General features: G+C 42.0%; 3 protein-coding genes across 5 annotated transcripts; 1 reads left to right on the top strand and 2 right to left on the bottom strand.

Moving 5' to 3' along the window:
* Window positions 1–32836: 32836 nt before the first annotated feature.
* Window positions 32837–45717, bottom strand: tfap2c (transcription factor AP-2 gamma (activating enhancer binding protein 2 gamma)). 2 transcript variants are annotated; one of them, XM_061688508.1, is made up of 8 exons: window positions 45664–45717; window positions 44492–44968; window positions 43515–43566; window positions 41995–42066; window positions 39751–39973; window positions 36717–36835; window positions 35026–35167; window positions 32837–34258 (listed from the first exon to the last, which is right to left on the bottom strand). In XM_061688508.1, the coding sequence occupies exons 1-8, from the start codon at window positions 45709–45711 to the stop codon at window positions 33967–33969; spliced, it is 1425 nt and encodes a 474-aa protein (XP_061544492.1). In that variant the 5' UTR covers window positions 45712–45717; the 3' UTR covers window positions 32837–33966. The 2 variants fall into 2 exon arrangements, with proteins under 2 accessions (XP_061544492.1, XP_061544493.1); XM_061688509.1 differs by lacking the exon at window positions 41995–42066.
* A 5065-nt stretch (window positions 45718–50782) lies between these two features.
* Window positions 50783–64002, bottom strand: rtf2 (replication termination factor 2). Of its 2 annotated transcripts, XM_061687716.1 has the most exons (10): window positions 63833–64002; window positions 63305–63399; window positions 62081–62174; window positions 61852–61991; window positions 61402–61480; window positions 55858–55968; window positions 54981–55035; window positions 54604–54698; window positions 52282–52347; window positions 52062–52150 (listed from the first exon to the last, which is right to left on the bottom strand). In XM_061687716.1, the coding sequence occupies exons 1-9, from the start codon at window positions 63899–63901 to the stop codon at window positions 52309–52311; spliced, it is 777 nt and encodes a 258-aa protein (XP_061543700.1). In that variant the 5' UTR covers window positions 63902–64002; the 3' UTR covers window positions 52062–52150; window positions 52282–52308. The 2 variants fall into 2 exon arrangements, with proteins under 2 accessions (XP_061543699.1, XP_061543700.1); XM_061687715.1 differs by lacking the exon at window positions 54604–54698 and having other exon boundaries at window positions 50783–52150.
* On the top strand, window positions 56429–60827 carry gcnt7 (glucosaminyl (N-acetyl) transferase family member 7). The gene is made up of 5 exons (XM_061687717.1): window positions 56429–56918; window positions 58195–58447; window positions 58520–59261; window positions 59511–59606; window positions 60405–60827. Exons 2-5 carry the CDS (start codon window positions 58241–58243, stop codon window positions 60635–60637), a joined length of 1278 nt encoding a protein of 425 aa, XP_061543701.1. The 5' UTR covers window positions 56429–56918; window positions 58195–58240; the 3' UTR covers window positions 60638–60827.
* Window positions 64003–72089: the final 8087 nt, after the last annotated feature.

Below are 72089 nucleotides of genomic sequence, written 5' to 3'. Positions count from 1 at the left end.
CTGCGCCCGGGCTCCCCCTAAAAAGGTCACACTTGGCCACAGGCTTGAATACATTCTCTGCTGTTGACATGCCACAAAGTGACAAGTGCAATGACAGATGTTTTTTTTCTTCATTTTGCTTCTTTCGGGCAAAAAATAAAAAATAAAAAAATTCAATAAAAAGAGAGCAAAAGATGTAAAGATGTTCAAGGGCATTTATTGGGTTAATTGTATCCACTCTATTTGTTGGACAATTGCTCCTCTCATTAATTTATAGCCTAAAGAGTGCTTTGTTCGTTGGTACTTTATTTAACCGTCCTGTTTGCTTCGTTTCTCAGGAACAGGACATAACAATTTTATTATGTAAATGTATCAGAAATTAAAGAGAAAGAAAATGACATCCGACATTGTTTAAATCACTATTAACTCTTCCGTCATGGTACTTTCTCTGTAACAACAGTAATGTAATAACAATAACAAAAAATACAAAATAAAAATACAAGATATCTCATTATTAAGCCCATTTACTCAGTATTTCAAATGATATTCATAGTTCATTATACTTATTTAGGCATTACGTTTTCGTTTTTTCGTCTTTAAAACGGAGGGTTAGAAATCATCTAATTACAATCACAAGATCAGCGCTTCTTAATTAATTATAAAAAATGTCAAACTTGAGAGTGTGTGAAAATATTTCCACTTTCTCGGCATTTTCTGCAGCTGTCAAGTCGCCGCTCGACTTGATGGTTAATGCGTCCCCGTCTGGTCTCATTATGTAAATGAGGCCTACCTGAGGGGCGGGGCTACAGGCTGGTGTTCACGCGTCGGGCGAGGTCATGACAAAGCGAAAGAAGCTCAAAGTTGAAACTGAGTCAGAACTGAGGAGATGATGAATATGATTTCCGAGTAAAAACGTGTGCATGTAAAGCAGATTGGAAGTATTTGTTTCACTGCGCGCTTGAGGCCACAGCTCAGCCTGATTTGAGGGGGGGGGGGGGGGTCTGGCCTCGTCCAAATGAACCACTGATCAACCCGCCCCCTCTTCTCTGGGGCCAATGCTGAGTATGCTTTTTGTGACCATGAAAAGCAGCTACGAGGTGAGCGTGAAGAAAAATGCTTGCGCTCACAAAGACAGTAAAACCATACGTTGTATTTTCACTCGTGGACGCAGCACTTCACCACCAAGCTGCTGAATTACACTTGTCAGTTAATGTCGCCGATCAGTGCACAATGCAAATAGCCCCTAAACCCCTGCAAATAGCCCCTAAACCTACGTCGAAATGTATATATTCCAGAAGCATATCAGAAGCTAACGCTAGCCTGGCTTTCCTTTGAAAATAGCTAGTTGCAAAGTAGTGAGGGCAATATTAAGTAGATTAACTGCACCTTCATGTCACATAACAAAACACATGTTTTGGAACTAGACTGAGGAGCTTGTGGTAGTGCAGAAACTCTGCTTCAAACAGTGTAGTCCAGCTGGAACGTGGCTCTGGATTTTTGCACAGCCCAGTTGCCAAATCATGGGCGGAGAAACTCGGTTCAGGGGCGCTGTTATGTTAATTAGCCCCACTGTTACATCACAATCCAGGGAAAAGTCTGCTCGATTTTTACTTGGGTGTTTAGTTTCACACTGGATGGGTGGACAGGCACTCCAGAGACTCAACTATGTGTATAAAAGCAATTAGAAAGGCACTATAATATAATAATACTATAATAAGTGAGTATATAATATGTCCTCTTTAATGTCTTGGTAACCTGAGATCATCACCGTGAAACTCAACGGTTTACGTCAGGATTCGTTTCCATTCAGGACAGAATGCATCAAGCAGCGAGGAATGACTGGACCGGCGGTTCGGCTGTGTTTATTTAGCAAATTCCGATGATGCGCAAAAAAAATTCTTCTATGCATTTTTTTTTCCAAATTCATGTGCACTTTCAAATGCCCTCATTCTTGATTTGCTGTCAGTCAGCCTGCGTGTGTGTCTAAGTCGGGCTGTCTGTACAAATAATAATCACGCCTCATGAGTCGGCTCGCGCCTAAAAGGTGAGGCGCGGGATAATAGCGAGCGGGCCCGGTATTAACAGATTTCGTAGCAGCTATTGTGGTGTGCACCCGTGAATCAGGATGAGCCAAATCCCTGCCCGGGCCGACCTAACCAAACCACAGCGTCTCGCTTTGTTTGACTCCCATATAAAGAGGCTTATGCTGACACTGAAGACGATGGCGAGCAAACAAGGGCAGCGTAAGTGGCACAAAGGATCCAAAAGATAAACATGTAGCATTGAAAAAATGGATTACACGCTCGCTTCGACAAAGTACCTTTCCGCACCTCGGGGATTTCGCCGTTTGCGAAGTGTTGACTGCCACTCCCGGCCCCGCTGAATAGATTCCCAGGAGACGGGCCGTGCTGAATGACTGTTGGAGTTTCCGTAATGCTTTGCTATTGTCAGCGGTCACTACGTTTGTTTTATCGAGGAGACATTCTCACACCCTGACGCTATATGTAAACATGCTTTTCACCACTTGTTTACCGAAAGCATGAATCCAGTTTTGAAAGTAATCTGTGGCTCAGTTAATACTGTAGCATCTCATCCATGGAGGAAGAAGGAATTGGCTAACTGAAAGTGAGCATTTTGGTTCCTGCACCAAAATGAGTAAATTCATCCTAGTGGGTTGCGATGAGGCTACCGGTAAAAAACAAATTTAAAATAAAATAAAAATATTCACTCATCACACCAAATGACGCTCGTCAATTCATATAGCAGATCTGTGCATGTGGCAAAGTGAGTACGTTACAATTTCGTCAGCCTGTTTTGATGGGGCGGCCCTGTTTGCTCAATAATAACCACTGACATCTTGGACATCTTGGCATCAAACTGGACTGGGGAAGTCTGCTTGATCGTTCGCCTAACGGGAGTAAAATGTTCTCTCCTAACGCTAACATTGGGCAAGCAAAGCGCGGCAAACTGGGCGGCACCTCCTGGATTAACTGACATAAAACAGGCGTGCGGCCTGTGGTCCTTGATTGAAAAAGTTAATAAGGTACAGGTTATTTGTTGTGGGAGTGTGTCAGTGTTGGCAGATGATGAGAGCGCCAGGCAGGCTGCGGCACGTCGCTGTAAAACATACATTAGCTCCACTTCTGTGGGAATCTGACAGCGGGTTCACTCCAGTGCAAATTTGTCCTGTGACGTTTTTGTTTTTTAACAGTCAGGCGAGACGAAAATGATCTTCAACGGACATACTATCGTAGTAAGGCCAAATTTGAACATTTTCACTTGTTCAGATCAAAGTCAGCAAAGGCCCGATGATCGAATGTTTCAAGATTATTCTGAGTGATTATTATTATGAATTAAAGGGTGATTTTTTTATTTGTATTTTTTTATTATTATTTTTTTTTAAATCTGCTGAGAAAACATTCCGGGTTGACGATCGTAAATGTTAACCTATTCGATTGCGAATCTGACACCGAGTTTTGCTGTACCACGGATTGTGTTGTGAAGCGGAACGCTAGCCAATTAGGAAGCGACCTGAAGCTCGCACTGTTGCATTGGCAGTCTAAAATAATGTCCTGTCTTAGAGAAAAGGGATGAAAATAAAGATGGTTTTGTATCCGACTGATAGAAAAAAAGTAATTGACAGATTAATCGATTATTAAAATAATCGTTAGTTGCTACCCTAAAAATGATAAGTCAGAAAAGTAAGTAAATTGTATTTATGCAGCACTTCTCACAGAGTGTTTTACATATTCAAAATACAGTCACGATGGAGTGAATACAGTACAAGGAAAAGCAAATCAAAACAATCCAGTCAACCGGACTCTGTGCTTAAACAAATGTTTTGAAGATGAGAAATGAGAAGAGTTTGCAACTGCAGCGTAGTGACCAGGAAAATATAAATGTCAGCCTACTTCTCGTATTTCTTCTTCTTCTACTATTACTATTTGTTCTTCTTTGTATTTTCTGGCAATCTGGATGACATGCGGCACCATGCTGCCTCTCACAGGTCACTCTTAGTATTACGACAAACAAGGGGAAGGAGTCACGCGATTGTTGTACAGCTATCATGTGTGTGGTGTGCTGTGTTGGAGTACACCACGCATGATAAGCGCAATAAGAATGCATGATTTTTTTTTTCTCTTCCCATGGAGGGTGTCTAACGTTTTAAAATTGGTTACAATGTTTAAAAACAATGTATAAATGACATGTACTCTTAGGTAATCAGCTACTTGTCATAAAGCTTAATGAGCAAAGCTCTTTTAAGACCATGTCGTATAGAATTAGGCGAAGTGCTTCGGACGCAGAGCAAGGAAACATTGCTGTATCCAAGACGGTGTCCATGACAGAATAAAGGTAAATGTCCTTTGGTTTCATCAATGTCATTGTTTTTATGTTAACATGTCGATCTTTGAACGTTAGCTACAGAATGAAGAAACAAAGCTGAGATCCCGAATCGGGACGTTTTATTTGTATTTCTAAAAAGACGGTTGCACGCTCATTGAGCTGAGGGACGCGGATGGTATATGTAAGCCGCGTTAACGTCGACTGTATGAAAATGAACCGAAACGCAGCTTTTAACACACAAGCACGTACGTACACGCGCTCGGTCTCCTCGAAGATGCCGCCTCCCCACTGTCCTCTTTGAAGTGCGGACCTGGCAATAAATTCTCGGGCTCTTTTATGCTCGTTCCCATTTCGATTAGTGGGGTTAACAAGCCACTGCAGCTCAGGCTAATGAGACTATACCCCGGAGAGGGGTCATAAGAGGTGGTGGAGGGGTGGGGCGGATTGCGGGGTCTTAAGGAGGGCTGTCCTCCTGGGAAGCAATCTGCGAGAAATGACATTTCCCAGCGCAAAACCTCAACAGGGACGCTTGTCTGCCTGCACGAGAGGATGGTTACATTGACTAACACACATTGTCAAGCTACGCCGCCGCTAACGTGGGGGCCCTGTGCCACCAATCCCGCTGGGGACAGATGGGCAGACAGAGAGGGGGGCCTCATTAAGGCAGGATGTACCAGGATGCAGTAAAAAAAACTTTCCTTTACTCTTGTTCCCCCCTTGTTTCTTTCCCTCCTGTGCTCCTTCACAGTAGTCCAGAAGATCACTAACAGATGGGGGGGGGGGGGGGGGGGGGGGGGGCACTGAGTATCAACCCCCCCCAACAGTACCATACTACAAATTTTTAGCATTGCCATTGTGGAACGTTTAAAAGAATGGGAAAGTTAGTTTATTTTTTGTAGTTTATTTTTTTCAACAGTGGTTTAACTGTAGCGCAGCCCTCTTTTTTTCGGCACGGTTTCACCGAAAGCAATATTTTGACAGACTGGCATAGAATCAAATAAAACTACTAAATTCCTCAAATCTGTGTCACCATTACGCTGAACATAGTTGTCGTAACGGGCGACAATGACACATGAAGTGTGTTGTGTCCACTCAACTGCATCATTTTGTTTTGGTCGCCGCGATCGCAGAAAATCCGTAGCATGTTGGAAATGGAAGGCAAGCTAGTATACAAGCGACCATTCGATTATACGATCTTCCTTTCCGAACCAAAGCAACAGGCACCGGGATGCTGATGCATTGTGGGCCGCGGCGCAATATGCTGAGTGTCAGCGCTGCCCCGCACGATTAGACGCAGCGGGGGAGGAGACGAGACAAGGCAGCCCCCCTCCCCCCAAACCCATCTTTCCTCATTTGCTCACTTGGGAGTCATAACGTGTGACCTGGATTGGACGGCATGCAGATACGCTCGTTAAACGACTCGTTGACCTCTCTTGATACGCAAGTCGTCTGTTGAGAGAGTTGACCCCTCACACACACACACATTCACGACACACACGCCCCCCCCCCCCCCCCCCCCCCCCCCCCCCCCCCCCCCCCCCCCCCCCCCCCGTAGTCCGTCCCAAGAGGCTCCAATACGCTGGCAGGCACCATGTCCAGGAATCATGAATGGAATCCCACTTGTTTATGCTCATGATCCACTTAGCAACGGGATCATTCCATAGAAGAAACACAAAACAAAGCGCTGCTTTTGTGTGTGTGGCCATTATCTGTAAACAAGAAACACAAACATCTTCAATTTTTAATCCATCGCAACCCGGGGCATTTTTTCAACAAAAGATTGTTTTCCTTCAATTCTGCAACATCTCCGTTAGCATACAAGCAGGAGGTCTTAGTTGGACAACAGGGCTTTATTGTTTTCCAGTAACTAACCAGTCAAAACTGTGTCTGCATTTACACGACCAGACCAAATACCCAATTTTGATTGAATGCCCATTTTGGATTTTTTATCAGTCTGCAGTAATCCCGCGCTAAATTGCGCTGCACCTGTCACCGTCCATTTATTTAACAGGACTTTCTGTTAAACATATAAAAAAGTTGTGTTCAAAAAATAACGCTAAATAAGTTTTGATGTGATCAGAGCACGTGGGAGGGGTATTCTGAGATGTATGCTCTAAAACAAGCAACAGGCACATCGAGAACAAAACAACGGCAACGGCAACTAGAAGTCACATGTTCCGCCGTTTCTCTCCGTTTAAGAACCCGATTAATAATCATGGCGACCGGTGACCACAAGAGGCTCCGCCCATCAAAACAACCAGGCCACTAAAAACGACGACAACAATACAGCACACAGACGGAATATCAAAATCACGACACATGGGGCGGCTCTCATGTGACTTGAATCCCGGCTCAATGACGTGACGTCATCTTTAGTTGCCGTCTCTCCGAAATGACGTCATCCAGCAACGATGGCTTCATTTCTGTAAATATGTAACCCTCCTCGTCGTCTTGATTGGATTTCTGGTGGGAAGCGGTGACATGTAAACAGAGGAGCGAAAAGCAGGGGCCTAGGAAGTTGCAAATAAAGAAATGGATTGGCCCGCGGTCCCAGCCTTGTAAAACAAGAATCCTGCATGATGGCACGCTACCTTTTGGGAAAAGTATTATTTAAAAAAAAATGTATCCTAAACAAAAAGCAGCATGAGTTAATACTCACCAAGCAGCAGTCCTGCGAGATTTGCAAGATGTGTTTTTCCTGACAATAAAGCCACATTTTTCCCCTGAAATTTAAGATTGGATGGATTCCAAAATTTGGCCTTGTTACCCCCCCGAAAGCGAGACAGACTTCCCCTTCAGGTATATTTGCAGACACAAAGCATTTTCCTGCCTGGTTCTCTAAGCATACCAAAAATAAAAAAAAATAATAAATTAGATGGGCAAACTGTCCACTTGGTTCATTCGGGAGCTTCCCAAATTGAATAAAGGGGACACCGCGGGCGGAGGCAGCGATACGAGGGGCTAGCGGCAACAGTGGACAATAATGGATAATAACCTAATTCAATTAGAATATTCCTCACCTACTCAGAGGACCCAGATGAACGCCGCTCGCTACTCGGGCTCTTCCAGGCAGCTAATTGAGGCCCTGAGAATGTGCGCGAGGCACGGCATGATAAAGGCGGGGGTGCCTCGAACGCCTCCCTGGGGCCCGCCGCTGCTAATTGGTTAATTAATCCTCGTCTGAGGTATGAGGACCTGAGGCGGGAGGGATAACGAGGGCTTTGATGATGACCTTGTGGCTCTGAAGGGCCATCAGGGGCGTAATTCAGGACTATCCCTCACACACACGACTGAAACACTCTCATCCCAACTAATGCAACGCTCTCATACACAGTACTGAAATGCTCTCACAAATACAACTGAAATGTTGTCTTGCAGCCGATTGAAAAACTCACATTACTGAAACACTCACACTATTGAAACACTCTCACACACACTCCTGAAATGCTCTCGCACGACTACCGTAATGCTCTCACACAAACTACTGAAATTTAACACTCACACACGCACTGTAGCTGAAAGACTGTCACACACAACTGAAATGCTCTCACATAATTCACACACACAAATTAAACACTCACACACTACCGAAATACTCTTACATCGTACTGAAACACTGCCACACAAGTCAAATGCTCTCATACACACCACAAAAACATTCTTATAGACACTCACTACTGAAATACAGAGTAGTGTGTATGAGAGCATTTCAATAGTGTGTGTGGGAGCTAATATACTGCCCCTCGTATGTCGGACTATCGTGCTTCGATTGAGCCTCTGAAATTTGGAGTTTTGACGTTTTGACGTTTTCACGTGTGATTTTGGTCTTTCAGTCGTCCCCAAAGACAGCGACAAGGCTTCGAGCGGCCCAGAGGGAAGGGCAGCCATGTACAGCGCTTGTCTGCGTGATACTCACCGAAAGAGACAAGGATGTAATTTGCCCTCAGATGCATAATGGCCTCTTGTGTAATACGTAGGCCGGTCTATGCGGGGGTTAAATGAGGATGCTCAAGTACAAAACGCAATCAATGGGAACTAAAAAAAGTTCGATGAGTACAAACAAAAGAAACACATTGAGTTGGATAAGTGGAAAAAGTTCGAGTTCAAAGAGAAACTGCGGGCTGTTTGACTAAGACTGTTACCTCCGGGCGGCACGGTGGTCGACTGGTTAGCACATCTGCTTCACAGTTCTGGGGACAGGGGTTCAAATCCCGGCCCCGCCTGTGTGGAGTTTGCATGTTCTCCCCCGTGCCTGCGTGGCTTTTCTCCGGGCACTCAGGTTTCCTCCCACATCCCAAAAAACATGCATGGTAGGTTAATTGACGACTCTAAATTGCCCGTAGGTGTGAATGTGAGTGCGAATGGTTGTTTGTTTATTTGTGCCCTGCGATTGGCTGGCGACCGGTTCAGCCCGAAGATGGCTGGGATAGGCTACTGATAATATGAAATCAATTTTTCTTCATGCGATTACACCTTTGTTTCATAAATTAAACCTTTAGTCGAATACAAAAAAAATACATTTTTACAATCTGAACTTTTTTTCTTTATTCTCCTAACACTGCAACTTGTTCTAAAAATATTGCCACTATTTACCCCAAAACATTTTTTTTCATATTACTGAATTCAGTGCCCCAGTGTTCCAAGTTTATCTCATAAAAATTACTTGTTTTTATAAAGTTACGACTTCATTCTCATATCAGAACAATACAATCGTATTAATATTACGACGTCATTTGATCATATAATTACAACTTTAACGCTTATAATGTTACACCTTTATTGTTGTAACATTTCAACTTTTGGTGTATGACTACATTCTCGTAACGTAACTTTGTCTTGTAATATTAAACCCATATTTTCTTCGCATTACGACTCTTTATTTTCATAGTAAGCCTTTATTCATGTAACATTACACCTTTTATCGCATTATATTGAACCTTTATTGTCACAACATTACCAATACAAATTTTATTTTATGAAGTTATCCCTTAGTCCTCATAGCATTACTTTTTTGATTATCATACCTTCATTCTAGTAAAATTGCAATTTATTTCTCATAACATTCTCATTTTATTGCCGTAATAATACACACCACTAACGTTTTATTCTCGCAATGTTTTCTGATAAAATCACACCAAAAAAAAGAGGACTTTTTCCTCATATTACTTTTTCTTGTCTTCTTAAACATTGATTATTTTCACATTGGACACATTTGTTCCCATTCACATTTAGTCAAATTAAATGACATTGAATATATTCCTTTGTTGTTGCCACTTTTCCCACTCACATTTAGCGTAAAATTGACTTCTATATGAACTAACGAAACATGGATTTTAATTTCTTCTCAGTTTTCTTTTTCTCTCTCACTGTTTCCACCGAGCCGAGTTGCAAACAGCTCGCCGAAGAAAACAACAACAATTGAAGCGCATATCTCGGTCGCCGCCCGCCCGCGGCAAGGACGACGACGACGGCAGATGACGTGACGAGAGTTCTGAAGCCACTCGAATGGACACACCGACTAGCGTGGAAAAAAACACTCCTGGCGTGCACATATGTTGCAGCGTGCACATTATACACACGCTGAATACTTCCTTTGCGTGCGTGTGTGCGCGTGTCCCCCTCTTGTGCCTTGGGCCCTCGCTGGTGCAGGTCAAGGATGTTAAGGCAAAACACGTGTCGAGCAAACAGATAGATGAAAACATAGAAAGCTGTTCGAGCCTATTGCTGGAGCCTAGTAAGCTACTAGTGCGGGCCAGTAGGTTGTTAGCAAGGGTTAATTGCGTACGAGAAGGCCAAAAGTGGCGCTAAGAGTGGAAAAAACATGACGTGTAAGATATTGGTTGGAATGGTGCACAGAACCGTCTTCCTACTGAGGACGAAGAGGATCTTGAAAAAAATGCTTAAACTGCACCTTATAAAGCTTTTTGAGCATTTATTCGGGAGGAAAAAGACTTTTCTACTTCGACACTTTTTGTATTAATGCGTCACAGTCATTCTACTAGTGCGCTAAATTGACTTACCAGTGAGGACAAGGAGCGCACTAGTATATGGACCTTAAATGGACATTGTGCAGTTTTTTTCCAAAAACACTTTGGATCATATCAGTTCAAACTGTATGAACTGCCAGCAGAATATAATTAAAATGATCATCACTAGGAAGGACAAAGAACATACGAGTACATGGACCTTGAGCTGGATATCAAGAAAATTGAATAAATGCTCTATTGGAAAGCACATGAAAGCAACCACCAACTGTCCCCTTTCCTTGTTGGGACACCCAAGCATCAAATGGAAACAAAATGTTCAACATGTCGCCAGTTGGTTGACTTTACCACGCGTTTCTTTGCGTGTGTGTGTGTGTGTGTGTGTGTGTGTGTGTGCGTCGCCGCCTCGTCTCCTCAGACGTCAGAGGAACAAGGCGAGGAGTGTCACAAGTCATTTGGCCGCGATGGAACCACACGGCACGCTGCCATTCACTTCGAATCAAGTGCGCCCTGAGAGATGCTGCGTGGCCTGAGGTGTGTGTGGGGGGGGGGGCGTAGCCGCACGCGCGCACACACACACACACGCGCACGTCTACATCACTCCGCCTCACTTTGCCTCGCAGACACACCAAACACAAGGTCCCCAACACGACTCATCACCCTGCCTCGGGCCTGGTCCTGACCCCGCATGGGCACGCACACACACACACACGCACACACACAACAGCAACAAACTAACATCTATAAATTGTCTTTCCACACTTTGTCATGGACCAGACGAGTCCTGCAACGTCCATTGACTTTCCCGTTTCCTTCCTTCCTCCTTCCCTCCTTACTTCCTTGCTTCCTTCCTCCCGGCCTCCCGTTTTCCCCGCCTCTCCCCCTCCTCCCATTTAGGAAATTTCAGGGAAAATAGCCAAGGGCAAGATCGGAGGTTGGCTGCCTCTTTGCATTACCAGCAAAGATAAATATTCCCAGGATGACTCCCGTTGCCCGGAGGATGTTTATGTGTGTACATGCTAACCCTAAGCCCTCATCCTACTCCTCCTCTTGATGCTCTTCCTTCAAAAATAGTTTTTTTTTAAATGAGCTACACATACACACATTTCCCACGTGAGATCCGGACCATACAGTGCATGGAAAATGACTACAAAAGAGTCAGATCCCTCTGATGCCCTGGAAGCTCTTTGGGGACCACGGCTTGTGCTGTAAAATCGGGCTGCAAAAGTGTCAGGAGAAGCCTACTAGAACATCTGAACTTTATTTGGAGTTAATCAGAGGTGCTTTAAATGGTGTACGATAATGGTAATGTACCAACTGTGATCTCTGCAAGTCGACGACGACTCGTAAGACCAGAGTTAGGAGAATAAGGGTAGAGTTTAGAACGTCAAATGATTTATTGCTTGGTGGCGCGCTCGGCGACAGTAAGATGACACTTGTCACCGCCGCCTTTACAATTCACCTTCACACCAAATGAGAACGCGCCTTGCCCTCTCACTGTTCTCACGGTGCCTCATCGTAACGTTGACTTTATTGGCCGCCGTACTTCCAAGCGATGAGCGACGGGCCTGCCCGCACACACGAAGCACGCGACACGACGTGCGAAGAATGGTCATAAAGGCGAGACGGAAATGCAGACGAGAGCGCTCGCAAGCCCGCAAACGCGAGCGTGCAACTAGCAAATTGCCTTTGGTGTCAGTCAGATATGAAAGGAAAAGGTCAGAGTGCACGTTTGTTAAAACCAAAGAAGCACTCATTCCACAGAGATGCAGATTAAAATGTTGGAGGGTCTCCAAAATTTGAGATTTTGACCTGCATGGTTCTTGTTAATATCCATTTATTAGGTTTTTGTTTTTGTTTTTAACCACACATTTCTTGAATACCATCAAAATAGCCATAATAAAGTTGACAGTGAGGTGGGGTTTTTTTTCGTTATTTTGATCTTTTAACATTTTAACATAAAACAGACAATTATATATGGAATGAATAAAAATGAAAACTATTATCTCTATTTGTTATTTTTTATTTGTATTTTTTTTAATGTGTGTAGGCTTAATATTTGAAAAAAAAAGTGTTAACGGTCTTTTTTACACTGCCAACTACTGGTCTGGCATGCATTCTACAGTTGTTTGTTAAAAAGATTTTTACACTGCCAACTACTGGTCTGGCATGCGTACTACAGTTTATTGTTCTTCATCCATTTTCCATACTGGTTATACTCACGAGGATCGCGGTCGTGCTGGTGCCTATCTCAGCTGACCTCGGGCAAGAGACAGGGTACACCCTAAACTGGTCACCAGCCAATTGCAGGGCACATATAAACAACCATTCACACATTCACACCTACGGGCAATTTAGAGTCTTCAATTAACTGATTTTGGGATGTGGGAGGAAACCGGAGTAGGCACAATTAGTTGTTTTTGTATTATTAATTGTTAGTTTTTCACTAAATCCACTGCCAAGTACTTGCGTGGCATGTATTCTGCAGCTTTAGTAATACTTTACAATTGCGGTGACTGAGCGTTTCCAGCAGATTCATCGTATAAAATGGTGGAGAGGAGAGATGCACATCTTGATTATGAGATGAGAGGATGCTGCCCTGAAGCTCATCCTGAGATTACACCTGATTGTAGAAGGCGGTCGCACCAATTATTTAAATTCCCTTAAGATTTCTATTGTCAAAAGGACACAACATACACGACTTCCTTTCTTCCTTCTGGGATACCCCTGCGACTCCTTGAAGACAACTTCCAAGGGGACACTCAGAGGAAATGGGAATCAGATGGCGATTAGACCGTTGAGACGGCGTTCTCCCTCAGAGGCAAAGGCAAAGCAAACGACGGAAGGACTGCGGTGTACCTCACAGTGCTGCTGACCTGCAGACACGGCAAACGGGGTTTATGCTTTGAGATAGCGCTTCATTTTTGGCCTTTGGACCCGTTGGAATAGATGAGAGATTTTTGACCGAGCAGCTAAAAACGGTCCTGGAAAGCAAATGTACTGTACAACTGTTCACTTCGTAACACTTGAAAATGAGGTTTGACTTGGTATGGTTTAGTATAAATTGATTTTTTATTTTTTAACCTTGTTACTAGAGTTCTGTAATTATCAAAATCATCATCTAACTTGGGCGTCTTCCATGGTGTAGTCCCAAAAACATGATCATACAGCATTCCAGGATACCTGCTTCCAGTTGGGTGTCATTTAAAATAACGTCCTTGTGAAGAAGTAGAAGCCATGGAATGCGCACCGAAATGGCCGGCTTCCTGTTCAGTTTCAGGCTTGGGTTCTTTTTGTTTGTTTGTTTGTTTGTTTGTTTGTTTGGGTTTTTTTTTGTCCTGTTCGGCTGCTAGGTCAAGCAGAATAGAAAATCTGTATCCATTTTATGCCGAAACAGTTTTACTGTGTCACAGTGGAGTTTTTAAGCTTCCGCTGTGGTATTATAATTGAGGTTTATTGAGAATCAGACTTGATCAGTCGAACAGAACAAAGTTTCTAGAAGGGAGAGAGAAACAAAGACAAAAGAAAAAGCACTAATTGTAAACAGGATGAGAGAAGTAAATCATTACATTATCTACAACAATGAAACATTAATATGAGTGTTGCATGGGGCTGTAGTGCTACACCCTGTGAGGGAAGGACAGGGCAAGGCCAGGAGAAGAAGCATGCAGGACCAGGGTCGTGAACCCGGCTGTACAGCTGAAGTGCGGTGGCATTAATAATGTAAATTATAAAAGTCTACAGGACGAGAGTATAAGTGATATCTACAACAATGAAACATTAATATGAGTGTTGCATGGGGCTGTAGTGCTACACCCTGTGAGGGAAGCACAGGACAAGATAGAACAGGACAAGGACAGGAGAAGAAGCATGCAGGACAAGGGTCGTGAACCCGGCTGTACAACTGAAGTGTGGTGGCATTAATTCTGTAAATTCTAAAAGTATACAGGACGAGAGTATAAGTGAGGGGATACACGAGCGATTTGCATATTCATGAGTTATTTGTCGCAGTAAGTGCGCGACCCCATACCCAGTGAAAGAGTCCTAGGGGAGTGTGTCTGCGGATACATGCAAGTGAATTGATACCGTTTTACATGCACAAAGACTGACAGCGCGGCGGGTGAGGACACCACCCAATCAATCGAGGGGCGGGAACAGGCCTAGGGGTCCACCCGAGAGCAGCCCGGCGGACGGGACACGTCCCACACCGAGGGCGGTCCGCCGGCCCCACCGAGGCGCCCAGACAACCGGCCACCCAGCGTGGGCCGCAGGGACCCAATGCCACCCCCCAGCCAACCACCCCACCCCACCCATATTTGCCATTTAGCTTTCCCCAACAGTCTGTGATATAACCGCTTTCAATTGGGACTCATTTCTCTAGAAGTAGTTTTGTCAAAAGTACGAGTTATTGTAAATCAGCAATAATTTTGTAAAGCGGATCGGTCCAAAATTCATGATCTGCAACTATAAGAAAAAGTTTGGTTCAGGTTATTCATTATTACTTTTCCCACCCTGTCCTGTGAAATGCTGACGTAAAAATATGAAAACATATAATTGTTTGTGTGGTAATCATTTAGGCAGACTCTATTTGATTATTCTTGTGACTGAGATGAAGATCTGACTACAGTTGATGACCAATTTAGGCCGAAATTTAAGCAATTCCAAAGGGTTTACAAACATTTTCCTCCCACTGTATGTTTTAGTTGGTTAGTTTATTTTACACAATACATTGCTATTCTTCTTTATTAAACATGTAACAAGAATATTTTATTGTTTCTTGGCGGGCTGGAACTGATTAATGGCATTTCACATATCAATGGGGGAACACTTGGCTTCGTAGTCCAGTAAGTGAGTTGCGAGCTTGGTCACCGAATGATTTAAAACTCAAAATCAAAGTTCTACTGCGTCCACGGCTACTGACAAGAGTAAATAAAGATGAATGGCCCCTAATTCCAAACTCTTAGGATTGTTCAAGTGTTCCCCCTCCCTCCTCGCAAGTGACAGTGGCGTGAAAACCTAAGCGAGGCAGTTGGCGTGTTAGCGGAAAATGATGAAACGTGTCGGAACAAGACGGGTATTTTCGAGCAGGCGCATTTTTTTCTCCCCTGCTGGAGACTTGTGTGTCTCTGTTTGGACAAAGCGCTAAACACGCACCACGTAGTCGCATGCGAGATTACGTTCAAGCTTATACACTTACACACACTTGTGTAATCACACATTCAGACTCGTATTCATGCTCGCTCACGCATGCAAAGGCCAAAAACAAACACTCACCACACACACGTTCATTTGATTCAACACATTTTATTCATGAAATCCTTGACAACAATAAAACAAAAAACAAAAAAAAGATGTGTATCTCGGTTGCAAGGTGCTCCGGGACCTGATTAAGACATGCGATACGAAGACATGTTACTTGATATGCAGCGTCTCGTACTACCAACAGTACACACAGTTACTCCCACGCCCAAAACAGGTGTTCTCATGCCAAGTTTGCTTTGTGCACCAAGTTACTCACGGGCCAAATCCAGCCCTCCCTGACATTGTTTTATGTGGGGTTGAATAGAGGCAACTGGATGTTTCTTAATTTGTTGAAGACGTTTCACTTTTAATCAAAAAGGTTTCTGAAATTCTACTAACTGTGGATATCCCAACTTGACCTCTGTCAAAGCCGCCAGGAGCAGAAAGGTCTCTACACCCGAGCCTGAAGACAGAAACAGGAGGCGCTGGCTTGTTAGAGAAAGTTAAAAGGATTTCCTCTCAACATAACATACCAATGCAATTCAAACCCACTCGCATCCTCAGACAAATTTGGTTCAGCCCAAAGACAAAATCCCAGGGAGGAAACTCGACAATGTTGTTCACGCAGTGCAGTGCAGTAAGGAGCGCAATGACCTCTGCACCGGAGAGACCAAGCAGCCTTGACACAAGCGCAAGCGCAACATCCGCAAGCAGCTTCTTCGGATCCGGAGTCAGCAGTTCAATTTGATTCATTCAACCGGACTAATGACCACGACCTGGATGAAAGAGAATCGACACAGACATATTGGGGCAATTAGTCGGGCTCACTTCTCCCACCTTGCTGTGTTGAAAGCAATTATCAATATCCGACGTAATCTCAAACTGGGCCCACACGTTTGAAGGAAAATATCGGCATGGGTTCGTTCATGCTTTTATCGGATTTGGTGCACTACATATGAACGACATAGCACACCACACCACACAACACAACGATATCGCCACAATCGATCATCAATGTATGTTGTAGTACCAGGATTGACCTATGAGAGGCAGCACTCAACACAACCAGTTGCTCCACCCTATATGTCTGGCAACAGAATGAGTTTCAGGTCGCTTCCTCATTGGCTAACGTTCCGCCTCATAATCTCACAGTCGCGGTTTCCGTGGCTCAGCCGAACTCGGTGTTGACCACACACCCAAGGATTTGCAATTGTCAATATTCCAACAAGTTTAACATTTACGATTGTCGTCCCCGACAGTTTTCCCAGCAGATGAGCGTACACAAATCACTCTTTATACACTCCACACCACAGGGTAATTGCTCAGGGTAATCTTTTAGAGACATCCGATAGTTGGGCTTTTACTAACTTTGTGGGAGGATCCTAAAATTAATCCCAAATATCGTTATGTGTGTACCACACCTAATTTTTTGATGATGCCGTGCCGTGGTGTGAAATCCTGCTTTACTGTGTTTTGTGGAAAGACAAAGAAACTCTCTGGCAGAGACGATTAAAAAGTAGACAAAACTCCAGACATACAGTAAACCAACGATTCCGGACCACTGTGCAAATGATCCAATTGGTTTACTACAAATAAAGCATCATTGTTCATATTTCTATGCAATGTATAGTGATAGGCAGAATAAATAAACGCTTCCACCAGATGACAAATGTAACCTGCTTATCTACCTGTTGCCATTCATACAACAGAAAAAAACATCTTTGTGTTCAACTAAAAAGGGCCAGACTGAAAACTGAGAATTTGCGAGTAAATTGAGACGAAACTATCATTATGTTCAGCATATATACATTGTTGACGTAAAATCTGTTCAACAATGGCTGGGAAACGCTGCTGAAAATGAAAATTGTAAATGTTACACCGCTTTTAAATGACGTAATTCATAGCAATGTCACATAGAACTGGGATGAGTGGTCGTCGGAAGAAACTAGTTCGCTCTGAGTCATTGGAAAGAAGAGCTTCGGGACACAATGGACGCATTTACACAACAGGCACGTGTAAGTCCTGAATCACAAGACAAACCAAACCAAAGCTACAGAAAGAAGAAACAGAGCTCAGGTCTTGAATCTTACTTAAGATTAACTGCGCACGATACCAATCTGCAGATAAAGTGAAGCACCCATCTGAGAACGTCAAAACTACAAAAGTGTTGCAACGAGTCATTTTTGAGAGGACATTCGAAGGCTGGCGACCGGTTCAGGGTGTGCCCCGCCCGAAGATGGCTGGGATAGGCTCCAGCAGCCCGCGACCCGAGTGAGGAGAAGCGGTAAAGAAAATGGATGGATGGATGGATGGATGATGGATGGATACATTCGAAGGCCAAACCGAGCCAAGCATCGTCACTCCTCGTCAGGCAGATAACAGGACACAATGAAGAGCAGCAGTTGTGCAGTGTAAACATGCTGAGATGTGAACTTTATCGCCCTCATATCTCACACATCTGCCATCGCTCACTCTCTTTCTCCCTTGTGTGTCTCCTTTTTGTGTGCATTTTCCCTTTCACGTGCCATTTTGTGCAGGGGTGATAGCATCAGCAGAACGGTTGCCTGCGTCGTGGAAGCCACGCTCATTTAACTCGCTCACCCTCTTTTTTTTTTTTTTTGTAATTCTCTGCGAGAAAGGCAAGTGCGTTTTAGCTGGCACCGTCACAAACTGAAGGAGCTTGATTTTGACGTTCATGCTTCATGTCTCGTCATATTTGCCGTGGTTAGATTTGTCAAAGCTGCAAAATGCGCCACGAACATGTGTAGCTAGTTCCAACATTGGACACTTTATCCAAATGTATGTTTGCCAGCTTTAAGGAACAAAGCACATCCTGTACTCTTACACAAATACAGCCTTGGGACATCAATTCTTCAGTATGTTCCTTCTTCATTCAGCTTTTTGTGTATGTAATTTCAATTTAATGATTCCCCCCCCCAGGGATAAAATACATTTGTGTAAATAATGTCCCAACAAAAACAAAACAACATAGGAAAAACTGGATATGATTAATGTTTGAATACAATCAAGCTATACTAGAGATTGAGAAAGGTATACTGGGAAGTGAAAATGGTCCTTTTTACAACAATAATAACTAACTCGATCCTAACCCTAACCCCAACTGTGCTGTAAATCTAATCCTAGCATAATGCTAACCCTTAAACACCAAGCCCTAACCCTAACTCCGCCACCACAAATTTGTACACAGGCAAACGGATGATCTACTAAAAGGGCGCAACTCGGATTATGTCTGCCAGTCCGCAAAATCTTTTACATTTGGGGAGTAAAATATGCATGCACGACGTGATTTATCAAACCTGAAACAAAATGCGATAATTTTGCACCTTCAAATAGCGCCACTGACAGCAGCACGCAAACCAGCACCAGCATAGCGCAGAAAAAATGAGACCTTTTCTGCTTGTGTAAATATTTTGGCAATGCCAGAAACACAAATGATCCCAAGATACTTTCTCTTCAGCAATTGAATTTTGGCGCTTCTGAATGATTGAAGGGCTAACTTGGAGGCACAAGAAGGAGTCATGCCTTATTCAGCGCACTGTGACAATTGGTGGTGGCCTCGCCCAGAGCAGTTTTCTGGGTGTCTCAAGTTTTGAATGCAATGTTGCATAGAATGGGCACATACAACCGATTGTCATGCACTTGGGACGAGTTCAATCAAACAAAACATGCGAATGATTTATTCTTTGTAACTAAGTAATATGTTTGTTTAGCTCTTCCACTAACACTTACAATTCCATCACTTCACACTTAATTTTGCACTAGTGGTCGCCTCCCAAATGTTCCATATTAGTGGCGACTCATCAGCGCCACCGAGCGCAAAACCCTCTTTTGCCAACAGTGAGCACAATCTGCTAAATTCAATAAACACTCAATTTAATGCTTGCTACTTGGGATCTTGGAAAATCAGGGCATAAGTGGTTGAATCCATACACTTTGTAAATGGATGTAAATTGGGAAGCGAAAATTGGCCCCTTTGAATTCATTACAGCTTACCTGAACCTAACTCTCCTCAACCTTCCAACACAAAAGTGTTCAACATAACTGAGAAAACAGTCAATTGTGTCAACGTGCAGTTAAACCCAATCTAAAGTATATTTGGACATGAACATTTGGATCAGAAACCCCACCCAAACCCTGAATCCCAACCCTAACCTGAACTCTTCTGAGAAGAACATTACACAACAAATGTAATGAAAACATGTGACCTTTTGCACAACACTGCATTACATTTTCTTTTTAAATAACAAACAGAGTCAATACACTGATGTCTTATGTATTCGTCATAAGCCTACCAAGGTGCAAAGTGTTACTTCCGGTTGCTTAAGTGTGTCCTTTCCCATAGCGGGGAGAGTGTATCTCCCTTCACACACACACGCACACACACACACACACACACACAACACTGTGCAGCACGCTGCGAACAAGTCTGGACCAGCTTTGTATCTCATCCTCCTCTCTGGATAAACACATGCAGGAAATGAATGTGGTTTTACAATGATTCACTCCATACTGGAAGTATTTGCTGTCAAAGAGCTCCATTCAAAGCGGCTTTGGCTTCGCGTGTTTAGTTTTTGGTTTTCTCTTTAGCTGTGGCACTCGCGTTCTCTTTTCATTTGGCTGCTTATGGATCTCTGAAATGCAAAGTGCCCGACTGGCATCTTTCATTTTGAAAAGGCAATAACAACTATAAACTACAAAGTCATTCTTCTGTGAGTTGTGTATTTCCGCAAAATTGTCTGTCGACAAGTCACTCTGATTTTTGTTGGATTGCGATGTAGAGTGTTGCTATTTTACATAATACCGCACCCACATTGTGATTCTCCACCCCTGACTTAGTAGCGAGGCTGAGTGAGAATCTGCCACTTTCAAGCTACTAACGGACCGCAAGGGGCAACAAGTAAATCCAACCCCAGTCGTGAAAATAACTAAAGCGAGCTAATATCAGCGAAATTCTAGGTGTGGAAAGTATCCTGCAATTCTTATTCCTTAGGGTTGTTTGACAGAAGCAGATCACAAACCTCTACTGTCTATTATTTAAAAAAAAAAAAAAATCTAATCAAATTTACATCACGAATCTCTTCATCAATGTTGTTTTTAACACAATCGGCCAACGTGCGTATTTGTGCAGTCCAGGTCGAAGTGTCCGTAGCGTACTGCTAGTGAGGGACTGCCAGCCACGGTAATGGCTTTTACCTTTATTGAACCGTGCAGACCCACACACACATCCACGTGTACGGAATGTGCTCCACCATCCCGTCACCCTGACAACTCCCAAGCACGGCAACTCGGAAGTGTCACATGAGTTAGTTTTTGGGCGAATTAGCCCTTACCCTAACCCTAACGCTGAACCTAACCAGAGGTGTTTAATTAACGTAGTCTATTACATTTATCCTGTTACATTTAGGTAACTTTTTGAATAAACTGTACATGTTACATTAAAACTGTAGTTTTAATGTAACATGCTTTTGACTAGAGTATTTTGGTAAAGCAGAAACGCTACTTGTAGTCGGTTACAATGGGCTACAAGCCGCTCGCTACTTTTTTTTTTTTTTTAAATCGTTCTATTATAACGATCTCTTTGTTTTGGATCATCAGAACGGGGCCTTGGGGGCTGTCACATGGGCTTTTCTCAATCTAGTATCACCATCTCGACTCCATTTCACCGCGCACAAAGTCTTCGCGCCCCCATACGCAAGCAGTTTTCAATGCGACTGAGTTACATGAAGCATGGCAGAAACAACAGCGAGCAACTCTCAGTCAGAAGAGGCAGAACACCTTTGGCCCCCACATTCAATACGTTTGTTTACATTACAGACTGTAAAAAACAAACAACAGCTATGTCATGCACTGTGTGTCTGCTAGACTGTCCAATACATGACTAAAGTTGTCAAGAGAGGCTAACCTTGCTTCATGTTGTGTTCACTTGCGCTGTTTCACTAACTAGTCCATGCAACGACCAAACCAAAAAGTGACTTTTCAGGCTGCAGCTTGAAAGATATTCATTAGATATGATATTGAGGGATGGATAAGCCCGCAAGATCAAACGTGTGCAGGAAGAATGAAAGGCTGTGGAACATCTGAAGATGTGGCGCTGTGTAAAAAAAAAAAAAAAAAAAAAAAAAAAGGTTGACAGATACTACGGCGTAAACAACATGCAGTGTCGTCTACGCCACACAACTGGATCATCAAACGCGTTATACTCTAACTTGTCATTTGCGCAGCTGCTACCTCATGATCAGCAGTGTGTCCGCAAATCGTTTGTTCCTGACAAAAGCCAACACGGATGATTTTGCGGTCTGCGGCGCGGTGACATACGACACGAGGCGATTGGCAGTGTGGGACTGGATGAGACGCCATGAGCGTGACTCTCACGTCGCTCGGAGTCTTGTGCTTGTTGTTCTTTTGCACATAAATCTCCATCTGCGAGACAAATTGGCAATCAGCATGATGCGTTGGCGAGAAAAGAGAAAGAACAAAGAAAAGAAATAATAAAGTCCTTGATAACAATCATGAAAGTTAGATTTTTTTTAAGGCCTATTTCATCATGACCTCATGAATCTCTCAGCTAAAACAATGGTGGTCATTGTGTGCATTACAGGATTCAGAACTCTTAAATTACTCAGTGTTTGTTTTACTGTATTTTCAATGCGATGGTAGAATCTATGCATGTTCTGAACTCCTCATTTCATGCTAGCATTGTAGTGAGCAGAAACAATGTTATTTAGCAGATGTCTACGATCGACTGTAAGCTCCACTTCCCGTGTTGGCCTTCTTTAGAGCGCAAGCCATCACTCCATTTTTGCCTCAGTAGTAGTTACGACGTAATAATGTAGTAATGAATGCAAACGTGTCACTTGACGAGCAAGAGCGCTGAAGTAGCAGCGAGACGTTTAGTCCTGTATGTGGTCCTTGGGAATGGGCCAGGTGTGGGCTCCCGATGGGAAGTGAGGGAAGAGTCAGACACAGACGGATCAATAATCCCCTTGATAATCTCTAATCCTATTACAGAAAACAACGAACGGCAGCGCTACGTGAGCCATTCATTTGTATTCATTTGTCCCTTTCCTATCGATCCGCCAGTTGAGGCGCGGAACCTTCTGAGAAAGACGCGTCTGATCTGTGAACTAATAACGCCGGAAAAAGTGAGTTTGTTGACATTGTTCCTGCCTGTTTGTTGTACTTTTCAAAAATGTGTTAATTTTTTTTTTTTTTTTTTTTTATTCGTTTCTTTTGAGATTTTAAGAGCGCTGTCAAGTGATTCAAAATCTTAATCGAGTTCATCATATGTCTACTGTGATGAATCGCACATTTCCATTGGGCTGACTCATGTCGATCTTTGGATAAAATCCATCAATCGAAATATTACTTGGATTCTGTTTTAAGATCAAAGGTATGGTGTTTAAATGAAGAAACAGTTGACAAATCAGACTACTTTTAACAACTGAGCTCGTTTGTTAAAATACAATGCCTGTAACAGTACACGGCTTGAACTAATTAAAGTGGCCTCATCATTAGACTGAAAAAAAAAAGTGTCTCAAGTAGTGTTTGGATTACCCACAATGAACTGCCAATTTAAATAGCAGACAAGCACATAAAACGGTAACAACAGCGATTGCTTCAAAGCAAGTGCAAACAGCTCGTGTGTTAAATGTAAGATTTCACGCAAATAGCTTACCGCTGTCCAGTGCTCTCCTGTCAGTGCAATCAATTTGAGCTTTTGGGTCAGCTGCTGCACCCTTCGTTGCCTTTTCATTTCCATACAGTTGGTGAATTCTTTGACAAAGAGTTGTCCTTAAAGTTGAACGTGTTCTATTTTGTACAATAATGGGTCAGCTGTGGCTAAGTGCATGAGATTCTGAAGCTAGCCAGTGTGGCTTGACTCCACAGTGTCGTTAGCATCTTTGCTAATGTGAGCATAGATACGCTTTGCCTGAACGTGGCACTTTTGACTGGTTGTGCCTCGATGGAATGACACTTCATCGCAGCAACATGCAAACACAACTTTGTTTGTATCCACACCTAAAAATTGGGGGCATTTATAATTGTATTTTATATATTTAATGTTATTTTGTATGTATTCATAATTTATTATATTTATTATCCATCCATCCATTTTCTGAGCCGCTTCTCCTCACTAGGGTCGCGGGCGTGCTGGAGCCCATCCCAGCTGTCATCGGGCAGGAGGCGGGGTACACCCTGAACCGGTTGCCAGCCAATCGCAGGCCACATACAAACAAACGACCATTCGCACTCACTTTCACACCTACGGGCAATTTAGAGTCTCCAATGAATGCATGTTTTGGGGATGTGGGAGGAAACCGGAGTGCCCGGAGAAAACCCACGCAGGCACGGGGAGAACATGCAAACTCCACACAGGCGGGGCCGGGGATTGAACCCGGGTCCTCAGAACTGTGAGGCTGACGCTCTAACCAGTCGGTCACCGTGCCGCCGCCTTATATTTATTATGATTATTATTATTAACTGTGCTTGGGTTCCTTGAAAATACCTATATAGTTTAGTTATTATTATTTGTATTATTGCTTTTATTATTATCAATTGCAAAACCTTTGGCATTTATTATTTTATTTTATACATATAATGTTATTTTATGTTATGATAATGTTCATTTATATTAGTGTTATGAATTTTATTATGATTATGATTATTATTATTAAATTATCATGTTCCATTATTGGCTGACTTGCCTACATGGTGATTACTTATTTAGGATTACAGAACATTTTAATTTCATTTTATTGTATTTTATTTTTTTAATGTTCCGACATTGTTGTATTTACTTTACATGCGGACGAGAAATGAATTATTATTCTTGCAATTCATATTATTTATATTATGTCCCGATGTAACCGTTTGGCCGTTCTTTTTATTACAAAAACAAAATAAAAAAATAAAAAATGTCACCCCGGTTGATCCGAGTTGCCAAGTTTACGTAAATACAGTACTTAAAGGAGCAGTAAGAAAAAAATGTTTGAGCTCTTACATGCGGCAGCGGAGACGATGAAGTCACATTTCACAGCATCCTGGCAGGAAGATGACGCACGGCGCGAGGAGGCCTGCGAAGAGACGCGCATTCCCTGAGAACCGACAACATCTGTTGTCTGTGCACGGCGCGCGGGGGCCGAGGGGGTCCGGTACTACACTTGCCGACTAATTGGTTGGAGAAAAGAAATGAAACCCCCTCCGCCCGTAACCCTCCTCCCACCCCGCTGTTGCCCCGCCAGACTCCAGACTCATCCTTGTAATTTAGATTAATCTCTTCCACAGTTTCCTCTAGGATTAGGCTATGAACCCATGTAGAGCCCCCCCCCAAGATCCAGCCCCATAACCCCTGCCCCCCACACCACAATCGCCACAGTTCACTCAAGCCCACCTTGATACTCCCTTGCATGGATTCAAATCATCAGTGACATCATCAGTGATGTCATGAGATTCCACGAGTTTGTTGTCTATAGAGCTTCACTGTGCCGATATTGTGTATTATGTATTTGATATCTGGCTGATTTCTGCATTTTCTAAAACGGTCATAACATATCGAGAATGATGGAAGGATGTATTGTTTTGCAACCTTTATTGAGCCAAGGTACATCTTTTATGTGAGCGAGACACACCAAACAAAAACGTCACTGAAATATTGCTCATCTCGTTTCAATTTACTCACAAATTGACTTACTCAGTGGGAAATCCGCTCCTGTTTGGTTGAACACATATTTGATACAGTGATATGTACCAACTGTTCTGTGTGTCACTTTACATCGCTGGCATACAGTGGCTATAAAAAGTCTACACACCCCTGTTCGAATGCTTCGAATGCTGCTTTTGTGGTATTAAAAAAAAAAAAAAGAGAGACCAAGATACATCATTTTGAAACTTTTTCTGCTATTAATGTGACCTATAACCTGTACTGTGCAATCTTTTTGACAGGGGAATAAAATAAACAACTAAAATAATGTGGTTGCACAAGTTTGCACACCCCCTTATAACAGCAGCTGTGTTCAGAATTAACCAATCACATGTAAACTCGTGTTAAATTAAGGTCAGCACACACCTGCCACCATTTAAAATACCTCTTATTAACCGCAAATAAAGTTCAGATGTTCTAGTGGGTTTTTTTTCTGACAATTCTTTACTTTCTAGCAGAAGGTCTGAAGGTTTAAGCTAACACTGACTCCTGTTTGGAACTGTACATAATTCCTTCCACTTTGTCTAAGGCCCGAGTTCCAGATGAAGAAAAAGAGCTCCTGTTCGTGATGCTGCCACCACAATGTTGCACTGTAGGGCTGGTGTTCTTTTGGTAATGAGTAGTGTTGTGTTTGCACCAAACGTACCTTTTGGAATTATGGCCAAAAGGTTCAACCTTTGCGTCACCGGACCATCCCAAAATCTCCCAAGCACGTGGGAAAATCTGGCATTTGAACAGGTGTGTGTAAACCTCTTACAGGGTATAGATTAACAAACACACATATACATTTGTCAGACGTAATTATTTTCAGACCAATTAAGTAAAATTGGTCAACTTCCTGTTTTATTTTTTATGCCTTCTTATATGATCTCCACTTAATGTCACGTTAATCGGGTTAGGGTTAGAAAGGGTTAGGTTAGGGTTAGGGCAAGTAAAGGGAAAACTAAGTAGATTTACCTTACAAAAAAAGACACACATTGCTATTGACACTTATTAACTGTCATAAAACCTGTACGGCTGCCTGACCTCACCAAAATAAGTTGATAGATGTAAACGACATGTAAGTAAAAAGCGTGTACTAGTTGACATTGCACACTACTAAGCGCTACAATGTCATATTGTCACTATACGGAATAAATGCTCAAATGATTTTCCACAGAAGGCAGGGGTCTCACATGCAGGTGCTCTCAGACTTGAGGTGTTTTCGCTGTGAGTCACGCTGGGGGCAGACAGGACGACTCACAGGGAAAGTCACCGTCAGAACAACCGCAAACAAAGGAAGCAAAGCATCAATTGAGAGACCTACTATGATATTTTGATGAAGTACGGTTTGAATGCAATTGAATCGATATTTAATCATGCCATTACGTCTCGCAATTGTGATGGATGTGTTGTATCTTAAACCAACATTGTTCAATGCACAAACTTTTCTTTTCAGATGGCTTTACTCAAATTCCTCCGTTCATCCTTCATTTTGCAGAGCTCAATTTGCAGTCGGCTTCCACGTTATCATCCATCCATCCATCCATTTTCTGAGCCGCTTCTCCTCACTAGGGTCGCAGGGCACGATATCATCCGCGTTCAATTTATAGTATCGCCACATAGCTTACGTGGCTTTAGAAGATGTAAAAAGTTGTCATCTTTTCATTTTCAAGCCATTTTTCATCATGCTGTTGAACTTTTTATGGCAAAACGTCATCTTCAATTACCAATTGTATCGCTCCCGTTGTTCCTCCTCATTTGGATTTATGCGACCATCTGTTTCCTGGCCTGTCAGTGACTCAACCTCAACTCCACATATTTTTATTATTATTTTTTTTTTAGGGGCGAGGGGTGGGAAAATGCGTCGCTGCAACCGGCGTCACATCCAAGACCGTAACGATGACGCTCATGAAGCGGTTTCAGCGGTGGGGAAATGCAAGCGAGCGATTAGTCTCACTGCTAATAAGCGCATTTACGACCAAGAAGTGGCTCGGAGAAACATGTTAAGGTGTACAAATGCTTGAATATATGGCACTTTGTGTGTTTGCGAGCAAACAATATGAAACTTTAGTGTTAATTGTCAGCAGCGCCTCCGTGGCGAATCGAGAAAAACAAACAGACGCTGTCATGTGCCGCGGCCTACGTTCTCCGAGGGTCACTCGGTCCGAGCTGTTTGACAAAAAAAAAAAGGCGCAGTACAGGATTCTTTTGTCTGACGAGCAGACGTGACAGAGGTCACAGGTGAGCTCCACGAGTCTGCACTTGCCCATGCTTTTTTTTCCCTTCTCTTCACTTTATTGGGTGCGTCAATCACTCCCACAGCGGTCGGCTGTATGCAAGACTTTGGAAAAAGAAATGAGGATAAGGTGCGGGATAGAGTGTCAAAACAGGTGTACAGTGCAAAAAGGTTTATTTCATTTTATCGAATTGTATTGTATTTTATTTTAAGTGGAGGAATGAAGAGTGAAAAATACTGAAATTCCAAAACGCAGTATCTAAATTTAATTTCAGTGAATGGATGAAGAAAATAGCTCCAAAATGTATTGGATATACATTTAATTTAATTCAAAATGTAATTAAATTTCAGTGCATGGATAAAAAGTTAAAAATACATCTGTTCCAAAATATATTGTACATACATTTAATTTCACAGCTGTGAAAAATACCTCCAAAATGTACTGTGTATGAATTTTGTTACTTCAAAATGTTAAATGTTACTTCTGGCTGTCTTTAAAAAAAAAAAAGATAAATAAATTTGAAAAAGCCCACAGACTACACATCCATCCAAGTTGATATCGACTGTCAATTTTCACGTTATCACCGTCAAACCCGCTCTTTGTACGAGTGGCCATTGGTGACGCAGTGGTTCACATAGCTGACTTGATGAGTGCAGCTGGCGTGGGATCAGTTCACACTCAATTTAATGCTGACAGGTCCTCTCAATCACCACGAGAACTTATTGGCAGGCCATCCAAATAGTTTCCAACGAAGGCCTCAACTGGTCATCAAAGGCTGCTCGGTCTCCCCCCCTCACTTTCGCCGATACCTAAACTACTTCTTTGACGCCGTCGTCTTCTTCCCGCCAACCTCTTCCTCCTCACACTATCTGATCTCCAACACAAGACAGGCAGGCAACCGCTGAGACACCATCGCTGACACTTCTGGTTGAACAGGTTTCTGAGGGGAGAGGCTCGCACTGCCCACGCTAATGGCTAACACACCTTTAACTTTTTTTTTTTTTGTACCAAAGCGCTAGGAACATACAGAAGCTGTTCATGCTAACATATAAATATATTGGGGAAAACAGGGCCAGTTTTGTAACTCTTTGCATTACTCACTGTAGATGCAAGTTTCATATTCAAACATTCAGCTACTCAGCGGTTCCCAACTGGTTTTGCCTCAGGAGACACCATTTTAAAATTGAGCTTCGTCATTGAGTCGCAACCATCATTTTTGACATTTTTTAGCAAATCAAATTTATTTCACACAAAAAAATAGCCCAGTAATCCAAAAGCCTTTATGCACAGTTGATATATATATGAAACGTGAAGTTTCCACTTGTGAAGCTCATTAACAGCACTTTTGTGATGCCCTCAAATCCTGACGTTTTCTCCGAAAGCACTCCACTAGTTTGTCTTAAAAGTGTTTTTAGCTAGCCTGTTGTGCAGTACACAATGCATGAAATAAGAGGCTGCATAGAAGGAAACAAAACGTAACGACAACACTTTTGCCACTGTAGCGGTGTCAGTTACATACCAAATGGCAAAGCGTGAAGGATAATCCCCCAGCCTCCTTCACGTTATATTTCATTGAAGCCAACAGAGCATGAAACAGCTACCATGTCGATTCCCAATTGTCTGCTAGTTTCATTCCTCTAAAATCATTGAAGAAACACGTCAATATAAGCAGGGACCCGAATTAAATGTACACGTTCGTGTAGATTGGCTGTTGGAAGCTGTAGACGCCATGAGATGGAACTTGACCATGTGATTGTGATTGTGTGTGCCAGCGAATTGGACTCATTAGGTCACCACCGTCCTTTCGACAAGACGTGCGGTGCCGTGATATGTCAATCATCTGGGGTTGGGAGGGGGGGGGGGCACCTGGGGGGTCCAATCAGATTTCAGAGGGTCCAGTTCTACCCATGCCTCCCCTCTGGCTCCGCCCCTGTCTCCCGATAGCAGCCACTGATACTTAAGAAAAAAAACAAGTCCTCCTCGCCTGTAGTTGGCGCTGCACTGCGGCGGTTTGACACATGGACCAATCATCGTGTGCTTCAGAAAGAAAGAACGGGCTTTGTTCACAATTATCTGTCATTGTGTCAATTGAAATTATATGTATCAAAAATACTCGTGGTATCGGTTATTGAAACCCTTTGTTATGTTTGTTTCATGCCATTTTGTCATGGGTGAATGTGACCCGCATTAAGTTTTAGCATCATAACAAATTATTATGAAAAAAGATTCGATATTCTCTTCTGTCAATATTTAGTGCGATCACCCTTTTTTTGGGGTGGGTGGGTGGGGGGGAGGGATAAAATTGTATTAAAACGTATTTCAAATATGCAGTATAAAACAGTTTGATACTATTTGCATTTCAATTTTTAACATATTTACGTACTGTATGTCATGAGTTTTAAGCTTTTTTAAGCAGGTCAATTTGACACAAAACCTAACAAGCGGGTTAAAACGGGCTCAATTGGACTCACAAAATAATGGGAGAGTTAAAAAGGGTCACTTTGACCCAGAGAATTACAGGAGGGTCAAAATCGGTCAATTTGACCCACAACATTGGGAGTTTAAAAATGGGTGTGTTTGACCTGAAACATATCAGAGCGGTTAAAATGGGTCAATCTGACCCCCAACATTAACAGGAGGGTTCTAATGCGTCACTTTTACCTGCCACATTACGGGGGGTTTTGAATGGGTCGGTTTGACCCGAAGCATAATGGGACGGATAAAATGGGTCATTTTACCAGAAACATAAAACTGGTAAATTTGAACAGTAACATAAGAAGATTAAAACAGATCGATTTGACCTGCAACATAAGAGGAGGGTCAAAACGGGTCAGTTTGACCCACAATGTAACAAGAGGGTTTAAATGGGTCACTTTTACTCTTAACATCACAGGTTTAAAATGGGTCAATTTGCCCCACAACATAACAGGAACGCTTAAAGCAGGTAAATTTGACCAGCAACATAAACTGATTAAAACAGATCAGTTTGACCTGCAACATAAAAGCAGAGTTAACATGGGTCAACTTGACCCGCAACGTGACGTAGGTTTAGAAGCCAATTCGCAGGCCCATGCAAGTGCAGCAAGTCGTTTTCCCCGGTGTGAAAGGTTTCAAACTGTTAAACTGGCGCCGCCGGTTGGAAGACACCTCGTAAAATGACGCCGGGGAAGAAATGGAAGACAGACATGAGATAACTTCTTCGAAGTATCCGACAATAACAAAAAACAAGTGATTTGTTCTCAGCTGGGAAGCCGTCACGTGACACCTGAAAAAAAACTAATAATGGTTTCCACGGTCCCATTGCCCCCGAATTTGCCCCCGCTTCTCCTCACAAGGGTCGCGTGAGCGCTGGAGCCTATCATCGGGCGGGAGGCGGGTACACCCTCAACCGGATGCCAGCCAATCGCAGGGCAGAATTTGCTGTTTATTTATAGAAAACCATCCAACACGTGACGAAACAGCGTGAAGAAGAGGCATGTGAGTCACTGTCAAGCATCAGGCTTGAATCGTGTTTATTCTTTCCGCTGTTTTCTTAAAATCTTTCACATCATTTCCAAAATGAAAAAAAAAAAAGCATATCACGCCCGCTTGCTAACCTCTCTACTCGATAGAAAACTAACCCGTTTATTATAAAACACGCCATCATGAAAAACCACACACCAAAAAAATAATAATAATAAAGTGTCCATTATTTACAAAAAAAACAAAAGAAAAACAAAAGAAAGGCCCATTAAATTACAACATAAATTAGAAAATATTTACATCGGGTTACAAGCTTGTGTGGATAAAATTCTATATTGGGATTTAGTGTCTAATTAGAAAGAAATATTTACACGATTACCACATGCTCACGACACACACACGCATGCACGCACGCACACAAGCACACGCACAGGGGTAAACTCATCTATAGGTTGATATTTTTTTTAAATACTAAAAGGATGAACACATCATGTGTCAACAAATAGAATGAGTTTTAAAGGGGACATATTATGTCAAACTGACTTTACAATTGTCTACAAATATTTGTGTGCCTTCCAGCCAATCGAGTGTGAAAATAAACAACCAATTAAATCTTTTGTTGTTTGCCTATTTCTGAAAATGAGCCATTTTGAATATTTAATTCGCATAAAAACGTTCCCCACAGCAAATTTCTTCACCCATGACCTGCCAGCTAGGCCGGGTGAAGTTTCAAGTTTGGGGGCGAGGCATGTTTTTATTTGCACGCACGGATTGCCTTGCATATTTTGTTTGAAAAAATAACTTCAGCAACGATGCTATCGGGCTAATGAAGCGTAATTCAGCAGGGCGATGCAGTGCTACCTCCACGAGTGGAAATACAATCCAAGCGTTTTACTTGGTCTTTACGTGTGCACTCACATTTTTAAGATTTGGGGCTCAAAAGGTAACCACCCCCCATAGTCGTCATAGCAACAAAAGCCATTCTCGCGTGGGCGGGGTGAGCAGTGGCTCATGTGCATGAGACAGGACTGCCCCCTCAAAACAGGCTGATTTCAGCTCAACAAGGAGGGTGAACAATTATATAATTCTTGGTGTGACGAAAGCATTTCGCTGACATGTTATTAAGATGCATGGGAATTTATTTTATATTTTTATATTTTAAATGGTGAAAAAAAATGCACAATGTCTCCTTTAAAGGGAGCATATTATACATTAAAAACACACGCACAGGGAGTTTCTCTGTCCATGACTTGGAAGCTAGGCTGGCTGAAGATCTGCCCTTTTCAAGCGGAGGCCTGATTCGGCCTGGGGAACTTTTCTGTTTGCTAATGTATCCACATCATGCACCACATGCGCTACCCAAACGGACAAGTGAAATTCATCCGCTTGGTGATGAAGTGCTGCGTCCACGAGTGAAAATACAATCCGTGCTTTGTACTTTGTCTATGGGGAGGCTTACGTGCACTCACTTTATTTTAGACTTAGGGCTCAACAGGTAGCCACCGCTTTCGTCATCATGGTAACAAAAGTCATTGTTTGCGTTGGCACACCCCGCAGTAGAGGCAGGGCGGGACGGCGCCTTCAAAACAAGCTGATTCCAGCTCAAAAAGTTCATTTGTGTGAAACAGCGTCCTATAATTATTGATCCTTGGTGTATTTTGACAAAAGCATGTCCCAGAAATGTTATTAAGACACTTGGGAACTGTTTCTAATCATACAAAAAAGCATAATATGTCTCCTTTAAGACAGCATACAGCGAGGCTTCTGTTGTGTGACCCATTCAGACAGCACAAAACAACATTGGAATGCTCCTCACGCGGTCATACAAACAAAGCACGAGCAATAATAACAGAAAAACAGTGGGGAATTGCGTCTCTGTCTCAAAAAAAAAAAAAAAAAGTTGTCCTTTTACGAGTCCGCCGAGACACAGGAAATCAGAGGATTTGCCTCCAGACTCCACTGAGGAGGAGGAAGGAGGGAGGGAGGAAGGAAGGAAGGAAGGGGGGCTCACAGCAACTCATCTTGAAATGATGTCCTCTTGAAGGCAGGAGAAAAAAGAGCATGCGCCGATCCTCCAAGTTGCCCGGCAGCTGCCTCGGAGAAACAGCGGCTGTGTTCGGAATCGTTCACTCATTCCCTAATCACTATATACAGCGTTTCATTTTAGTGGATAACATACTGTAGTTCACTAAAATGGCCACTAGAAATCCACACAGCGAATTGGGTAAGGAATGAGTGAAAGATTTGAAACGCAGCAACTGCGTTCGGAATCATTCATTAATTCCCGATCCCTAATTACTACAAAGGGATTTTTACATAGCAGACCTACTTAGTCCCTAAAATGTCCGCTGAAATTGATTTTTATATAGTGGGCTATAGAGGTGATAATAAATCCCGAACAAACTAATAAATTATAACAACATGATATTGTTGTATCTCAAAGTACTTGAGTTGATCTCCATCCGTGTTTTAATTTCTCTGCATCAGCGCAATTGCATCGTGGGATGTATTTGATCATCTCATCTGTCTCAATCTTGAGGCGACGCAACGCCGCAAAGCTCCCGCAGAATGAGGAAGTGGTGGAGAAACTTCTCAGGCAGTTGAAGTCTACAAGAGAGTTAATTTGTTGATTTCTTTTCAAGCTATTTACAACACACCCAATAATGTGTAAAAATAACGGGAAAAAAATCGAACAAAATAAAATAAAACTGCCCGCCTTTGGACATACAGGGTTTCCGCATGTGTTTAGTAAATGAAAGTATGAATCAAAGTAGCCCTAGCATCCTTCCATTGGTCTGTACGCGGCCCTCGGAGGACAACGTTTGGACACCCGCGACATAGGGAAAATACAATACAATACAAAATAGCCGACTCACTATTTAGTGTACTATATAGTGAATAGGGAGTGATTTCGAACACAGCCCCGTGCGACAATACTAGATTGGAAGGGGCCGGGCGTACCAGGGGTATTGGAGTTCACAGGGAGCGGGGGGGGCGGGGGGGGGGCTTGCTGGTCTCATTTCCTGTGCTTGTCCAGTTTGTCGGAGGATTTGCCGCCGCCGCCGTCGGAGGCTCCCTGCGTGTCGGAGCTCAGGTACATCTTGTCCACTTGTTTGAGGGCCTCGTTCAGGTAGTTCTGCAGCGAGGTCATGGCGGCGCAGATGGCCGGCGAGCCGAAGCCGTGGCTGATGAGGCTGAAGTGGGTCAGGCAGCCCTGGATGCCCGGCTCCAGGATGGGCGCTGGACGCGAGTTGCCCAGCGGCGAACGGTCCTGGGTGAGGAGGTCGGTGAACTCCTTGCAGATTTGCCTGCGGGGAATTGGGAGGAGAAACCGACAAAAATTCATTTCACATCCTTTTTGGACAATGTTAGGCACCCCAGTTCGTCAAAAAAAAAAAAGTGATTTTTCTATTTTTCCTCAAAAGGCTCCATTTGTCATTTTGAAAACTACCACTGCATGGTTTTAGACCAGAAACAATGCACAGTTGGTGGAACCCTGATTATTTGGATTGCTTTTGAAAAACGTTTTTTTTTTTTAATACTGCCCACAGCAGTGGTTCTAAAACGTTTTACATCAAGTACTACCTCGAAAATACTTAGATCTCCAAGTACTACCATAATGACCAGCATTAAAGTACAATAGCATACTAAACCCAAGTATTCCTCAAAAAAATGAGCCGAGGTTTTATTCACTGTACAGTATCTAATATTACTGTAAGCCCCTGTAACATTACGCACAGTTTGAACATCATCGTTGCTCTTCAATATAGGTGAATAAAAACAACTGCACTCAAACAATGACTCAAATAAACTGTATTGCTCATAAAAGTCAACTAAAAGGTGTACGTAAATAAATGTTTGGAAACAAACTGCTCGAAAAGATTAAAAGTAAATGTACTTAAAAGTTAAATACAACTGAACTGTACTGAACAAATGTACTTTTCAGGATTTGGGAGGGGGAAAAAAAAAAAAAAAGTTTGAACATTTAATTCAATAGACAAGACTGCAAGTAACTCGCAAATTCTGTCATTGTTTAGTGAAAGTGAATTTCCGTGCACACAAGATGACGACTCACTTGGCAGCGAGGAGCATGTTCTTGCGAGAGTTAACCTCGTTGCGTTCTACATGCGGCCTGCCCAGGTACTCCGCGATGGCCTTGGCAGGAAACTCCGTCTCGCACACGTAACCGAAGTCACGGGCTAAATGAACAGCTTCACCTGAAGAGAAAACCCCCCCCCAAAAAAAAGGGCAGCGTCGTGAGAAAGAGCGCCTTTGACTGAGCGGTAACAACATGAACAAACGAGGAGGCGCACGAGGTGCGCGTCAGCTATTCGCTCAGAGCTTTTTGTATTGAAGTTGTAAGGTCAGCCTTGCCTCCTGGAGAGCCGCGCGCAAGATAAGGTCAGATTCAACTCGCGAGGTCTCAAAATAACATCAGGCCCCCAGACATTCTCGCCGCGCAGTCATCAGACTTTTTAATCAAAGTGAGGGCAGCAGGAAGACAGGGGCCAACAGTACTTGTGATTGTGATCACTGTGGGGCTAAAATATGACTGCCCTATATTTATGGCAGAGAGGTAAAAGGATGTGTGAGATTTGATGGAAGACTCGGGGGCAAAGAACAGAATTCTGAATGAATTTATTGTGTGTCAGCTGACCCGTCAGACATTCTGATGCAAGTATTATTCGCGACCAAAACATGTTGGAGGCTCACTGCAAACCAAATACTTCCACCTCCAGTTATAAACCGTGGCTGGCCAAAAACAGGAATCCAAGATTTATTTTTTTGTACGAATGTAACATTCACATTATTTACATTTATTGTTACACTTTATGGAGGACGTATTGAACTACGAATTTAATGCATATAAAATTAGTGGACTACACAACAACAACTTTATTTTTATTTATTTTATTTTTTTTAACTTTTGTGACTTTTCCCCAAAAATACAAACTATTGTTTTTAACTGTGTGTTTAAAGAGGAAAAATTCCACTCTATAATATTGTTCTTTATAAAAATACAGTAATGACATAATGAATTACATAGCAAAGAATGAAACAGTTTTTGCCACAGTTTTCACTTCAATTCAATAGACATTGTGCTACTCCTTCTGGTCTGCGTGCCAGACATGAAAAATAAACATGTAGGAGACAGTCATAATTGCTCAGTAAGCTCCAGTAATATTAGTCGTTCTAAGCAGAGGATAAAAAATATATGCCTGTGAGTGTTGCTGTCTGTCTACATGTGTTGACGCACCGTTTGTGTTCAAATATCTGTTTCTTAAAAGGTTATTACATCGCGACACAGACGCTACTCATTAGGCTGTCTGTGGCATTTTGCATTGTTTTTTAGAATTAAGCTAAATGAAATGATCTAAAGCAACGATATATGGTTGTTTGAAATACACAACGTGTAATTGTCTTGTTTTATATTTAGTTTGACAGCAAACTTCAAATGGGAGGGGAATTATACAGTTTCAAGGCTCTTTTTTGAAGAACTGTTCATCATCTGCCAAACTAACCAAAAATTTATGTTTTTGGGATGTGGTTGCCATGTTAAGAGGTTGTTTTTGTTCAATTGCTAAGAATGTCAATAATGAGTGGCATTTTGGGGCACGGCGTTCAGACAATAGCTATACACTCGCCGCATTTTCTAAAGGCGGCTAGATTGACGTTCCCACATTCTCGCTTTATTAGAGCAACATTCCAGCTTTAGAGTAATTACAGCCGGAGAAGGTGACGCATTGGCCGAGTGACGCGTCTCACCTTCCACAAGCGAGGTAAGTAGAGTGACGTTAGCCGCCTTCCTTCGTCCCGCAGGCAAGTTGAGCCCAATTTTGTCCAGTTTTTCTCGCAGCGAGCGACCTCCGTTTTTTGATTTGGCTCTGCAAACACACACACACACACACACATTCACACGCGCGAACACACACACACACACACACACAAAAGAGACACAGTAAGTAACTGCCAGCCGAACGGCACAGCGAGCAGACGTTTATTGAAACCTGTTCACAGTGCATTGAGAAATGAACATGACATTTAATACTCTGCTCGCATGTTTTGTGACGGATTCCATCAACCCGTCCATCCATTTTCAAAAGTGCTCATCCCCATGAGGGTCGCTAGTGAGATAGAGCCTATCCCAGCTGTCTTTGGTGGTTGACAAGCAGGGTACACCCTTGACTGGTCGTCAGCCGATCACAGCACACATATAGACAAACAACCATCGCAGTCAGATGTATACCTAGGGACAATTTAGAGTCTTCAACTAACCTAACATGAATGTGTGGAGCCTCTCCCAGCTGGCTATCGGCAAGAGAAACCGAGTGTGACTTGAACGGTTGTCAACATAGAGTTGCTTCCTCGGTGTTCCACAGCAAAGTATGTCGATCAACTTGACTTGGGAATGTACAGATTTACATAGCAAGATCAACTGCATGCGTTTGGTTTAACAGAATTACGAAAGTCACTTCTTCTACACTATGTCCTTATTGAATGACAGAGGAGCCAGTATGGAGCTTTGAGGCACACCAAACCAAATGTTTTCCATCCATTTTCTAGAGCGCTTGTCCTCATTAGGTTCGCGGGTGAGCTGGAGCCTATCCCAGCTGATGAATTAACCTAATGAGCATGTTTTTGGAATGGGGAGAAGACCGCAGAGCAGAGATTCAAACCAATGAACCTCAAAACTGTGAGGCAGACGTGTTAACCAGTCATGCATCACTCTGCCCTGGACTGATTCCAGGCATTAAAAAAAAAAAAAAACACAACAACAAAATTGTGAAGACATACAGCACTGTGGTGGAAATAACCTGCTAGTCGAGGAACTTGCTGTCTCGCCCATGCGGGAACTATTAAAATCTGATTAAATGAAATTAACACGCTCTTTTGTTCAGTGAAAAGGCCGTGAGACAACTGACAGGCAACATCGGCAGTTGTGCGTCGTCTTTACAAGTAACACAACTCCCCACGATGCACTTTTCTGCATGAGTGGCGGTCCAGCTCTCCCTGTGAGATGGGCAGCATCTTTGGTTTGTGCGCACCAACACCCCCCCCCCCCCCCACCCCCCACATCCCTTCGCCTGTCCCTCCACAAATGATCCCCCACCTCGTGCTATATGACCTACTTAAAAATGCTTGTGAGCGTGTGTGCGTGTGTGTGTGTCAGCAATAACGCGAGGCACATGGGAAGCAGCAAACGTGCGCTCCAAGCACAAAATCTCCAGTCAGGGGCGTCTGGTATATACTAGCTCCTCACACATGCTCTAACACGCGCACACACAGACACAATCTCAAATCACTTTTTCCCAACTCAAATGAATGGAAAAGCCATTAATCTGTTCCAGCTGTCAGATAATTAAAATAATAATAATAAAATACATTTGTATACTGTGTTTTAAGAGGAAATAAAGCACTCTATAATATTGTGCGTTAATGTGTGTGTTTCTGAAAACATACAGTAATGACATAATTCAATAGACTGTAAAGAACTAAACCATTTTTTGCCACATTTCTTGCTTCAATTCAATGGACATTGTGCTGCTCCTTTTTAGTGTGTGCATTTTGGCTACCTGGAGGCAGTATAATACAGACAGAGACACACAAAACACAGTTTCACATTCCACTCAGCGAGTTGCAGCAATATTAGTTATTTTTTCCCCAAAGAATAAAGAGCACATGCCTGTGGAGGTGCAACGATTAATCGACAACTCATCGATTATCAAATTATTCGATCATTTCTGACAATCAATTAATCATTAAGAGACCTCGTTAAACTTAAAATTGTCCAAAACCTCAGACTCTCAGCCTCTCAACACTAAATATTAATAATTACATTTATTATATTAATAAATCAGACTGCTTGTGTCTGTGTTTTATCAAAATAAGACATTTGCAAACATTTTCTTTTACTTTGGAAATCAATTATCAAACTTGTTGCCTAGTTTCTGACGTTACCTACTAAACCAGTAACTGAAACATAATCCATTTCTGCATTTTCTGCACTGTCAATTTGAAATAATGTCCTCTATTTGATGAAAGGGTGGAAATAATTTTAAAAAAATCTTATCCGATTCATTAATGGACTGATTAATCAATTATTAAAATAATCTTTAGTTGCAGTCCTAAATGCTGTGTGCTCTTCTTTGTTGAATTTGTCGTGGGGATTTATTTGTTTTCCGAAGATGTTGAAAAATGACTGAGGCAACAATGCTATTAGGCTGACAAAAGGTTTTTGTCACTAAAGTCTAATAAAAATAACAGTAACTGCAACTAACTACAGTATAACTTTATGTGAATTAAGTACCTCAAATGTAATATTTTATTTTATCATCATGTCATTACATCCAACATTTACCTACCTCAAAAATGTTGATTTGTATTTATTTATCTATCTGTGAAGCAAAGAAAAACCTTTTGTGTTTGTTTTGTCAGGTGAAAAATTTGGAAATACAGGCCAACTGGCAGCAATGCGCAATAGCGGTTACTACATCTGGCTCACAGTCCGTAGATTCTGAGTTTGAATCTCGGCTCGAGCCTTTATGTGGCGTCTCCATGTTTTCTGGTTTCCTCTCCCACATTCCAAAAACATGCATGTTAATTTAACTGAAGACTCTAAATTGTCTTTTGATGTGATCTCGTCCAGCTTGCGACCGTCATGAACACAAAGCTCTACAGAAAATAGACAGATGAATTCTTTTTTTTGTTTTTTGATTGTGTACAACAACAAAAATAAATTCAGACCTATTGCTACAACTGAGACGCCGAATGTCCATTTTTTGAAGGTTTGCAATCTGACCTGCGTAAAACTCCTCCCAGCAGCGACGCGTTCAGGCACTCCGGCGGCGAGAGTCGCCTCTGGACCTCGGCCACCGTCACCTTGTACTTGGACGTGGAGCTCAGCAGGGAGAGGCGACCCGGGACGGAGCAGAATACCTCCGTGGGGTTGGACACCATGCCCAGCAGGGACTCCTTCTGGAAGGGGAGGCCCAGCGCGTTGCCTTTGGGGAGAGTCACGGGCCCTGAGCCGGGAGGAGAATGTGAGTGAGACACCGAAAAAGATGAGTCAGTTGTAGCATGTGTGCTGGTAATTTTGTTGTTCGTCAAAATCATTTTGATCGTGCAGCACCATGTGTTTTCGCTCAAATTTACCAGGAAATGGCACAAAATGTTTATAGCTAAATAAGGTTTCCCAAATCTAAGTGTGAATTCTCAAACCTCCCACACAAAAAAAAAAAAAAAAAAAAAGTAACACATTCCACAAACATGGCTGCCAAAATGATAGATTGTACCATAAAATAAATAAATAAAACAAAAGCAGTAGTTCCATATAATTGTTTTTTAATTCATGAATAAAAAAAGAAATCAAATCAGTTTGGGCATTCAGCACTACACAAACATGGCCGACAAGTTGCTGTGAAAACGCTATGCTAACACAGTATTTTCACATATTTTGTATAAAGAAAAAAAAACATTGTTATTTTTTATACAACTCACAAAATAAAATGTGTTTTTTCCAAGTGACATAATGCATGGAAATACTACATGTTGTGGCATTTTACCACGAAAAGGCTTTATTTTGCAGTTAGTTTCAATAGTTTCAATTTGAAGCTTAAATTATAGAGCTACATTATTTTTGTTCAACCAAAAAAGAAAAAGTAAAAAATGTTGACTCTTGCCACACTCCACAAACATTTGCTGACAATTTGTTGAACAAAATGCTCTGCTTTGCAACAGTTTCAACAGCAGGGTTAAATCATGATATATTTTTTAAATAAATTCACAGAATAGACCTAAAAAAAAAAATTCGGATTCTTCCCTCACTCCGACCAACTGCTTTAAAAATGCTACGGCTATGTTTCACATATTTTCACGAAGCGGTTAAAGTGAATGTGTGAGTTTTAAATTATATCGTTCACCAAATATTCATAAACAATACAGTTGAGTCTTGTTCTCTACTAAATGCAACACATTCCACAAATATGGCTGACAAAATGCTAGCTGATGCTTTATTGTTACATACGGTGATAAAAGTTTGAGAGGTTGGCAGTAGACCACAAGTGTCAAGGCCCGGGGACCAGAACATCATTTTTTTATATATTTTTTTTTGTGTCCCACTAAAGCAAATTAGGTTTAGAACACTTCATCTCTCTTTCTAAATGGATTTGTTTTTTTGTCATTTTGGCAGAAAATTGAACAATAACACCAGTATTGACATTTGATTGTCACTATTATCCATGACTTCTGATTTCAAACCCAATTTGTTGTTAAAAATGCATATAATAACAATGAAATGCAGGGGGGAATGGTGTATATGTAATAATATGATTTTCACCGTCATAACAACCCTCTGAGGGAAACCCGAACTATGATGAGTTTGAAATTGCATACTGTTTATATAATATGCACTCTAAGGACAGTCTTTTTTTTTTTTTTCAATAAATGTGTTACTGGCTAACTGGACTAAATACAAATCATATTTCTGCAACAACACACTCCCCAAACATGGCCGAAAAGTTGTGTAGTAAAGACGCTGCCGTATACATATTTGTATATTTGTCCAGAAATGTTACATTTTGTTGCTAATACTAGGGGATTATGATCATTTCATTTGGTTTGTATTGTACTGGAAGGTTTGCTCGACGACGTGAGTTATCTACTGTTTGTTCCTACGATAGATGCTCATAGACTTGCAGTGCTACACGATTACACTATGAGAGACTCAAGCTCATTTGCATAGATTGACAACGAAACAACTGTTTGATACTGTAGCTCTGAAAAGTCACAATTTGGGCGCTAGTGTAGAAGTAACTAAGCCACTGTCCACAAACATGCGCGGATTATACATACAGCCACTGATATAATGATATAATCCTGAGCTTTCCTTATGAAATCACCTTGAAAATCTACTTGGAAGGTTATAAAAAAAAAAAATAGAACAAAAATAAATAAATTAAAAAAAACAAGCACTGACAGTCACTGGACACACAACCACAGCACAGCACACTAATGAACACAACAAAAGCGAGGCGACAATCCTCACCCCCAAGGATGCCCCCCTGATAACAAGTCCTCTGTACGCGATCAAGGCTCCTGGCCCCTCGCAGTCCTAATACTGAGACAGAAATCACAAGAGTCACACACGTGGCGCCTGCTCCGGGGGAAGCCTAGTTTGCCCACAGCGTGCCCTCCAGCGTGGGAACGCCACATGATGAGTCATCATATCTTTCTATCGAAACAAGCAAAAGCCTTTTTTTTTTTTGCTTCTTTTTCCAGACTGTTCAACCTCTATATGTTGTCTATGTTGTCGAACACGTGAAACATGAAAACAAGTGTAGCGTAGAGAATTAGAGATCTATGTGACACTTACTGTACACTAGACCCCAAAATATACGAACTCATTTGATTTTTGATTTTTTTTTTCCACAAAACTATAATTGAAGTGAGGAATAGGTAGGTCGAAAAGGTCACGTGGTAATCAGCGTAAACTGGTTTAAACCCTATTTTACAGAAAATAAAACTATGAAAGCAAGTTCGATGCTTGATATTTCTCTATCGAGGATGTGGGAATTTCAAAATAAGAGAAACACTGTGAGTATAAAAGAAGAGCAACAACTATGTAATACATGAGGCTATGTATCTAAGCAGAAAAGCATAGGCCTTTCCGGACCATTTTTGAGGTGTTCAAACTCGCATATGTCATGTCAGCACCTTGACAAAAAAGCCAACGGGGACACGTGAAAATAAATATAGACTACACTTTGTGCACAATAAACCTCACGATAGACTAATACTATTGAACTAAGGTATAAAATATGGGTTGTAAAGAGTAGACTAGTCCACTATACTACCCAACTTGATTCCACCCCCCCCAGCCCCCTAAAAAAAAAAATGGTTGGTAATGCGAATTAAGGGATATCCGGCGTGTGGAGAATGGAAGATAAGAAACAGAAGTGTAAAAGAAGAGCAACAAATGTTATGCAATACATCAATCAGTCTCTCTGCACACAAGTCTATGATTACAAGTATTATTAGTCAACGTGCTGTTGCTCTGACTCAAAGCCCGTTTAATGGACTCCCGATGACAAAACATTTGGGAATTAAGCTCTTTAATCAAAACAGTTCGTGTCCCAACAAATTGCTAAACTGTCCTTCACATGCGAGCCCGGTGCCGCACCCCACGCGCCCCGGCCTAAAGTGGGATCAACCCGTATGGTAATTTCCTGCCCAAAAATATATATATATTTTATATAAAATATATATATATATTTTTTTTTTTCTATTTATTTTTTTTTACGGTTTCCTTTCACCCTGCGGCCGTCTTTTCGAGCACCTTCGCTGCAACGGGATCACGCCGAGCTTAGCTATGTGCATCGCATCGGGAAAGCATGTACGTAGTCTACATACTGGACTCTTGCCGTTGGCCACGACAAAAAAAATAAATAAATAAATAAATAAAAAATTTAAAAAAGGCCTCAGCGGAAGTTGCAGCCGACGGCGGGAAGCTGCATGACGCGACTCGGCCGGAGAAGCGTTGAAGAAGGGTTCCGGTCGGAAACTCACCTTTTTTGATGACTGTCTGATCTGCCATGATCAGACTGTGGTCATCCACGTGCTGTAAAAAAATAAAAAAATTTAAAAAAAGAACAGAAGAAGAAGTAAGGTCAAGAAGTCACACATGTGAACTGCATCAAAAGGTATGCCTTCACTTATTACGATGCTTCATTTTGGTAGCGTGTACAATATTTTGTTCAATTTATTGTGGTTGTGCAATTGCCTTGCATTAAACTGGCAGCAATTTCTAATATTTTACCCTTCGTGTGCAGCTAAAGAAAGTCAGCAAAACGGTAAGCCTCTCTCCTCGCAGTCATTATAATTACATCAACATAAACATTTATGAGCGTGTCCAACAAAGCTGAGCATTATAATCACCCTAAAGGTAGGATTTTCTTTTTTTGTGAACCACATTCCAATTTACAATATATTCACTTATTTTTTATGGACATAAAAACACACAAACAACCCCCCCCCCCCCCCCCCCCCCCAAAAAAAAAGCAACAATGGACAAAGCATGCAGCTGTTTTGCTTCAAGTGATTTAGTTGTAATTGTCAACACTTTTAAGAAGACAAAATATACAAGGCAGAAAAATTCTTAGATTGCGACTAATCAATGGGAAGGACACAAGTTAAATCGGATAGTTTGATATTTTAAATGCCATGGCAACAATGCTGATTGTGAACTAGAATTGAAATCATGTTGCTGCTTATGACACAGAAGGTTCATTGAAACAATCAAATGGACGCCCACGCCTAAAAACAAATGTATATGTTAGGATGATCACGTCAGGGGTGCGTGGGTGAGCGGGACGGATTTGCAAAACACTGGGAGCATTTGGAGAGTTCTTATACTTGTGTCGAAAATGCAGTGCAAATAATAACGATCTCCATCAATGCATTGAATTTCAAAGTGCAACGCTTCATTGTTGGGTTCCAAATAAGCTGTGACTTGACGTTTTGCGCCGTTATGGATACAAACCCACCTGCACGTCCTCCATCCCGTGGCCCATCTCGTGCATGCCCTGCATGCTCTCGCCGATCACCGACGCCTCGATGCCGTGGGCGTGCGGGGGCAGCAGCTCGGGCCGGCGGAAGCCTTCCCTCCTCACCCCGGCGGACGAGCCTCCTCCGCCGCCCTCCAGGCCGAGGATCTGGCCGGCCAGGCCGCTCCTGGCGTGCGCCGCCAGCCCCTCCTGGCCCTGGCGCCCCGGCCACGGCTGCTGCTGGTTGGACGACGGCGACTGGTGCAGGGAGTTGATGTTGAAGGGGTCGCCCAGGTGGGCGTAAGGGTCGCCGGACTGCGGGTAGGAGATGGGCTGGTAAGGGGGCGGGAAGTAGGGCGGCTGGAAGTCGGAGCTGGCCGAGTGCGAGAGGGAGGGAGACGGGCTGTAGACGTGCTGGCTGACCGCCGGCAGGTGGGGCAGCCGCGGGTTGCCATTGCTGCCGCCGTCGTGTCTCTCCTGGAGGGTGCGCGGAGTTAGTCAACTCATTGTTACAAAATTGGAACACTGGAAATTTACAATTTGGAAATTCGACCATTTGACATGACACGCTCCAAGCCAATTATGTCCGAGTGGTTGGTTTTTTGTTGTTGTTGTTGTTGCTTTTTTTTTTTAGCAAACCTTTAACAACTAATACAACAATAACGACGACAAAAAAAGTTGACAGAAAATTTAGCATTTTCCTTGAGCTGTTATCGCAAAAGTTAAAAAAAAAAAAAATCTCATTACATGAGTCTCTTCCGAACGTTTGATGGTACAAAACAAACAAACAATAACAAATATAGAAAACAAAAGGAAAACAGCTTCGTACACAGTTTGTTGATTGGATTCATTGTATCTCAGTTCCCTTTTGCATTATTTTATAGATTTTTGTTTTTCCCAATGCATGGGAATGAAACATTACCCAATCTTCATCTCATCTTTATTTAAGTTCCACAATAGCAGCATGTTATATAAATGTCAAACCTTCACTCCTTTAATGAACTGATCTGATCTGCATGACTTGCTTTGATTTTAGTGTGCAACTTGCATCCTCCTCATATGTTGAACTTTGACCATCGCACTTATTTTTTTATTTTATTTATTTTTTTATATATATGTTCCTATAATGAAAGTGTCTTTCAGTACTTCCCCCGAATGGTCCCCGAACTCACCTCGCAGTCATCCTCATACTTGACGTTGTCTGCTAATTTCCACAACATGGTGACCCCCGGGGAAAAAAAAAAAAAAAAAAAAAAAAAAAAAAAAGGTTCGTCACCCCGCCGTAAAAAAAAAATAAAAAAAATAATAATAATAAACACACGCACACAAAGCGAATCGGACTGCGCTTAACGCCTTGAAGTTAATCCAGTTTGGTGGGGAAGATCCGGACGAGCGTCTTTAAGAAAAGGGGGAAAGGTGGCTCACGATCCGCCCGCCGAGCCGCGACTGGTTCCACGGTAAGCCCGTATACACACACAAACAAAAACAAAAAAATACAAAGAGGAAAAGGAAAGGAAAAAAAAAAAAAAAAAAAAAAAAAAAGTAAATAGAGAAGAAATGAGACCGAGAGAGCGAAATTAAAGATTTGTCTTCTGGTCTGCGCGGCGGCTCGGCGCGTCTGTTGAGCAGCCGCAGCGACGCTTTGCATTTAGCAGAAGAAAGTGGAACAAGAGCGCTCAAAAGTCCGCGCGTGCGCGGCGGGTGGGCGTTGCCTAGCCGAGTGACGTCAGACGGAAAGGGGGTGGGCGAGGCGATGGGCGGGGGTTAACCCGAGGGAGCCATCGGTGATTGGCTGAAAAGAAATGGCCAATCGGACAACTGTGCGTCTGTGCGTTGTCAGAAAGGCTGCAAAAAAAGCGCCGCACGAACGCGAAACGACACGAATGACTTAATTCCAATATGTACATCGGTTGCACATGACCAAAAAGTCTTCAACTAACATATAGAATTGCACTATTTTGTCGTAAGAAAAGAGGAAATGACAGCTGTTTACCACATTTGAATCATGTGCAACCACAAATGAATTCCTCTTTTTCAGTGTGGAATAACTTTGGATATTTTTGCCTTTTATTTTATTTTGTGTTTATTGATTGACTTCTTTTTTATTTTTTTCTCTTACAATTTGTTACAACAAGACAAAATCAACGCAATTTGCCAATTTAAGGACTGCTATTTTCCCACACGTTGCTGCACATTTGGAAACATGTTTCATGCCATTTTCTGATATTAGTTATATTAAATGGTTTGTTGACAAATGCAAAGTCATTTCAGGATATATCAGTGTCATATATGGTACGCATCATTATTTATATATATGGAACTTTTCAAGTTTGTGCATGCAATAAAGGCAAAATGTGTGCTTTTGCAAAATATATTGAATTAAAAAAAAGAAGAAAGAAAAGAATCATGCAACTGGTCGGTTAGTAAGTCTCAATTCAGTAATGAGCATTTGTGGTGTTTTTAAAGACTTTCTCGACGGTGCTTGAGAGCCTGTTTAAAGCTGCAATCCGCCCGAGGGGGGTGGGGGTAGGGTGGGGGCGTGGGGGGGAGATTCAAAGCATGCATCACTCGAACCTCCACAAACCTCCCAGCAACTCTTTCTTGAGCTCATTTGCATTTTTGGTGGAGCTCCGCAAAGTCCGACACGAGCACGCTTTGAAGCTTCGCCAAAATATAAAATAAATAAACTCTCCAAAAGCATATTATATATCTATATATATTTTTTAAATTATTATTATTATTATTATTTAGTGGCGTTACAACTGCACGAATGTGTATCAGTGACGACTAGAACACCTTTTAAAAGTCGTTAAGAGGTCATTTGAGAGAGGAATTGAGGACAGCCGGTGTCGTGGCTCCAGTGGAGCAATGTGCGCGTGCGTGCAAACGTGCGTGCACGTGGGAACAACAAGATGCTCGAGATTAACTCAAGTGTGCGCAGATTAAATATATATCAATATATATTACGTCAGAGTGGACAGAGGAGCGATTTAAAGGAACTTTCATTACGCTTGGCCTCGCGTTTTGAACGGCACGCACGCAGTGTGTGTGCGTGTGCGCGTGTGTGCGCGCGTGTGTGCGGCCTTTAACGACATTTTGAAATGCAGACGGTTCTGGGAAAAGCTGTTTTTTGGATTTTTGGATTTTTTTGAATTATTATTATTATGATTCTATTTTGAAAGTATTTATGCATATGTATATATTATGGAGGTATTCCGTTCAATTAGCGAGTTTCAATGGAATCAAATAATATATGTGGTTATAATGGGGGGAAACGAATAGAATCTATCAAATAATTCGCTTTTTCATGCTATTAGTTTTTTATTGACGTGAGCCTTCAAGGATGTTTCTACGTATAGTCAATTTTCTGCAGATTAAAATGATCTGCTTTAAATTCATGCAACAGCGTCGTTACTTTCACCATCATTTTTAATGTCATGACTATTATTATTATGATTATTGCATTGCATGAATTCAAAATATGTATTCCCATATTTCCGGAGAATCAGGCCTAGAGCGCCAAAGCTCCCTAAAGTACTCGCCCATAAACCACTCAAATTCTTTAGGAGTTCAAATAAGATTCCAAATGATGAATAATGAAGCATTTGAAATATGAATAATCATCATAAATTGAGCGTGGACTCACCCTCCAGTCTGCCCTGTCCAGCACCGACATCTGCAAGGCTTCACTCTCGGCGCACTGAGTGGAACACATGCGCGAGCTTCACGCATGCATGCAGCTCGGCACCTGGTCGCTCACGCGCACCGCGCATGCGCCGCGCACCGGCGCGACACACCTGAGCGAAGGAAAAATCCAAAACAGTGATCCAGACACACATTCAAATCTGTCGTAGTGTGTGCGTGCGTGTGTGTGTGTGTGCGCGCGCGCGCGCGATTTCGTTTTTGCCTAGTTTTGAAAGACGAAGATGATTCAACTCATTTCCACTTTGGCAAACTTGGAACTCCACAAGGGACAGTCATAAAACTTTTTTTTTTTTTTTTTTTTTAAATGCCTGTATGACTAACACCATTCATATCCGCCTAATTATCGACTATTATTAAGCAGGACAAAAAATTGATATTGGGTTAAAAGCACTCCCAGGGAAATTTCAAGATGAGGTCATTATAACCCCTCCCCGGCCCCAAAAAAAAAAAAAAAAAAAAAAGGCCGCATCGCCTCGGGGTGACCCAAAGAATCCGCTTTCAAAAGCCACGCAGGTTTTTTGTTTTTTTTTTAAGGACAAAAACTCCTCCTGTTATCTGATCTTGCAAATACTTTTGTGCTTTAATTAATGAACACATCAAAGCGTCCTCGAGAGAAAAGAAGAAGCCACTCGCCAAACTGCCAAATGATTTAGACTGAATTGACTGATTGGACTGAAAATGACTTCAGGGACAAAGGAGAGTGGGGGGGGAAAAAACAAAGAAAAACTAAAGGGAGGGAAAAAATGTAGTTCGCAAAGGAGAAACTTGGTGTACTAAACTGAATGAGCATGCATGCTTTCTGACGATGCTTCTTGTTAGTTTGTATAACATTATGAATTAATTTTCTTTTTACGGCAATTCTAAATAAAAAAAATAATACAATTATAAAAACAGGTATTATGATGTCTTTATATTTTTTTGTTTTTGTTTATCTGTTGGTGGCATTTCTTTAGTGTAAAAGTATGAATACATAAAACAATGCTGGATAAACGCACAGAGAAAATAAAATAAAAAATAGAATTGGCAGTTCATCGACTTAAGATGTAAGTAAAGTAAATATTAACTAGAGTTATGTTATCTGGATAACGATGTGTTTATTTTCCATGTTTCACTGGATCATTAATGTTTGGATTTAATTGCTTCATTGGCTAAAGAAATAAAATAATTATCATAATAATAATAAAGCATGGTGTCAAAATGAATGAATACGTCAACAGGACCCTTGGATGTTTCCTCGGAAAAAAAGTGGATTAAAACCCATACATCATTATTTTTGAATTATTTGTTCTTTAATCAAATAATCATACACTGATTACAAAACACGATGGACTGTAAATAAATTATTTTTAAAATGTGCTGGTTGCATTGTATTTGTAAAAGGTGGAAAACATGTTGACCTAATGACAAAGGTGCACAATTTAGATTTTAAAAAAAGTCCACAATTATAAAGATGAAAATGTGGTCCAAAGTTTAACTACACATTAGGAGTCCTACTTTGTCCAAATGTAAATCTCAGATAAACCCACAAAGTTGTAATTGTAATTGTTGAAATTGTAATCGTGGATATTCCGAAAAGTAACTGCAATTTAATTATACATTTATTGGCTACACACTTTAGGTATCTTTGTTCTGTTGTTGTTGTTTTGTTTTTTTTAACCTAAAATGGAGGCCACACCCCACAATGCAACGCAAACTGTGCACTGGATTGTGGGAGGTGGTGTCCATTTCGGGCTAGCAGTTACAACAGTGAACATAAACAAGACTACCCGAAATGGCTGTGATTTGCAAGCTAGCCCACTGTTATGTCATCATCATAAAAATGGTCTTTTCACAGAGTTCCACACACTGATCAAAATTAGGTAAATACAACGTCTTTCTGCACCTGGAGCGGATTTATTGCATTTCAATTCATTTTAATGGGAAACATTACCTCAGTTTCCGAATGTTTCAGTTTGTGAACGGAGTTAGGAAACAAATTAAATTCGCAACCCAAGGTTTCACTGTACTTATAAAAAGACAAGTGTATGATCCTATGTATTTAGTCCTGACCTTTAAATACAACACTGTGTATATTGGTTGTCGTTTTTAGTTCAACATCTTGGTTAAAACTCCCTGCATGGAAGAATTTATAGCTCAGTGGGATAAATCTTGGATAAATAAATAGCAGGGAACTGATAAATGAATAAAATAAAATAAATGTTTCTATATTTGCCTCTTTATTGTTAAGAACTTGAGGTTTTAGACTTAGAGCTGCAAGCATCTGCTGACCCCCCGTGGCCGTTTCTGCACATTGGCGTCTGCACTCCACAGACACTTCGTTGGCTACACGAGTAGCGTGATCCTGTGGATGAGCTCCACAAGCGGAGAACCAGTTTAGAAACTACAAACAGCGCGAGAGGTGTTAACTTTGTGTGACTTTCTCGTTTGCGATGTTCCCCTGAAGGGCTCACCCGGAAGCCGTACCTGCTGTCGTCGTCACGTGTTACCGTGGTTCGTCTTTACATGTTCCGTGCGCCTGATCGCTCTAAACACAAAAGTTATGCATATTCCGGTGAAATTGCAAAAACGACTCTTCTGAGATAGAAATTAAGGACTCTATAGGACTTTTAATTTTGACACTTATTCCATAAAGAAACAATCCACTGCGAATACAAATGACACGTATCATTATGTCTTAAAGCAGGGTACACACATATCGACAAACTACAATCCGGCCAAATTTGAGCATTTCCCCCTTCTGATCAAAGTCATCAAATGCCCGATACTCGAACGTCTTTTCAAGATTATTATGAGCAATTAACCTGTGGTGTGGTTGGAAAATGTTTTTGACCTCATTGCGTGCGGGGTCTCTCAAATTGTAATAATCGGTTTTGATGTTTAAAAAGTGGTGTGTGTGTGTGTGTGTGTGTGTGTTCTTGTCATGAGGAGAACGTGTGGGAAGAGATAAGAAACCTCACATTGTCAAAAGTATTCAGACACCTGGCTTGACTTGCATACAAACGTTAAGTGACATCTGACACCCTGTCCCACCCTTTGCAGCTATAACAGATTTAACTCTTCTGGGAAGGCTTTCCACAAAGTTTAGGAGTGCGTTTATGGGATTTTTGTTTTTGTTTTGTTTACCATTCTTCCTAAAGCACATTTGTGAGGTCTCACACTAATGTTGGATGAGACCGGATAGAAAAACCTTTGGGATGAATTAAGAGATCTCACAAGTGCACTTTTGGAAGAATGGTTCAAAGTTCTCAAAAATTTCTAAGCCTAGTGGAAAGCCTTCCCAGTAGTTAAAGCAGCCGTTGCTCGCAGGGTGGACCAACGTCATATTAAACCCAATGGATTAAGAATGGGCTGCCACTTGAATTCAAATTGATAGCCAAAACGCAAAACCTCCTATCTGCAGGATTTTTTTGAATGGCGGATTTTGTTTTCATACCAAAAAAAGACAGCAGGATTAGCATTATAATATAATCAATGTGGTGTAGGACGAAAAAAGAGCAAAGCTTTGGTATGAAAAGGCCATTGTTGTTACCAAGAGGGGAAAAAAACAAACACTCCTGGTGTAATTCTCAAAGCTCCTGAGTGGGAGAAGGGACGCGTGGGTGACGACACACAATAAGAGCGTGTGAGCAGCCTGGGGAGCCATTAAAAATGTCCAGAACATTTTCAAAACAAAACATGGAAGTTGTGGACTAACACGCTCGGAATGCGTCCACGTGAGGCGGCGCCAGGGAAGATGATGTGTGTTTGAGAGCTAGAAGTGGTATGGCGTATGGGTGACCCAGTTGGAGGTCTGATCTTTGGTGCGCTTGGCAGAGCTGTGGGTGGTGAAGAGGGACTTGAAAGCCTCCGACTTCTCCTCCATCTCTTGGATGGATCGCTTGGAGGCGGCCGACGAGGGCCTGTCGCCGTTGAGGGAGCTCGAGAGGCGTGAGGCACCAGAGCTTCCCGCCTGATCTGGAGGTTGGGAGAAGAAAGGCAAAAAAGACAAATACATGAGAGGCTGTAGAGGAACCCCCTCCCTCTCCAAAAAAACTCTCTCTAATGAATAGAACAAATACACAGGTTGAAATTTCACACATCGTTACCTGATTGGCTGCTTTCGCCACCATTTTCTAGCGAGCCATTTTGCACTTCGTCCACTTGTGTGTCACCTGCAGAATGTAAGGGAACGGATGTTCATTGTTATTATTCCTAAAATAGTGAACAATTCTTCAAAAAACAAAACAAAAAAAGGCTTCAAGCTGTTTATTGCCACTCCCAGTTGCAGTTTACTGTCCAACTAAACAAAGACAATTACACTTTGTGTATTAAAAACAACTATAGCTTTGCCTTACGAAGTAGCTCGATACTAACAAACAATGTAAAACACCATAGAAAGGCAAACAACATGATTTACTTTCCTCATCTTGTTTACAGCTAGTGCTTTGTCTTTTGTTTTCTTTTCTCACTGCCCTCTATAAGCCTTGTTCTGGTCGACTCCAATTCTCAATAAATATCCATTATAATACTAAGAAACCACAGCGGCAGCTTAAAAACTCGACTGTGTCCAACTACCGGAGACAAATTCCTTGTGTGTTTTTGACACACTTGGCAAATAAAGATGATTCCGAGACAACGTAAAACTGTTCCGGCATAAAAGGAAGACAGAACGATTGATCGATCCATCCATCCATCAGTCTAAAAAGACTAAACACAGTTGTTTGATAATAAATGGCTTCACCCAAGCACTAACCATGAGTGAAAGAAAATATTTTATCATCATTTATAGTCTCTGAAAAAAATGGCCAAGAAATCATCAATTCTTCCAGGCTATGTAAACTTATGAGCACAACTGTATGTAGAAAAAGTGCCATCCTCAGTGGCGAGCCACGAAACTACTCACATTTAGTGTATATGCATTTGTGTGTGCGTGTGTTTCTTTGCGTGGGAGTAGGAGGGACGCCTCTTTTCTGATCTGTTGTTCTGCTGCAATTTGTTTTATTTTTTTGTGAAGCACTTTGTTGCATTTTTTTTTTTTTTTTTTTACATGAAAGGTGCTAAACAAATAAAGTATGATGTGATAAAAATGTAGGAACTGAACCGTTAATGCAAACTAAAACCAGCAGACATTCCAACAGCTTCTTCCCTCTTGCCATCAACTTCTTAAACAGCTAACTTACAATTCCATTGCAACATGCTCCCAATTTTTTTGTCTTGAGTTTGTTGTCACATTTCTGTCGGGCCAATTATACATTACTCGTGCACTCACTGTAGTAGTCTCGCTACGATGCACTATTTGCACATGTGTTGTTGACCAATACTTTGCCACTGATGCCAGAGTAGCATCTGCACCACTTGCCACACTGACTGATGAGTATCTGCAACATTTGCACGACACTCTCCCAGATTATCGCACTACGGGTCACTTTAAACTGCGCACATTCCTTGAAGTCTCGGTGCCCTTTGCACAATGGTCATTGCACCGCACTATTGCTATATTAGTCATTCAAACTGCTCTAATTGATAGAGGACTGCATCTTTTTGCACAATTGTCAAAAAAAAAATTGTAGCGGCTTTACCAGATTACTCGCAACCTTTTATTGCTCAGCGACTGTTTTTCTCAATGTCTTTATGTCTCAAAAGTATTCTCTGTCAATTGATTGTCTGTTGTCATACTAGAGCAGCTCCAACTACCAGAGACAAATTCCTTGTTTTTTTGGACATACTTGGCAAAATAAAGATGATTCTGATTCAATACTTTTTATACAGATATATTTAGCATCTATTCAATATGACATGGTGATAAAGCCAAACATTTAAAAGGCCAAGAGTATTATAAGCTCAAAAGAAGCGTTACGTGCGCAGGAAGAGGAAACGCCGCACACGTCGCCTCATTTCATTGAAACTCAGTTTGTGATTGGAGTTAAACAAATAAACTGCAGGTGGTTGGGAGCGTAGAGCCAAACAGGAAACCACACCAGTGAAGCCGCGCAGAAGTCGTGAGGCCTCTGATCTCAAACGCTACTTTTCTTTGCCTTGTTAGCGGGAGGAAGAGCGCTGCCTTGATATTCCTGCAGAACGCGTGATGTTGGGTCAGGATGCGTCAGTTTGTTTAAAGGCATTTGAGTAAATCAGTGTAATGTCCACTGAAAACCCAAACGATCTTGGAAAATTGTTTGCGGTGTTGTTTTGCTTATGCCGTGAACGCCTACGCGGTACACACACACACACACACACACACACACACACACACACATACACACACACACACACAGTTCAAAATTTACGATTGAGAATTCTTATGAGTGCGTTTAACACAGAGTGCTGCCGAGCCATGGACTCCGTGATTGCAGCATGAAACGGAACGACAGCCAATCAGGAAGAGACTTGAAGCTCATGCTGTTGCCAGACACAAATGGAGCAGAAACCTGTTTACTTCTTTCTTCTTCCTCATATTTTTTGACAGTCTGGATGCCCTGTGGCACTGTGCTGGCACTCACGGGTCTGGTAGTAGGACAGGAATCTGGTTTGAAGGAGGAGAATCGTGATTGCCGATGGAGATATCGCTGTGTGTGCTGTGTTGATCTCGAGTACACCACACCCGATAAGAGCAGAAAGCACACACATGCCAGTTTGTTCCGGTGTGAGGTCTCGTATACTTTTCAAAATTGGTGATGTTGAATTTAAAAAATACAAAATAATTTTACTGGTAAAACTAGTTATTATTATTATTTTTTTTTTGTTTTTTTTTTGGAAGAAACAGGATGAAAATGCAGCAAGGGCTGTTTACATGCTTCACACAAACCTTTTGCTTCTGACGGGGCAGACACACTTTCAGCAGGTTTGCTCTTCTTTGATTTCTAAAACACGACAAAATGCAGTCATTAGTAAATAGAATAAAGACTTGCAAATTTGTCTGCAAATAAATATTCTCACATCAGAGTATTCTATCGATTGTCCAATCGGTTAATTGAGTAATCAGGTAAAAATATATTTTGAATTGTTAATATCACCAGCTTTGTCCAGCGCGAGGTCTTGGTGCAAACTGTGACTAAGCGCTCTCCCCCCTCTGAAGTGGCTGTAAACTTAAAAGAAAGTTTTAAACAAATGTCCTCCACCCATTTTACCCGCCTCCTTGTGGTTTTATTGTTGACAGTTTACGTTTTAAATCATTTTAGTTAATTTGATTGATTGTATCGTTTTTGTATCATTTTAAAAACTTCAATGTTTCCTCAGAGGGAGCCTTCAACACGTGGAGCTACGAGGGGGCACGGTCCTGCCTCATGGGGTCCTGAGTCGGCTTGCAGTGGCTCCGGCTACGCCACCGCACTGGGGCGATCCGTGCCAGTGCCCCGTGGCTGATCTGTTTGATCCTGGTGAAGATGGCTCCCCCTGAGATGGTCTTCCCTTACACTAGGTGCTGGAATTATTTTTGTACACGTGGGGTCACCATCTTCATAGTCTACATTTTTGTAACTGTGACTTTGAGCGAATGTGGCTTGAAACGGCCGAGTCTGCGTGTTGAGTGACTGTGGGCGTCAGTTGTGGGCCATAGAAGCTACTGTATGAATATGCTCATTACGCATTTCTTTTATTGAATAAAGTGATTGGAAGCGTACCAGTGGATGTGTGTTTCCTTGACCACTTGCGAGAGCATTACAATACAATACAATAAAAGTCACCTTAGTTTTGGCTTTGGATCGCCTCTCCTCCATTTTTTCCCTCAGCTTTCCCACCTCCTCCTTTGTTCCATTGAGCACGACGATGTCCGTGTTCTGAAAGGGGTCCCCGCACTGAACCACACATACAAATCGCAGCAGACACAACGAACGTTATCAAACATCAGACAGTACAAACAAACTCGACCGATAGATATCGTATCGCAACAACGTATATAAAATCAAAGACAGCGCTTTACTCAAAGCATCCAAAAGACCAGCAGCTCTTGCCAGATAATTCTGCATCATTTGGTTTATCTCCAACAGCTTATGACAGATACAATGGAACAAACGTGGTTCCGGGAAGCACAACATCACATGTTCTGAACTGATAACCCCAAGCGTTAGAATGCTGCGTGCCTCATGAGACGACAAGACAAATCCAAAGTCCAACACAAATATGGAAGCTCGGAGTAACCGGCGGGAGGGCAGGGGTGCTTTCTATTGTGTCCCAGCAATACAGGCCCGGTGGGCGTGAGCTGTTGCCATGTGCTCTGTCCAACACAGGAGGGATCATCTCAGGAGCTGAGCAAGCACCAAACAAACTCTGTGGGCTGCAGACAGGCCAGTGTGGCTGTAGCATACGGATTGAACGGACCTCTAAAGCCGAGACCAAGCGGGACAGAGACACTCTGATTCGATATTGCGCCTCTAACTGGAACTAAGAACAACAATGGAACACATCTGAGGAGAATAATACAAAGTCGTGAGTCGGGGACCATGTGGGGGAGGATAACCTCAGGGAGAGTACACGTGTTTATGTGCAAGGTGTACGTGTGTATCAACCATTGGTAACCAGGCAGAGACTATTATCCTGGTCTCGGGGGGCAGGCAAGTGTGTGAGCTCATGTAAAGAAAGAACGCGCCATCCCTCTGATACTCGCGACCAAGAACAACCATGACCCAAGTCTGACAAGAAAATCAAACAGGAATTTAAAAAGTAGGTCTACCATTTATTTAGACCCTCGATGGACTACTGATGAGTTGTCTTGATGATGAGAAAAGACAGCTATACTGCCTCACAGGTAACATTTTTTAAGTTTTTGCTATTTGTGCACTAAGAATACATCTTGAAAAGGAAATGTGAGATTACTTTAATTTCACTAAAAACATGTCAACTAGGCATGGTGCTACGAGTTTGACTTGCAAATAAGTTCCTGTGAGTATGTCAAACCACAGGTGCAGTTCAATGAATTAGAATGCTGTAGGTGACTTCATTGTATTGCAGCATTGTAATTCCAAAAGTGAAAAGTGAAAAAAAAGTTTATCCAACACAAGAAAATACTTTTTCGGAGGACAATTCCAACAGTTCTATATGACAATCTTTTTGACAGCTTCTTATTTAACATTCTAATTTCTTGGCGATGGTAAAATGTGGGTTTTTGTTCATGGTAACCTAAAATCAACTAAAAAATAAATAAAATCTGAAAACTGTTTACTCTATGTAGTCAATAGATGAGTTTTCAAATTAAACTACAGAAATGCATGACGTTTTCTAATGTAATTTATCGAGATGCACCTGTACTGCCCACAATTCCATGCTTAACCCTCTCCAAATCCAAACTCAGGACACATATAATCCGGACTGCCTATTCACTTGAACATTTCCCATATCATTTGCCATTTTAATTACTGTTTAATGTTCTGTTATTTTATTGTATTGCTTGATTTCATTTAACAATGTTTGTATGGTGACATTGTGCGGCATGAAAGGCGCCCATAAATAAAATGAATTATTTTTATTATTATTATTAAATTACAGCGGCACATGTCCTGCAGCAGGGCGTCTATGTGCCGATAACGCGTGTAGGATTCATAATAACGCTACAAGAGGAGTCCGCTAACATGGTTTCTACATTTGGTCATGTGACGTTCCCAACGCAAGTGCGAGAGCAGTTGTAATGTTAATTTCGTTTGACAGCAGAGGTCGACATTGCTCGACAAGGCGGTCCCCTGAGAGTGCTAAAAATTGATGAATAAATGTTTCTTATTCCACCAACAAAATATTTATCTACATATATTCATTTTTTTCCCCCCAATTTCGTACCCCTTTAATCTGCTCTGACTGTGGTGTTCTTCCTTAAAAACATGATTACCACTCTTAAATCTCTACTAAGCTTAATAAATTACACTTCACAACTGTAGGGGGAGTCCCAAAGGGAGGGGAAAAAAGCCCAAGTTTCTTACTCCTAATACATACAGAGGCTCATTTTATCAATTAGCACCATCCTACATACTTGACCTTCTTAAAAAGCTCCCATGAGGCCTGTTAATTTTGGCTATGTGGTGTCTCCTTTGCAGTTTCTATGGCAGCAACGCTATCAGTACGACAGCAAGAAGGTTGATTATGTGCAGGTTTAGGGTGATCCAGTGCAGCTTCCTGTTGTGCCTTGGGATGAGCGTCACGGTCTTTTTGGTTATGTACTTGACGGGAATTACGCCAAAAGAGCCCCCGGTGCCAGTACTTCCACCGTGTCGCTCCTTCTCCGCCGACTGCGGAGCTTTTCTTCCTGCCGCTGACGGACGGATGAAATGGCATCGGCGTGACTGTCAGGTACGGAACTTGGTATTACATTGCTAAGCGCTTCAACCTGTTGAGGCTGCCCTGCATTTTTCCTCTCAACAGATAGAAGGATACATTACTGACAACAAGCTTCAGTGCTCTAATTTGATGAGAGACCTTCACTTCATTACAAGACCTCTGAGCCGCGAGGAGGAGGACTACCCGCTGGCGTACATCCTGACCGTTCACAAAGAGCTGGAGCTTTTAGTGCGGCTACTGCGGGCGATTTACGCACCACAAAATGTCTACTGCATTCATGTGGATGCCAAGGCTCCACAGGAGTACTGGGCAGCTGTGCAGAAGCTGGTGGGCTGCTTTAAAAATGTCTTCCTGTCCAGCCGCAGCGAGATAGTCACCTACGCTGGCTTCTCGCGCCTGAAGGCAGACTTGAACTGCATGACCGATTTGGCCGCGTCCGAGGTCGGCTGGAGGAAGGTGGTCAATCTGTGCGGGCAGGACTTCCCGCTCAAGAGCAACCTGGAGCTGGTGCGCTACTTGCAGAGCAAAGAGTGGCGGGACAGGAACATGACGCCGGGGATTAAGCAGCCGACACATATAAGTAGCCGGACGAAGCTCCGATACGAGGAGATTGTCGGTTCACACGTAGCGCTCATCGGGTCGGGAGTGAAGAAAGACCCGCCTCCTCACAACCTGCAAATATATTTTGGGTCGGCCTACTACGCGCTGACAAGAGGCTTTGTCGACTTTGTTCTTGAGAGCCACAAAGCCTGTGACCTCCTGGAGTGGTCCAAGGATACATACAGTCCGGATGAACACTACTGGGTCACGCTCAACCAAATTCGAGGTAAACTAGAAAGTGTATCGCGGATCTGAGTTCTGATTAGGGTAAGGCAATAAGGGCATACTAAAAAGATAAAAAGCAACCTGAAGGTTTGACTGTCAAAACACCGTGCAGATGTGTGCTTTACCAATGAAACGATAACCCAGTCAAGGGCCACAAAATCGTTTTTTATGTAATGGTGATATTGTTCAGCTTGTAGCAGGCCACACAACACTCTGATCTACTCTGCCTGCTTCTGTGTTGTATCTGAAGAGGCACCAGGCAGCAACATAGGTGGTGGCTGGGAAGGAGACATCCGGGCTATCAAGTGGGCGGAACATGAAGGAAAGGTGCACAACGGCTGCAAAGGTACTGTACACAACAACAATTTTTTTTCTACAATTATGTCTCTCTTTTAGGTGGAGAGAGATCAATGTATGAAACTTAGGTTTTCCACTCTTATGAAACAACTGTAAAAAGAGACGCAAATGTTGCCAAGGGGAACTGATGACTTGCTCCACAAAACAAGATTTTTTAATACAGTGGCACCATGAGATAAGCATCTAATTTGTTATGCCTCAGGTTTAATTTATTGTGAAACTGTGGCTCTTTCTGATGTGCGTGCCTTAGCCACCTGGAGGAAATATAATACAAACATATACATAGAGATGGTCACAACTCCTGAGTTAGTTGCAATAAAACTCATTTTTTGCAGAGGATGAAGTAAATAGCCCTGAGAATATTGACATATTGACCATCTACGTGTTGCTCCATGTTACTTTGTGTTCAGGTATCTGTCACTTTCAGGGTTTTTACACTGTGCTATTAATTATTAATGGCTATGGCGTTTTGCATTCTTTGTTGGGATTAAGCTAAGTAGACTTTCCTATGGCAAAGCTATGTTGTTCTTTTAAATACACACGTAATTCTCCCAGTTTTATGTTTAGTTTGACAGGAAACTTCAAATGGGAGTGACAAACAGCATAAACTACTCTTTTCCTAGACAGTTGCTCACTATTGGCCAAACTGCAGCTTGTTGAAGTGAATTGAGTTGAGACTGCAGCTTGTTGAAGTGAATTGAGTTGAGTTCCCTGCCAACATATCTCAAGGCACCACCGTAGTCGGTTTTATCTGCAATGGAACAAAATTCCTCCTCTCGCTTACTAGGTCGTTACGTGCGACAAATCTGCATCTACGGCATAAAGGACCTGCCGTGGCTCATCGAGAAGAACAGCATGTTTGCCAACAAGTTTGAGAACCACTTCTTGCCCGAGGCGCTGGACTGTCTGGAGCAGTGGCACAGGAACAAAATGCTGAGCAATGCCACCGTTCCCATAGAGTCGTCATGGCTGCTGGCCACACAGAGCATCGGCAACCACGACAAGTACGCCGCTGCATGAAATCACGGCTTGTAATGCTGTCCCGGATCATTCATTCAGGCGGTGACCAAAATAGGAAATCAAGGGATGATGCGCACTGTTTACCATTCATACTGTTTCAGGTCAATTATTGTAAAGAGTGTCTCTTTTTTTAAATTGGAAAAGTGTTCTTTTTTGATAATGAAAATATATGTTGGGTATGAAAGATTGACAGATGACAAATTTTTTTATGAATAATTTATTGTGATAGAAAACAGACGAAGTTCAAAACCATCACTGCATAATAGGGTTGCAAAAGGGCAGGACATTTCCATGGGAGGTTAGGATATTTTAAACTTTTTTTTTTTAACAACTAATAAAACTTAAGGGGAATTACCAAGAATTTATACAAATTGCATTGTATATAAACATAAGGATACATTTTTTTATCTTCTATTTTAAGTTCACAACTACACTTCTGGTTTATTCCTGCAAATTCCCTGACATTCCAGTTAATTCCTGTTATTCCACAAAATTGAGAGACCTTACTACTTTTAAAAATATGCTTTTTTTTGGTAAGTATACACCTCTGAAATTAGGCAAGCCATTGTTTATGACTCTCAAATCACACTACAAATAACCCTTTACAACTATAAAATAAATGCTACCGTCGCTCATAAATTTAACATTAGTGATATGCACTTTTGCTTGAAAATGTTGCTTAATCCTGTATAAACATCTGACCTGATAAACATCTGATCTGATTTTTGTTGTCTGAATAAGGCAAAACTGGAAGGTCCACTCACCTTGTGGCAGATTTCCGTCTTGACCTCCTTGAGGGCACGGTCCGAGAAAACACAACCACACGTTTGTAGGTAACAGAACCTGACAACGGAAACATCAGCAACATTAAAAAAAATATATATATAAAAAAATTCCTCTCTATTTCCGTGTACATTTCAAGTAACACATATGCGATATCGGTTGTGTTTACAAAGTGCACGTAAATAACTCCATAAGCGTAAACATCAGGCAAAGACAACAGAATAGTTAAAATAAAAATAATAATATATAAACAACATGTATTTTCATGCACAAACTAAACTTTTCACAGCACGTTAGAAGAGGCCTGACTCCGACATCAAGATAACCAATTCCATGCATTTTTTTTCTCTCTTCACACTGCAATGACGCATTTCCTAATTGCGCCAAGTGAACCATACAGCGTAAATCCACCCCAAGCTTGTTGTTTTTACCTGTGCTTGCCGTTCATCTCTAGACCAACAACAGGGCAAATAAACATTCCACAATGGATGTCCTCATATCTGTCTCCTTTAGTGTTCCTTCTCTCTCCGTCCCACTCTGGGTTGTCGGTCAAATTGAGCTCTTTTATATCCTGCAGAAAGAGACAAAAATTCCAAGTGTGAATTGAAAAGGGTAGTGATGCTCAGTAAATGAGACACTAGAAACAAGACATAAACATACCTTGGTTCCACGGATGTGCGTTACAGCATCGGTGTTAGGTCTCTCGGCAGACTTATCCAGAAGGTACTCAATGACAGCATCTTTGTTATAAAGCCTACAAGATACAGTCACTTTGTCTAAGTGTCATTTGTGTGTGCTTGTGTTTCTTTGCGTGGGAGTAGTCTTTTCTGATCTGTTGTTTTGCTGCAATTTGTAAAAAATTTTGTGAAGCACTTTGTTGCATTTTTTTTTATATGAATGGTGCTAAACAAATAAAGTTTAATTTGATAAAAATGTAGGAACGGAACCGTTAATGCCAACTAAAACCAACAGACATTCCAACAGCTTCTTCCCTCTTGCCATCAACTTCTTAAACAGCTAACTTACAATTCCATTGCAACATGCTCCCAATTTTTTTGTCTTGAGTTTGTTGTCACATTTCTGTCGGGCCAATTATACATTACTCATGAACTCACTGTACTGCCCACTCATGCCAGAGTAGCATCTGCACCACTTGCACACTTACTGAGGAGTATCTGCAACATTTGCACAATCGACACTCTCCCAGGTTATCGCACTACGGGTCACTTTAAACTGCGTACATTCCTTGTAGTCTCGGTGCCCTTTGCACAATGGTCATTGCACAGCACTATTGCTACATTAGTAATTCAAACTGCTCTAATTGATAGAGGACTATGCATCTATTTGCACAATTGGCAAAAAATAAAGAAAAATTGTAACGGCGCTACCAGATTACTCGCAACCTTTTATTGCTCAGTGACTTTTTTTCTCAATGTCTTTATGTCTCAAAAGTATTCTCTGTCAATTGACTGTCTGTTGTCATACTCGAGCAGCTCCAACTACCGGAGACAAATTCCTTGTGTTTTTTTTTTGGACATACCTGGCAAAATAAAGATGATTCTGATTCAATACTTTTTATACAGATATATTTAGCATATATTCAATATGACATGGTGATAAAGCCAAACATTTAAAAGATCAGGAGTATTATAAGCTAAAAATAAGCGTTACGTGCGCAGGAAGAGGAAACACCGCACATGTCGCCTCATTTCACTGAAACTCAGTTTGTGATTGGAGCTAAACAAATAAACTGCAGGTGGTTGGCAGCTTAGAGCCAAACAGGAAACCAGGTTGTAATGATACCAAATAAAAATTGGTATCATTACAACAATATTTATGATGATTTAATTGATATTGATGAACAAATACAAAGAGTTCACTGACCTTCCCAGTTGGCAGGCAACAATTGGACGCCTGAGTTTCTCCTGACTTAGGGCGCAGTGCTTCCATTTGGCGGCCAACTCTGCATTTTTGTCAACCTACAGGGCATTTGGAAGGGATTTAAAATAATCACACACCAAATTAAAAGTGCACGTTGAGTTTAGAGTCTAACCAGGAAAGATAAACAAACCAACTGTACAACACGTTAGCGTTATGGTTAGCGTTGCTCATTGCGATGTAAATGTCTCTCACAATAAAATACATCGCAAGCTAATTTATACTGTTTTGGCGACTACCTTACATGTTAGGAGAGCTATCGCCCTGTCAATATAATCAAACAGATGAAAAATAGAAACTAGAACACTTTAACATATAAAAAAAATAAATTCGTTACGCGAATTGCTTCAGATATAAACAGTCAGAACAATACCACAGTATAATGTTGACGTTACCCACACGCTAACTAGCTGTTAGCAACCTGGCAATGTTTGTCAACGTAACCGACTCGTTAAAAAGAGACGCATAACTAACCTTCTCGACTTTCTTTGGACCTTTCACCAATTCGTGTCTTTTGGGAATCGTTCCACCGTCACAACCCATTTTGCAAAAAGAGTGGCGAAGTTTGAAGTGTGTTGTTCGAGTTGCTGAGTTCGGCTAGCTAGCGTTGAAATGCCCCAACAACAAGCTAGCTGTGTCAAGGCACTTCCGCAACTGAACCGGATATCCTGTTTCAAATTCTAAGACGGCTCATGTTTGTATAATTGAAAATTTTAATGTAAAAAAAACTAGTACAGAACAGCATACTATATAATGGAGGACCAAGCGTTCCAAAGTTCAATAAATAAATACATCATTTAAATAAATATATGTGTCATGAGGTATTTCATTATTTCAGTATTTATGTCAATTGTTATTTATTTACATATTTTAAATGATAAAATATTTATTTAATATTTTAAATATTTATTTATTTATTGTTCTATTTATTCATTCTTTCATTCCTTTAATTTCGGCACTTCTGTTCCCCTGGCACTGTTGAACATGAAAGCAATCATCCAAATTGTAATGATATTGCGTGAGCAGGAAGAAGACCGTGGCCAATGAGTCCTGCAAATGTCGCGATAAGCGAAAGTAATCTCGTGTTGGTTGGGTAACTCGGGTGGGGTAAAACAAAAGCAGTAATTTCTAGCTTTCGCCACAGTGTGGAAGCACGAGTCCGTTTGAAAAGCTGAATAGGAAGTATTTGGGACAACACCCCCAAAGTGGAGACTTGAGACCGTTCCTGTGTGCAATAACAAACACATAACAAGTAACCTTTCTCTAAAAAACTAAATATTCGCGAGGAAAAACGTAATAAAAGATGTTTTTATTGTGCAATGTATGTGACAATTCGAACATGAAACCGAAAAGACGGCTGACAGCATGTGGTCAAACAGTTGCAGTTGCAGTTGCATGCATATGTGTTGAACCAACAGTCTCCTACTGGTGACCTCACTCGCTCTTTCACGGCTCATCCGTCTATTAGACATCTCGCAGTGGACCATTAAACCCCAGGCAAGTAAGTGACATTAGGCCGGCTTTCAGAGATGAAAGTTTCCTTGGAAGACAGTCGAATGAGCGCTAATGAGATCTGCTTCCTCCGCCTCCCAGCCTGCAGATTAGTTTACTATCGATGTCCAAGAGCGACCATTAGTTTGGGGAATACCTCTGCGGAGACGTCTGTTGACGGCATGACCGATAATCTGCAAAGCACGGCGTTGAACTTTGCTTTGGCCCGCAGATGACGTTTTCCACCAATGTGCTTGCTCAGCAGAGTGAAGCCAAATGAATACATTGAGGCACAAAATCATCTCGTTTTTATTGGGTAGGGGGGCATCTGGGTTCGATTGGCTCTTCCTGTCATTTATAAATCGCGTTAAGCATCTTATTGAATTTCCCCCCTTTCTCAAATGCTGCTAAATGTTTCGTATAGATTTTCATTACAGGCAATGGAGTGAGAGCTCTGTTAGCAAATTGCCTGAGTGAGATGGCGGAGCACCCCAGGGCTGAGACTGCGCCAACACTTGACGAAGAAACAATGCACAATGGCCACTGTATAAGAGGAGACAATGGGCGTTTATCCGGGCCTTCGCTTCTCCTTTTCTTTAAACCGCCCTCGAGTTGTTCCCCATAGTTTTTCTATTCATTCCACCTCCGCCATGATGCACCTCACAGATTAGCTTTAGTGAAGTTAAGTAACTGTGCTAATAGCGTCGTCCCTCGCAATATCGTGGTTCACTTTTTTTGTTTTTTTTTTGTTTTGCAGTTTCACTGCATTGCACATTTTGAAATCATAGATGTCTAATTTTATATTGCAGAGTTTTGGCCAAATGGTGGGATTTCGTGGTGATCATCTTTCCTTACAGACTGCGATTGAAGACTCACTTACGTAACAATAAGGGAGAGCCAGGAAGAAAGAGTATGTGAAAGACAGAGAATGTCCAACATCTGAGATCATTTTCACACTTAAGAAAAGAAGAGAAGAAGAAGAATGTGAATCTTGCTGTTGCCTTTCATCTTGGCAAGTGCCACTCTCATATCGTTTTCACAACAATGTCTGTTCCTTTGTTTTTATGTCTACAATTCTCCAAAGAAAAACATTGTTGGCAAAGATACTTCTGGCGCAATTTTGCTCATAATTAGAAGTGGTTGCTTAGCGACCTACCAGGAAGTAGCATGGACGCTTTTCCCACTTGTTGGTCTAACTGTGTGCTTATGGTGACGCTAAGCTAGTAGGGGCAAAGTGTCAGCGCATTCCATGTTTCATGATGGCACGAAATAACAAGGTTGCGTGCACATTATTATGCATACCATGTAGGCACGTCCATTCACTTGTAAAATGGGCCCAAGGAGGTCATGTTTATGTGTTATTTGTTGGCTAGTTGGAACTGAAGAAGGCTGCTCGGATGACAGGCGAAACATCTTGTAAAGCAACGGGAACAGTCCAATTGTGATTGATTCTCTGATAATGAAATGATTCCGAAGAATGAGAATATTTTCAGGCGTGTGTTGCTGTTTGCACTCTGAAATCAGTCCGCTCATCCTTCTCCTATTTGACGCGCCGCCGCCATGCCATGTAGCTTTGAATACCCCCCCAATAAATAAACTCACCATTTAAAAATTCTGCATTTTATGTTTCTTTGTCCGATATTTGCATTTGTTTGGAAAAACAATAAGAATTTTAGAATGGCGCAAATAATTTCTCACGGCATTGTAAACCTGCCCATGGTTATACACAAGATAAGCAGTTTGTTTATCGTTTTGTTATTTTACCGTACCGAATGTGAACCAAACCCTGATTTTTGGCATGATGTTACTCTCCTAGCCATTATGCATTTATGTCGTTCCACCATTATAAACAACTCCCTGAGGGCAACAATAACTAAAATATGGCCCGCAACGAAAAAAAGTTGGACTCCCCTGTCCTCTACTCTCGCTTTAATTTTCAGACCGTACATCCGCTTTCTTTTCCGCCGTTTGTTGTCGAATGTGAAGAGGCCGCAGCTTGTCGTTCCTCGCCTCACATATCTCTCCTCCGACTCAAACTCCGCAGGACTGACCGAAAGAAAAATTCAACCTCAGAAGCGCCGTGTGTTTATATTTCCATGATGAGTCCAACCTGCCCAATCAGACTTCCACTGACTGGCCTTGAACTGAAACCGTATACATCTTAACCATCCCAGCCATCCGAGGAAGCCAGTGGGAGCCCAGGCTGCGTTAATTGCACACGCCGGCCCTTGTAGTGTACCGAGTCCAATGCATTTAGTGTTTCTAATTGGAACGGAATTTCTGTGTTTATGTTAGCGCTGGTTGCCACAGATGGACCCCTCGAACCCACCAACCAGCCAGACTAAAGCTCCATGGAGGAGGGAACCCAAACTGTCCCTTCCTTGAATCCTTTGAGCTGGGAGGAAACAATCGGGAGGAGAGGAAAAAGCAGTTTACTCAGTCACTCATTGTTTTTAGCGTTTGTGCTCGAAGACCGTTCTTAACCGTTCTTTTTTCAAATGTAAGCGACCCCACACATGACCAGTTAATACGTGTCAGAGATAGTCGACGCTGGACTAACTGTTTGCTAATCAGGTAACTACATTGCAGTTGTAAACATTTCCCTTCATGATGTTTCCTGTAGTAAACGATTTGTGGGACACATGAGGATTCTCGGTTAGAAATATTGAACAACAATGTAACATTTACGATTGTTGGCCGCAATCGTTTTCCGAGCAGATCGGGGGGAAAATAAATAAATAAATAAATAAATCACTCTTCACACACCTCACACCACAGAATAATTTTTCAGAGGCATCGGAAAATTGGGCCTTTGCTGAATTTGATTGGAAGGGAAGGAAGGATGTCTGCACCCCGATTTATAAGATTTAATACAAGATTTGTACCAAAAAGGTTCTCATGGTTCTTTAAACTTTTATGTCGGATCTCATTAGATTGAACAGATGTACATAATGAAGTGGTCGGTGTATGACTAGCCTATCACTATGGAGTTAAAAAAAAAAAAATCAAAATATTGCGAAATAAATCGACATTTCAAAGCCAGTTTTGTTCTTTATATACTGTAACTTTACAATTAAAAGCAAAAATTTAAAAGCTATATTTGCATTGTAGGTTAAACCTAATATTGTAATGAATACGTTATTTTGGGATCAACTTGTATCTGCACATTGCCAATGATTCCACTCTCATTGTAAATCACATTTATTGGAGGCTATATTACATTTTCAATAGGTGGGTTTGAATCATTCGGAGTGCAACTTTAAGCATCGATTGAATGTGATGCATCAAAAGCCCCAGAAAGTGTTGTTGATGGTAGACATGCTTGGTTGTTGCGAGCACTGAGCCCGGTGCTGGGCGAGAGGTTCGTGCACCTCTTGCATGACGTGAAATCCAAAACCTTGGAAAAAGCACACACTGCAATTATTTTCTCATTCCTTCTCCTATTGGATGTTTACACACTCGTAGGTACCAATTGTGTCAGTGGGAACCGATTGCCAATTGTTCCGTCATGAGGGTCTTTTTCCTAACTTTCTGTAAATTGTCACACTTGATTTGTTGACGTTATTAGTGCCTTTGCGATAATAGGACAAAAATGAGGAGGATATCATTTTTTGTTTTGTTTTCATTGGTACCCTTTTGCAACGGCGTCACAAAAGCCATCGATCCTACGAAATTCAAAGTAAAGCAGGTATTACACACATAGCGATAATCGGGATGATTTTGAACAGTCGTCTCCATTTACCAATTAAAAGTCATTAAAAAGCTTGATTATGGGATAGATTATTCTCCGGTGTGTGGTGTGTTAAGCGTTATCATATTCCCCGCGCCGATCTGCTCAGAAAACGGTCTAACGGGTAGCCTAGCATTTTCCACTTCTTCTTTCACTTCAACTCTTTCTCAGTCCGGATGTTCCTGTGGCACCGTGCCGCCTCTCACAGGTCAGTCTTGACATCTGGTTTGGGGGAGGAGACTCAAAACGGTTGGCGCAGATATCGTTATGTGTGCTGTGCTGTGTTATTCCTCTTTAGGATCCGAATCAGAAACAGAATTCTCTTTACCTTTGTGACATACAAGCATAAAAAGGCATTATGGAGAGTCACTTAGCCTCTAGCAATTAAATGGCAAGAGGGAATACGTTTTTGGAAAGTCTGCTGGTTTTAGTTTGCATTGATCGACAGCGCCTACCGGAGAGAATGAGCTGGAAGAGGTGGTGACCAGGATGTGGAGGCTCCAAGAGGATTTTGCATGCTCAAGGGTGGGAGGGTACCCGGGATTTTTCCGGCAGTCCTGATTGTCTGTTACGGTCAAAGTTTGTCCCTTTTTTTGTGGCAGCACCAAACCAGACTGTGATGGAAGAACACGGGACTGATTCGGTGACCGCTGTGTAGAACCGCCTCAACAGCTCCGGTGGCAGGCCGTGCTTCCTCAGAAGCCGCAGGAAGTACATCCTCTGCTGGGCCTTTTTCATGGTCTCCCACTTCGCGTCCTTCCGTGCCACTGAGCGATTTCATGAAAAGACATATTTTGACGGACCGGCATGGAAACAAATTACTCACCGTTATGCTCAAAGTAGTTGTCGCAATTAGTGGGAGCACTGCGCATGTTTTTCTCTTCAATGAGCCAGCCGGTCTCCTCTTGTGTTCCAGAGCATGGCGGGACATCGTAGTTAGCCTCCCTAAAATTAAGCATTTCGCTGTTTGTTACTATTTCACTTGTGATTTTATTGTACTTGAGGATAAACTTTCATATTTTGACAGTGACTGTGCTATCTGTCTCGTTTTAGTATACACGCTAAATAAAGTTCTCACGGACGTATGAAGACTGTGGCCCTGTTGGTTGAACACTTTTGCTGGCCCACAGAGCGTTATAGTCTGCCGTCAAAATTTGCCTGTAAACTGGCCGATTGGAAGACGAGATGGCAAAACCTCATGATTAGTTATGAATAGACTTTAAACTTCCACGCAGAGTAGTAAAGTTAACACGAGAACTAGTTGACTAATCGGTTCAAACCCTATCAGATGTTTTTTTTTGGAAAACTTGTTCCACAAGCTGGTCAGCTGTTGCTCTGCTAAATATATGCAGCGATTTTTATTTTATTTTTTTTTCATTTTCTGAAGCCTCGAACAGGAGTTTACAACTTTTTTGCACGCGCAGCCGAGAACGCACAGACTGGTGAAATTTGTCCAGGTGGACAATTATTTTTTATTTTATTTTTTCCCCCATCATCAGCCAGTTTGCGATGCTCTTTTCCACTGCGGCGAACCAGTCTGCACAGCCGCAGCCTCAAAGCCACTGACAGATAAATGGAGGTGCACAAGAAAAGTCTCCATACATGAGTGGACGGTATATGCACGGAACAAATGTTTGTTCGCTGGCAGCGGCAGACCCGGTCACATCTTGTTAGCGTGATTGGACACCCGAGAGGTTCTGACAGCATGCTGGCGTTGACTGGTGTGGCCCCGGGTGACGGGGACATACCTGCGGCTGTCTTGTGTACTCAGCGGGGCACGTGGTGACGATTAAGCGCGCACAGCAGCGGCAGAAACAGCAGCTGGGGCCTGGAAGAGGCGGGGACTAAGGCTGTGGTTGTCGACGGCAGCCGCTGACTCGCCCGACACGTCCTCAGCAATTACAAAACACGCTCAATGTACTTCGCGACTTTGATTTTTGCCATCCCGTAAGTTCTCAACCTCAAAACATGGGGGGGATTTTGTGACACTTTAAAGAAGAATGTGTTGGGGTTTTTTCACCAACCCCCCCCCAAAAAAAAAAAAATACTGTTGTAAAGTGTCTGAGTAGCATATCCATGGCATGCTTTTGTCCTGTCTCATGCAAATGAGTCACTGGTTACTCGGCCCCCCTCTTCGAAAAGCCAGACGCGACTTGACTGCACTCTGAAGAAAAATATCGAGCGCCCATAAAAACATTAAAAGCACGGATTGCATTTTCACTTGCGGTCGCACTTCATCACCAAGTCGCTAAATGACACTTGCCAATCGGTGTACAGATCTGTACGTGTGGAGCATGCAATGGACAAACGTCGCCAACCACAAAGCCCAAATCTCCTCCCCCTTGTTCAAAAGTTTGCTTATCAGCTAAAGCTAACCTGTGCTAATATTTCAGCTCTCCTTTAGCTTTTTGGCTTTCACACGATAGCGTTCGCTTGTAATCCGGCCCCTTTTTAAAAATAGTGGATCTTTGGCCAGCCTAGCTGCCAAGTCATGGGTGGAGGAACAAAGTGTGGGGAGCGTATTATGTAAATTAGCCACACTCCTAAAACACAAACAGGCAACATTCTGAACGGCCCACACACAATTTCAGAAATAAGCAGCTCGCAAAAGAGTTTCATGGTTACTTCATTTCTCATTTGAAGGGTGAGCACTCCGGAGACCCAACTGGTTGTATACAAGCAATTCAAAAAGTAAATGTTCTTCAATATGTCTCTTTTAATCAATCAAATGCCGTCTATTGGCAAAAGTGTTGGCCTCCCCATCACCAAAAGAGCTTCCCTTCATTTTCTTAATGCAACTCAACTTTATTTATAAAGCCCTTTATAAACAACCGCAGCTTGGAAAAAGGTGCTGTGCACGGATATAAATAAAAAAATAAGCTGTGAAACAATTTAAACTTAAAACAATAAAACAAATTAACATTAAAACAAGTGCAGAGTCTCATGCAGACTTGAAAGCCAAAGAATAAAAATGGGGTTCAAGACGAGTTTTCAAGCAGCTGGTCAGCTGACCTGACTCGCAGGCCCGAGTGTAAAAACATCTCAAATGCACAGGCAACCAGCAGAGAGCGATCACAATGGAAGTTCTGTGCTCCCTCTTACGTACTCCAGTTAAGAGGCGAGCAGCAGGATTTTGAGCCAACTGGACACGTTTAGTAGAGGGCTGGCTGGCTCCAAAACAAAGGACATTACAGTGATCCAGCCGAGAGATACGTAATAAAAGCATGGGTTTGTGTACATTCGACTATCCGGTCTCTTCAAGCAGCTATATCGGCACGATACAATACATTGCCATCAACGTCAAACCCCATCAGGGAGGTCGTCACGCCACTTAAACCCTTTCTACTCCTAGATTGCGGCGCTACCGTCGTCGTTAAACATCGCTTCATGGGGGTGACTGTCGTCATCCTGGAAGGCGCACTTCATTCGATTACAGCAGTATTTTTTCTCACCATCCGAACGTTCCGTATCCCGCAGTCCTCCTTTGGCTTATCTTAGAGGACATCTCTT

The sequence above is a fragment of the Phycodurus eques genome, chromosome 10 (genome assembly GCF_024500275.1).
Source record: "Phycodurus eques isolate BA_2022a chromosome 10, UOR_Pequ_1.1, whole genome shotgun sequence".
NCBI lineage: Eukaryota > Metazoa > Chordata > Actinopteri > Syngnathiformes > Syngnathidae > Phycodurus > Phycodurus eques.
This window is presented reverse-complemented; position numbering and strand designations above follow the sequence as displayed.

Excerpts from the sequence above, each read along its gene's own strand:
- gcnt7 (XM_061687717.1), top strand. The coding sequence starts at position 58,241 with ATGTGCAGGTTTAGGGTGATCCAGTGCAGCTTCCTGTTGTGCCTTGGG. Across the intron at positions 58,448-58,519 it reads GGCATCGGCGTGACTGTCAG|ATAGAAGGATACATTACTGA; the intron begins GTACGGAACTTG and ends TCCTCTCAACAG. Across the intron at positions 59,262-59,510 it reads CACGCTCAACCAAATTCGAG|AGGCACCAGGCAGCAACATA; the intron begins GTAAACTAGAAA and ends TTGTATCTGAAG.
- tfap2c (XM_061688508.1), bottom strand. The coding sequence starts at position 45,711 with ATGTTGTGGAAATTAGCAGACAACGTCAAGTATGAGGATGACTGCGAG. Across the intron at positions 42,067-43,514 it reads TCAGACAGTCATCAAAAAAG|TATTAGGACTGCGAGGGGCC; the intron begins GTGAGTTTCCGA and ends TTTCTGTCTCAG. Across the intron at positions 34,259-35,025 it reads AACATGCTCCTCGCTGCCAA|GCAAATCTGCAAGGAGTTCA; the intron begins GTGAGTCGTCAT and ends AATTCCCCGCAG.
- rtf2 (XM_061687715.1), bottom strand. The coding sequence starts at position 63,901 with ATGGGTTGTGACGGTGGAACGATTCCCAAAAGACACGAATTGGTGAAA. Across the intron at positions 61,481-61,851 it reads GAGATGAACGGCAAGCACAG|GTTCTGTTACCTACAAACGT; the intron begins GTAAAAACAACA and ends TTCCGTTGTCAG. Across the intron at positions 55,969-61,401 it reads AGACGGAAATCTGCCACAAG|TGCGGGGACCCCTTTCAGAA; the intron begins GTGAGTGGACCT and ends TGTGTGGTTCAG.